We start from the raw sequence: 72,089 nt of genomic DNA, 5'->3' as shown, positions 1-72,089 counted from the left end.
AGAAAAAAAATCCTATTATTTATAACTACAAAATCAATGAAGACAGCGTTCCACGTTTTTCTCAGGTTCGGGACTTAGGAGTTATTTTAGACAGTAAGCTTAGTTTATCTAGCCATTATCAAACTATCGTCACTAAAGCTCTTAAACTGTTAGGATTTGTCTTACGTGTCTCAGCCGACTTTAAAGATCCTTTCAGTTTAAAAACATTATACTGTTCTTTAGTCCGTCCCATCCTGGAATTTGCCAGTGTAGTTTGGTGTCCCCATCAAATCACATACATAGATAAAATTGAAAAAAATCAGAAAAAAATCACACGTGTCATGTTTCATCGTCTTCCCTGGTCAAACCAAATTCCACGTCCTTCGTATAATGTTCGGTGTTTACTATTTGGCTTTGAGACTTTACAGCATAGGAGAACTACGGCTCAGATAACTTTTATGCATAAACTATTAATTGGAGATTTTGATGCACCTGACATTTTAAATTTTATTTGCTTTTCTACTCCCTCTAGAGGTCTTAGAAGTAGAGAGCTACTAAGAAGCCCTTTTGGATCGACTGGTTTTGGTGCCAATGATCCACTGCTCAAAATGATTGATGTGTATAATAGGTTAGGGTTATCAGCAGATTTCAATCAATCCGTTAGTCAGCTGCGTCAGCATATTCAAGTTAGTTCTAGGGCAATACCTTAAAATTGTACTCTGTAAGCATTAAGTTATTTAGGCATACTGCCCGATAACTTTGATTCAAATAAATAAATAAATAAATAAATAAATAAATAAATAAATAAATAAATATTTTAATGTCATCTGCATATAGAAGGTGGTAAGGAGATGGGAAAATAAAACTAATGTCATTTATGAATAACAGAAACAAAAGGGGACTTAGTACACTTCCTTGAGGGACACCAGAGGAATTGGAAAACGGTAAAGAAAAGGACGATCCGTAACTTACATGAAGATTTCTGTTAGAGAGGTAAGACCCAATCCAGTGAACTGAAGACGTAGATAAGCCTAATTTAGAGAGCTTCATCAACAATAGTTTATGAGATACTCTATCAAAAGCAGATTTAATATCAGTATACATAGTATCAACTTGGTAACCTGTGTCCAAATACTGGAACAATTTGGATATGAACGACATAAGGCTAGAGGTAGTGGAACGTTTTGGCATAAATCCATGCTGAATAAACGTTATATACTGCTTCGATAAAAACAAAAGCTCAGAATGAACGATGATTTCCAATACCTTGCCACTAGCGGGAAGTAGGGAAATACCACGATAGTTGCTTACTTCAGATTTACTGCCTTTTTTAAAATAGGACGGAGCCAACCAGTTTTCCATAGAGCAGGGAAACATTTATGTTGAAAGGAGAGATTGAAAATGAATGTCATTATGGCAGCAATTGCGTTGGTGCACTTTTTAAGGATGATTGCAGGTATACCATCTGGGCCAGGAGAATAAGAAGGTTTTAAGGACAATATAGCTGTTGCAACATTTTCGACGGTACAATTTAGGGAACGGGAACACAAAACATCGCGAGGTGTAGTAGAAAGTCCACCCTGTAACAAATTCCTCATCATTAATGTAATCAGAGTAGGCGTTGGAGAAGTGATCGGCGAAAAGTGCACATATCTCTTGTCCGGAACATGCTGTTGACGAACCATAAGACATAGTACTGGGCAGACGATGATTGTTAAGAAGGGAAGAGATATAGCTCCAGAACTGTATTGGGTGAAAAGTAAATCGCTATTGCAAGAAAGCTATGTAGGACTTATAACGGGTCCGATTGTAAATGCGATACGCCGTTGCTGCATATTTGAACGGTCGTTTAGTGTGTGGATTACGGAGTGTTCCGGCAGGGGCCATCATTAAGCCAAAGAGTTTTGCGATGGATTGATCAGCCCGGTACACCTACAGGAAGGATTGCAGATCCTTGCCCAGGAAGGAGGGGATTTTTGCCTTTCCGAAAAGAATAAATAACTTTGCATTTGGTTCACGCCGCTCTTCCTCCCAACGCCAGAATTCAATTCCGTCTGACACGGACAATCTGTAAGCCTTTTGGAAACCCTCTCAGCGGCCCCTTCTGCCTTCATTGATGAGAGGCTTGCTTTAATGCGTGCACTTCTTGTATGTCTGCCTTGCGGAAATTCCAAAAGTCCAAGAAGTATTAAAGGAATTAGCCAAACTTTCATTACCCGAGTGCACTTTGCTCAGTTTTGTGTACGCTAAACATCTTTTGTTCAAGGATGTTATTATTTATATTTAATTTACTTCTCACAACTGCTACAAAAACGTTTGGTCATCATAGAATTTGGAATTCGATTCAGCATGGTCCTCAAGGTGAAAAAAATAAGGGACCAAAAGGCGGTCGGATTTCAGAGCGTTTTGATTGTGAATTGAAGCAACTTTGTAGGAATAAAGCCAGGCAGGCAGGACGGGAACAGTTTGTTGCACATTGTTGCACACCACCCAATTATTGCACACGTCGTATAAATTGTTGTTTATCCTGATATTAATAAAACTTTGCATTTTTCCTTTAATCATGAGCATTTTTGCCACTCATTGAACAATTTTATTATTTTAAAAGAGTTTTTTTTCAATTTTTTATACACAAATGAAAATATTTCAACTGATTTTGATCAAATCGAATGGATTTCTCGGCAAAGCTGCTAAGACTTGTGTTTCGCAAAATAAGGTTGATCTCGCTCTGTGAACAGCTTACACTTTATATTTTGATTGTAATCAAACAAATACGGTTAAAACTCACAATTCCGTGGCAAAATTTTGGACTTTTTGTAAAACATTGACAACAGTAAACAGTAAACAGTAAACAGTAGCAAAGATTAACTATCCGGCTGCGTGGTAATGAATTAAGTCTCGAAAGCCTGTATAGATCGGTGTGTCCGCGTAGGACGTTACGCCAAATAGAAGAAGAAGTAAAACATACTTATTTGAATACACTGTTTAATAATTGGAACAAAGAGAGTGCTTTGATCATAGTTATTGCACAGCATAAAACCTCCTTGTTTCATCGTGCTTTCATCTTGACAGTGTTTTGTTTACAATTTGCGTACGGTTGCTCGTTCAAGTTCGCTGCTTATTAAGCGAAATTAAGACTTGAAACAAGGACAAACATGTAATGTGACATAGTTTCTTATTGTATTGAACATTATTCGATAGAAAATCATTTTAAGGCTCAATTTTGTCTATTTAAGTGTATTAGAAAATGATCAATAATTGGCAATGAAGTGTGCAATAATAAAATTTAGAGTTTTTGTAAGTGTGCAACAATTGGATTTTTGAATAGGTTTACAAAATAGTATTTTTTGCCATGAAAGACGTAATGAGCGAATTGCTTGAAGGTATTTTCACCTTTCTCTTTTAGTCAGAAATGGCGTGAAACGTGATCAACAGACAAAAAAAGAGGAAACCTTCTGAAAAGTATCAAAGCTCTAATTTATGCTAAAAACCGTGCTCCTTCTTCCCTAAGAATACCACGACGCAAACAAAGCGGAAAAAAGGCACACCATCAAACCCTGACAAAAACGAATCGAATCGAATTATATTCGAATCGTTCACCCCGCCTTTTCTAAGCCCGATCATCAGTCCAGGCCCGGTGATGAGCATTCTTCGGGGTGTTGCTATTAGCGTAATTGTTTCGCAATTCTCTGTCCAAGCGACTTACACTTAGGACCTACACACTCACACACCCATACACCCGCAAAACACACTGGCTGGCTTCACTCCTCAAAATGTAGAACCAAAGTACGGAACATTACACAGTTTGTAACCAACTCGCTTAAGTGTAACAACTCGCTCATAAAATAATGACAAACACCATTGTTTCAAGATTTGGTTTTATGAAGTCGTTAAAAAATTTGCCTCGCGCTCTTCGGGATCAAATTCGATCGGGTGGCAACGGTGAATGGTTATCCATTAGTGAAATTGAACTGTTCCCGTCCTGCCTGCCTGGCTTTATTCCTACAAAGTTGCTTCAATTCACAATCAAAACGCTCTGAAATCCGACCGCCTTTTGGTCCCTTATTTTTTTCACCTTGAGGACCATGCTGAATCGAATTCCAAATTCTATGATGACCAAACGTTTTTGTAGCAGTTGTGAGAAGTAAATTAAATATAAATAATAACATCCTTGAACAAAAGATGTTTAGCGTACACAAAACTGAGCAAAGTGCACTCGGGTAATGAAAGTTTGGCTAATTCCTTTAATACTTCTTGGACTTTTGGAATTTCCGCAAGGCAGACATACAAGAAGTGCACGCATTAAAGCAAGCCTCTCATCAATGAAGGCAGAAGGGGCCGCTGAGAGGGTTTCCAAAAGGCTTACAGATTGTCCGTGTCAGACGGAATTGAATTCTGGCGTTGGGAGGAAGAGCGGCGTGAACCAAATGCAAAGTTATTTATTCTTTTCGGAAAGGCAAAAATCCCCTCCTTCCTGGGCAAGGATCTGCAATCCTTCCTGTAGGTGTACCGGGCTGATCAATCCATCGCAAAACTCTTTGGCTTAATGATGGCCCCTGCCGGAACACTCCGTAATCCACACACTAAACGACCGTTCAAATATGCAGCAACGGCGTATCGCATTTACAATCGGACCCGTTATAAGTCCTACATAGCTTTCTTGCAATAGCGATTTACTTTTCACCCAATACAGTTCTGGAGCTATATCTCTTCCCTTCTTAACAATCATCGTCTGCCCAGTACTATGTCTTATGGTTCGTCAACAGCATGTTCCGGACAAGAGATATGTGCACTTTTCGCCGATCACTTCTCCAACGCCTACTCTGATTACATTAATGATGAGGAATTTGTTACAGGGTGGACTTTCTACTACACCTCGCGATGTTTTGTGTTCCCGTTCCCTAAATTGTACCGTCGAAAATGTTGCAACAGCTATATTGTCCTTAAAACCTTCTTATTCTCCTGGCCCAGATGGTATACCTGCAATCATCCTTAAAAAGTGCACCAACGCAATTGCTGCCATAATGACATTCATTTTCAATCTCTCCTTTCAACATAAATGTTTCCCTGCTCTATGGAAAACTGGTTGGCTCCGTCCTATTTTAAAAAAGGCAGTAAATCTGAAGTAAGCAACTATCGTGGTATTTCCCTACTTCCCGCTAGTGGCAAGGTATTGGAAATCATCGTTCATTCTGAGCTTTTGTTTTTATCGAAGCAGTATATAACGTTTATTCAGCATGGATTTATGCCAAAACGTTCCACTACCTCTAGCCTTATGTCGTTCATATCCAAATTGTTCCAGTATTTGAACACAGGTTACCAAGTTGATACTATGTATACTGATATTAAATCTGCTTTTGATAGAGTATCTCATAAACTATTGTTGATGAAGCTCTCTAAATTAGGCTTATCTACGTCTTCAGTTCACTGGATTGGGTCTTACCTCTCTAACAGAAATCTTCATGTAAGTTACGGATCGTCCTTTTCTTTACCGTTTTCCAATTCCTCTGGTGTCCCTCAAGGAAGTGTACTAAGTCCCCTTTTGTTTCTGTTATTCATAAATGACATTAGTTTTATTTTCCCATCTCCTTACCACCTTCTATATGCAGATGACATTAAAATATTTATTTATTTATTTATTTATTTATTTATTTATTTATTTATTTATTTGAATCAAAGTTATCGGGCAGTATGCCTAAATAACTTAATGCTTACAGAGTACAATTTTAAGGTATTGCCCTAGAACTAACTTGAATATGCTGACGCAGCTGACTAACGGATTGATTGAAATCTGCTGATAACCCTAACCTATTATACACATCAATCATTTTGAGCAGTGGATCATTGGCACCAAAACCAGTCGATCCAAAAGGGCTTCTTAGTAGCTCTCTACTTCTAAGACCTCTAGAGGGAGTAGAAAAGCAAATAAAATTTAAAATGTCAGGTGCATCAAAATCTCCAATTAATAGTTTATGCATAAAAGTTATCTGAGCCGTAGTTCTCCTATGCTGTAAAGTCTCAAAGCCAAATAGTAAACACCGAACATTATACGAAGGACGTGGAATTTGGTTTGACCAGGGAAGACGATGAAACATGACACGTGTGATTTTTTTCTGATTTTTTTCAATTTTATCTATGTATGTGATTTGATGGGGACACCAAACTACACTGGCAAATTCCAGGATGGGACGGACTAAAGAACAGTATAATGTTTTTAAACTGAAAGGATCTTTAAAGTCGGCTGAGACACGTAAGACAAATCCTAACAGTTTAAGAGCTTTAGTGACGATAGTTTGATAATGGCTAGATAAACTAAGCTTACTGTCTAAAATAACTCCTAAGTCCCGAACCTGAGAAAAACGTGGAACGCTGTCTTCATTGATTTTGTAGTTATAAATAATAGGATTTTTTTTCTTTGAGAATGTTATAAAACTACATTTGCTAACATTAAGTAACATTTCATTATTAAAACACCATGCAGAAAAATAGTTTAACGAGTCTTGTAACATTTCACAGTCGTCAGAATATTTAACAGGTAGCACCATTTTTAGATCGTCAGCATATAATAACAATTTAACATGAGGAATAGCAAACACGACATCGTTAATAAATATAATAAATAGTAAAGGTCCTAATATACTCCCTTGAGGAACACCAGATAAATTATGGAATGTGGCAGATAAACTAGTGCCTATCTTAACGTTAATGCAACGATCAGTTATTTAACTTCTTAACCACTCAACAACATTTGTGTGAACACCATACTTTGATAATTTAGATAGCAATAGAAAGTGGTTGACCTTGTCAAAAGCAGCGCAGAAGTCAGTATAAATGACGTCAACCTGTAAGCCCTTGTCAATATAGGAGTGGCAAAAGTTAAGTAAGTATATTAGATTGGTCTCAATCGATCGTTTCGGCATAAAGCCATGTTGAACATTAGAAGTTAATGGTGAAAAGGCTTGGAGCATATGACGAGACATTATCTTTTCAAACAGTTTACTGCACGCACATAACTTTGAAATTCCTCTATAATTGTACACATTTGTTTTGTCAGATTTTTTATAAACAGGAAACATCCACGATGATTTCCAAAGACGCGGGAAGCATTTCGATTGCAAGGATTTGTTGAATAGTTTGGTCAGTATGGGAATGCGAGCAGCCTTGCAGTTAATGAGAATTGCGCTGGGAATATTGTCAGGCCCAGGAGCGTAGGAAAGCTTCAACAACGAAATAGCAGATTCCACCTCATCATCGTTGATTAGTGGTGTGCATAAATTAACCTCATCATTAATGAAGGATAAAGCCGATGTTGAGTTAGACGGTACCGAGGAATTGTTGGTGTACACAGAAGAGAAATATGAGGCAAATGCATTGCAAAACTCTTCATCTCCGGTAATGGTGTTTCCCTCAAACTGCATCGAGGAAGGACGTCGTCCGCAGGATTCCTTACCTTTAGCAAATTTCCAGAATGATGTGGGATGTCTTTTGATACTGATTTCAATTTTCCTGACGTAGTTGGCGTAGGCGGTTCGGTTCAGCTGCTTATATATTTTTGAGGCGCGAGCAAAATTTATTTGATTAGTGCTGTTTTTTAGTCGATGCAGTTTTTTAAGGGCTCGTGATCTTCGACGTTTAGCAAAGCGTAGTGCAGAATTGGTCCATGGTGGATGAGCACGAACATTAAACCGTGGGATGAATTGTTCAAACAGTTCATTCATTTGAGAAGAAAATTCAGCCACACTGTCGTTGATGTCGTTATAATCAGCGATAGAGTCCCAGTTGATTTGGTTAAGTGCAGAAACGAGATCAGTGAAATTAGTTCGTCTAAAATTGAAATCTGCTTGACGTGGGGGTTGAGATGACGGTACACTGTATTGCGGGAGCGTGAAGTATGTAAGTAAAGCTGGATGATGTCCATCAGGTTCAACAATACTTTCGATGCATAATTCGATTGGCCTCATGTATTCAGTAACTTTGTCGTTCGCAAACACAAGATCTAACATATTGTTGTTGTGGTTTAGAACAGTGTTTAGTTGGCGAAGACCTTCAAAGCTTAGTTCATCGAGTAGAGCTTGACTGGTAGGGGATAGTCGGGTAAGCATAAGATTCAGTGTCGGAAATTCGCCGTTGATATCCCACTTAAGATTAGGTTGATTGAAGTCCCCGAAAAGAATAAAAAAGTCATTCTTATATTTCTCTCTCGTTAAGTGCAATGAATTACAGAATGCATTTATGGTGTCCATGTTGGCTGATTGATCAGGTGGCAAATAAAATGATCCGATGATTAACGAAACATTAAGAACTTTTACTCGAACCCAAAGGCATTCAATTGTAGATGTGTTTGTCGAGCACAGAGAGGAAGCATAATTTGCATTGATCGCAACGAGGACACCACCACCTCTACATTTGTTACTGTTTGCTGCAGAACGATTTGTACGGAATGTATTAAAGCGGTTGTTATCAAACAAAAGCTCAGATGGAAAGCTGTCATCTAGCCACGTTTCCGTAAGAACGATAACATGCCAGTCGGCGATTGCAGTATTAGCAAAACATTCAGAGGTTGTAGTACGTAAGCCTCTCACGTTTTGATAAAAGATATTGAATGTGTTTAGTACTGGCTCCATAGGTAAAGTTGAATGACTTAATGTTGGCTTAAAAAAGTCGAACCGGAGGAATTATTTTGAGTCAGGTGAGTTTCAGGTGAGTTTGCATTTTTAAGATGATGGCTCGGTGATGGACTATGTTGTGTTGTGTGTGTTGGTGGGATCACATTTATGCAGTTGACATCATTATGCATAAAATTAGTAGTTCAGAAACTTCTGGCAGTTGAATTGTTTGAAGCAGGAAAGCAAGATACCGGGAGTGTTGGTGTGAATTGTTTCTGTGTACGTTGGTGAAATTCAAACTGGCGGTAAACAAATCCGCATGACCAAGTTGAAGGAGAGAAAGCGAGCTCGCCAAACTCCGATGGAATGCCGATCTTAAAGGACACATACTTTAGAGAGCTTGTAACACGACCTCTTGGTATGACACACTTCACCGAACAGTCAGTGCATTTTAGCCTTCCTAGTGTAGTGATATGAAATCTTCTAACTACCCAAAAGAATAATGTGGCTTGAATTTGTGTAGTTACTTGGAGTTTATTTCTTCTATGTTAACTCGGGCAGCGTTTCCTCTTAGATCGGACTTTTGTTAATAATCCTAAACCTCAACTTATCCTTAATTTATACTCACTCGTTCGCGCCAAAATTCCTTAATCCTATTCCTCATTGGCTAATCCTAATTATCGCCTATTTTACTATTTCCTATTTCCTATCTTATGCTATTCTATTCTATCCTACGGGTAACCTTAATTGTAGATGTATGTGTGTAAATATATATATGCATAATTAAAATCTAACTATGTGTATGTGTGTAAGTGTATATGTGTATAATTTAAACCTAGCTAGCTATAATTATTCTGTGCGCGTTTTGCCTATCTTGCAGGCGCTACACCTCCCCCCTTTAGAAATGAAAAGCGTATGCTTTTCATCCCTTAATTAATCTATTTTTATGCACTGTACTTAGTTTGTTTGTATTTGTATTCTTTATTGTACAGTTAACATTATCTAACTTTACTACTATGTACGGTCCTAAGTATATCGGATCTAATTTTTTTCTATTTTCGTTTTTTAGATAAACCGCATCTCCTATTTTTATGATAAGGGGGTTTACATTACTATTTGCTCTAATCTGTCTTCTTTCTTTTTGCTCAATTAAATTTTTACGCGCTATTTCGTTTGATTTTTGCAATTTGAATTTAATTTCATTAAAATATGCATCATAATTGTATACTGGTTCAATATTACCATGGCATAAATCTTGGGGAAGAATTGCTTTTTTTTCCAAATATTAATTCGTATGAGCTATAGTTCGTATCTGTATGAGGTGTTGTGTTATAATTAAATTCGTAAAATTTTAGCCAATCATCCCAATTGTCACCATGCTCATTTGTAAATGCTCTTAAGTATTCATTGAGTGTTCTGTGGTTTCTTTCCAAGGAACCTATGGTTTCTGGGTGATAGGCAGTGGCAAAAGTCTGCTTGATCCCCAGCAACTCCGCTACCTTTTTTAATACCTCGTTATTGTATTCAAGGCCTTGATCCGATTTCATCTCAAGAAACCTCCCGTATTTTAATATGCAGTTCTCAACCATGGCCCTAGCTATCGTGTTCGCTTCTTTGTTTTCTGTTGGAATAAGAACAATGTATTTCGAGAGTTCACATTGCATTGTAACGATGTATCTATGATTTTTATTGGTTTTCGGCAAGAGACCCACTGTGTCTATACAGACTACTTCGAAAGGCTTTAAAGGTGTAGTCGTAACAGCACTTTTTTCTTTTGTATGTCTTACGATTTTGTTCACTTTGCATACTTTGCAGCCTCTAACGTAATTTTTAATTTCTTCCTTCATATTCTTCCATTTATATTTTTCTCTAATTTTGAGGTATAATCGATACTGTCCGACATGTCCTCCCGAAGGTGACATGTGATAGTTTTCTAAAATATTTGCTATTTCCTCCTTTTTTGAAATCCATTTTGGTGGAATAAAAGCAATGATCTCTAAACCGGAAATGGCATTATCTGCGATTTCCTTTATGGTGTAAAAAGAGTATTGCCTGAATAGGGGATCTTCTAATGAAATTGCAATTTTGTCATGATTGTATTCTTTTGCTATTTGTTGTACTTTTAGAAGAGCAGACTCTAGCGCCTGACTTCCATCTTCATAACAATGAATTGTTGTATTTCCTAACTCCTTGTTGTAATTATTATTGAAAACTGTTATTTTGATTTTGCCATATTCTGTTTTTGACAGGATTTTCAAAAGTTTGTTTACTTCTGTTGGGTTTTCTGTTTGCCAAAGTGTAGGTTTAGTTATGGAATCTTTTTCATCTTCGTTTAATTCTGGAGGAGGCTTGAAATTGTTCAGTCTTGTCATTGCTCTTGTTTTCACTGCTAGTAGTGATTTATCATTTGTTTCGTTTGCATTATTCTTTTGCATAAGCTTCAACTTGTCTGAATCAATGACAATTCTCGATAGTGCGTCAGCTCCTGTGTTCGTTTTTCCTTGCACAAATTCCACTTCAAAATCAAATTCCTCCAGGTCTAACCTCATGCGTGTTAGTTTTGAAGTAGGATTTTTCATGTTGAATAGATATACCAATGGTCTGTGGTCGGTTCGTACTTTAAACTTTTTTCCAAAAATATAAGGTTTGAAATAATTTACTGCCCAATGTATTGCTGTTAGCTCTTTTTCTATAGTCGGTTTAGATTTCTCTCCTTTAGTAAAACTTTTACTCGCGTATGCAATAGGTAGGTCATTACCATCTGTTTTCTGCGATAAGATAGCGCCACATGCTACATCGGACGCATCAGTAGTAATGATAAACTCTTTCTCAAAGTTTGGATACTGTAATATAGTAGGTGATACAAGGCTTCTTCTAAGAGTGTCGAAAGCATGCTGACATTCATTAGACCACGTGAATGTAGCTCCTTTCTTTAGTAAATTATTTAACGGTCTTACCAATTCAGCAAAATTTTTAACGAACTTGCGATAGTAATTGCAGAACGCTACAAACCTTCTAACTTCATCCACATTTATTGGTACTGGGTATTTTTTTATCGTTTCGAACTTGGACTCATCGGGATATATGCCTTTATCTGTTATTTTGTGACCTAAATAGGTTACACTGTTTTGGAAAAATTTACATTTCTCTGGATTTAGCTTCATGTTATAATTTCTTAGCCTGTTAAATACTTTCATTAAGTTTTCTAGATGATGTTGCATTGTGCAACCCGTTATAATAATATCATCTATGTAAACAAAAGCACTCTCCGGAGTAAGTCCCGCCATTGCTATCGTTATCATCCGTTGAAAGCTATTAGGGCTTATATTCAGCCCAAAAGGGAGTCTTGTAAATTGATAATGGCCTGAAGAAGTTGAGAAAGCAGTATATTTTCTAGAGTTCTTGTGAAACCCGGACATAAGGTCCAAAGTAGTAAAATATTTTGCTCTTCCTAATTGGTCTAAGATATGATCGATTCTAGGTAGTGGGAACTTATCAGGCATTATTTTTTTATTCAACTGCCTGTAGTCTACTACCAATCTCCATTTTTTTTCGTTATCTCCAGATTTTTTTGGTACCAATAAGATTGGTGAATTATATGGAGAAACCGAATGCTCTATTATGTTATTTTTAAGCATTTTATCAACCTGATTTTTTATCTCGTCACTTTGAGAATATATTTGCTTATAATTCGGAATGTAACATGGTACGTTATCTTTCAATTGTATCGATTGCTCGTAAAAATTATTAATTGGGATTTGATCATTATCGGTGCAGAAAATATCGTGGTACTCGGATAATATATTTTCTAAATGAGGGATTATATATTTAGGAACATTCTGACTATCGATTTTGCTCAATAATGTTTTTATTTTAGATTCATTTGCTTTAGTGCTTTTAAATTTTAAATTTTTCTGAATATAATTTTTCAGCGGGTCAATCTGTGGTTTAAATGAATCTTTTTCAATATACACATTACTTTCAGTGGTGTTTACAAATTTTACATATTGGTTTTGTTTTGATACCACAGAGTTGCCACAAAATACTCCTGGTAATATTTCGCTCGCAAGGACAATAGAGTCTTCAACGAGGTCGGGCAAATTTATCTTTCGGATAACCTCACTGCGTAGAGGCAATATGAAACCATCATTGATACTATCTCCAATAGGGTGGCTGATTGTAACACCGTAACAATTGAAATTTAAAAGCCAGTGCTCATAATCTATAACACATCTATGTTTAGTGAAAAAATCTCTTCCCAAAATACCATCCGCTGTGATATCTATTTCTGCAGGAATGATATGAAAAGTGTGGTTAATAGAAGCATTTCCGAATGTTATATTAGTGCTAGTAGTTGCTAATGTTGATACCGATTCGGTTGTTATGCCTGTTAAGTTTATCCTATTTTGCGCGTAGACTTGCTGTGTTGGTTTTATTTTATCAACTTTGAACAATGACACGTCTGCTCCCGTGTCGATAATTAATATGCTTATTTCACCCATTGCCATTTCTACTTTAATTTTGATAAAGTTATTAGCATTTAAGTTTATCGCTAATGTTGACCATCGTTTGTAGGTTGAATGATTTCTTCTAACGCCTGTGGTACCCCTAAAAAATGTTCCTCTTCTGCAGCTTGTGTATTGTAGACTCTACGAGTATTTGTATTTGGAAATTGTTTTCTGAAAGAGTTATTAGAATATCTTTGGTTTTGGAATCTGTTGCTAGTTGCCTGATTGTTACCAAGAGGAGATCTATTGGAAAACCATCTATTATTTGAGTTTGGCTGGAATCTATTGTATGTGTTCGGCGGGTATTTATTACGAACGAATTTTCTATTGTCATAGTAGTTTCTGTTGAAGGCTAATATTTGTGAACCGTTGCTATTCCTTTCGTAGTCTAATACTTTCTCTGAAGCATCTGAAACAGATGCGAATTGACCTGCTTTTAAAACAATTTTTGTTTCCTGATTATGAACTTTTTCAATCAGAGCATTAATCCCATGCTTTAATGACATGTCATTTGCAACTTTTTCGGGAATGTGCAACTGCAAATAAACGTTTTTTAATTTTGTGCTGAGTAATTCAACCTCATCACAAAGAGCTTTAGTATCCGTCTGGCGAATAGATTTCAATTGACTTATTATTTTATCTGGATTAAGTTTTTCTTGACATCTGGACCGTATATCATTTATTAACGAGTCAAAATCGTCAATATTAGGCGGCAGTCCTAAACGCGCCTTTCCTATCAATCTTGTTTTTAAAAATTTTACCAACATTTGTGGATTTTTTGGACATAATTCCTTTAATAAATTTGAAGAGTCCACAAAATTTTCCAAACCATCTGTATTGCCATCGTATATTTGCACCAAAGCGGTGGCTGTTTTGATATCGAAAGTTTCCATTTTGTTTTGATTCCAACGGTTGAACACGATAGCTAGTTTTGCCAAAGTTTTAAACTTAACTTGAATTTTGTTTGTTTGATGAAATTGTATGCGCGATTGGATATTGGCGTATGTGTCACTCGCTTCCTTCAAAATTCGTTTTAGCTCTGAAACGGGTTCAGTTTCCTGAATTGAATCTAGGTAATACTTGATCTTATCAAAACAAAATTTAGCGGAACCGCTGTAATGATCAAGCAAACATCTGCGAAACTTTCTATCACACGATAATTTTTTTTTCAATATTTTTAAGCCTTATAGTATTTTGATTAATTTTTAAGAGCATTGAATGAGATGTGATCGAGATGTTTTGCTATATATATAGTAATTATATATATATATATATATATATATATATATATATATATATATATATATATATATATATATATATATATATATATATATATATATATATATATATATATATATATATATATATATATATATATATATATATATATATATATATATATATATATATATATATATTATGTATTATATTATATATATATATTTTTTAATTTAATTTTTTTTTTTTTTGATACCCAGATAATGGTAATATTACTTTTTTATTTATTTCTTTTTTTTTTATTTTTTTTTTTAAACCAATGGTAACTCCCCCAATAGTATGTGCATATTGTAATGGAAAATGGTAATATTGTACGTTTCATAAAAAAGAATTTAATTGAGCAATTACAAAAAATATTTAAATGAGTAAATTGCAACTATATTGAGTGTGTAGCCTACCTTACTTTCTCCCTTTTTTTTTTTCGCTTGATCCTTACTCCGTGTACCGCTGCCCGATCGATAAGTATAGCGTTATCTCGCTTTATCCACTGCAAATCGCTGCTCGTTCTCTCACAGCACACTGCTGCACCGTCGCTCCTATCCACTGCAAATCGCTGCTCGCTCTCTCACAGTTCACTGCTTCGCCGTCGCTTCTTCACCGCACGCTGTATTGCCGTTTGATATCGGCTGCTCCGTTCTTCCTTCTTCTCGCAACAACGTTATGTCCCTCTCGTGCAAACGACACTTGGTCACTTGTCGCAAAAGGTCATGCCGGTTCAAACTGTGATGCTTATCGCCGATGGTACGAAATGTGGCTTACTCGTACGTGCGATAATCTTGTCCGATCGAGGTCACTGCACTTAGATCACTTTACGCACGGTCCCGTTAACTATCGCTGCTTTTTTTTTTGTTTTTTAACACCGAATGTTTGTTAGCATTCATTTAACTTTTCCTGGCCACTTTTTTTTTATAACCGGGATACACTCTCTCTTTCATTGCACCTTGGTTCGTTGACGATACCCGACAGGAGTTTTTGTGCAATTTGCGTGATTTTTCAGGAAACCCTTATATTTTATCACTGCGTTTGAATAACGATAGTTCGAATTATCGTACAATTGTAGCGTTGCGCTTCACTCTCGTCTTTACTCTCTCACTCTATCACGCTAAACATCAACGCAGATACTAGAATACTCTTCTGACCGGAAGGAATATTACGCACTCGCGAATTAACTTCGTATTTACGCGAGTTTTTTTTTTTGTCTCGCATCACAGTTTCACACTTGTCACGGTCGCCATGTAGTGATATGAAATCTTCTAACTACCCAAAAGAATAATGTGGCTTGAATTTGTGTAGTTACTTGGAGTTTATTTCTTCTATGTTAACTCGGGCAGCGTTTCCTCTTAGATCGGACTTTTGTTAATAATCCTAAACCTCAACTTATCCTTAATTTATACTCACTCGTTCGCGCCAAAATTCCTTAATCCTATTCCTCATTGGCTAATCCTAATTATCGCCTATTTTACTATTTTCTATTTCCTATCTTATGCTATTCTATTCTATCCTACGTGTAACCTTAATTGTAGATGTATGTGTGTAAATATATATATGCATAATTAAAATCTAACTATGTGTATGTGTGTAAGTGTATATGTGTATAATTTAAACCTAGCTAGCTATAATTATTCTGTGCGCGTTTTGCCTATCTTGCAGGCGCTACACTAGTATGAACATTTTCATGTTCTCCTCAGTTACAGTGGGTGCAATCCTAGTTACAAACATCCAAACTTTTGGCTCAGGTGCAGGAATGAATTGTATGGTGTCTGTGTTGATGTGATCATTGGCAGTACCGGTGTGAAGAATTGCTTGTGTTGGATTAATGTGTTCATTATCAGAGAGCATACGCGATTGTGAGTGTGGTAATGAGTTCTGTTTGACGGGAGTTGGTGTTGGTGACATAGGAGTATCGGTGGATGTGTGGAATGTTTTATCGGTGAGAGAGATGGTACTCACAGTCGGAGCGATTTTCTCACGCTCTTGCGGCATCACTCTATTTGGATCCAGCTGAGATATCCTTTGATCAAGCTCACTTCGTATTGCATTTCTCAACCCATCTTTCAGTGTATTCATCAAGCACGAAATTGATGAGAAAAAATCTGATCTCGAGTCACGGCATTTCTCGCACATTCAGCAGAGACCACGATTACGTGCCACCTCTCTGCTGGATCTTTGTTGATAGTAGTAGAGCAGATTGCACAGTACATTATGGGAGAGAGTATCGATCACTTAGGTGAGCAATGAGAGTGAACGGAGAGGACACTGATTGATGAGCTGGTGCAAATTACTCTTTGAGTGTATGAAGCAGGGACAATAACACTGAATCGCAGTCGCCGATGAAACACAAATCACGTAGAAAATACAATTCAGGTACGCGTTCTCGTAGAAATTCTCGTACGATGCAGGAACAAAATGCTTCAACACAGCAACACAGCAAAACTTGCGACAGGAACAGCTTCACAAATTCAAAAGCGAACAATTTCAAACAAAAATCACACCAAAAACAGACAGCACACAGGAGCAACGAAGAAACACGCCCAAACGCTTCAGTGGCACGGAGTAGTGTATTTGTTCCAGTGATGCAAGAGGATGATTGCAGCGCACTCCAATCCCTTCTTAACTCCCTCTCTTCCTGGTGTGCGTCAAACTTCTTAGAGCTCTGTCCTAGTAAATGTAGCGTCATCTCTTTTTGTCGTCGTCATTCCCCTCTTATTCACAATTATGTTCTTAATAACACTGTTGGTTATGACATTACCAACCAGGACGTACAGAGCATCGTAATCGCATTCTTGCACCGTTTGTAAGTGTAGAATCCTGTCCGTTAGTTCGGTGCGTTCAATAGTTGTCTGTCCAACTGTTTATTCCTAAAAAGCCCCTTCTTTGCTTTGAGCACCTGCTTATATTTATTTATTTATTTATTTCATACACAACCTACGGACCATTGTGTCTAATCGGCAACCTTATAATTAAATTAAGATATGTATAACAATGATCATTTATAACATATAAATAGACCTCTAGTTATAAGCTAACATTAAATGTGACGTAGACGCAATTTCCCCTTGAACGTAGATGTAGACATACTAAAATCGAACAAATCTAACACTTCATTGAACTCGAGGGACATTATATACGCTCTCATTAATTCCTCTCCCTCACAACCCTTTCAACAATCTCAGAGAGAGTTTGTATGGAAACCGCCACAGCTTCTTCTCTGCTTCAACTTTGCTTGTTGGTATAAGCAGAACTCAGAGAAGAAGCTTTAAATGAACCGGCGCTCAGTGACGTCACGGATCGGATCGAATCCTGTCCGGAGAATGATTGTTCCAAATCGCTCAAGCCATCACCACACCCGCTGTCAAAATTAAATTAAAACGAAACTCTTTTGTTTACTTTTTATTCAAAGATAGCCGCGTCGCTTTTCGTGCGCTTATAAAACCCAGTTTTTGTGTAGATTTCTGTGTACAAGCTTGATTTCCTTGCTACCTATCCGTGTTACCTGTAAGTATGGAGATAAATATTAAAAATAAGACATTTTAAAGTCATGCAAAACTCATATACTTACTTTTACAGCTGTGATTGTGGGTGGTTGTTGTGTGCAATTCGATCGGGAGTTGCTAATTGTTGTTCACCTGTAAAACCTGTAAGTTGGATGAAATCAAATTGTATGTTTTTCAACTATTACTTTACATTGAAACTAAATGAAAAACTAAAAATAACATAATTGCAGGTTACCATGAGCGGTTCGAATGTGGGAGCTACTAGCTGTGGAGCACACCCTAAAATGAAACAATAATCGAAATTAAACACAAGCACACCTTACCTCAGCGTCGGCATCGTGCGTGAAGGCTAGAAATTTCATCCGGTTTTATTCCATGCTCCAAGCATTTTTTTTTCGCTTCCACCACAACTAAATCATACTTCCGTGGTTGATTTTATGTTTATTCTACAAAACAAAACGTTTTTAATGATAAACATCATATAATTTGCATAAAATACTTACAAAATCACGGCACACGCGAATACTTGTTGTTTACATTTTAGCTTCACTCTCATTTGACATGTCAAAAATTTGCAAGCCCCAAAGCGGGGATCAAAAAGAGGGGTGGGAGGGGAAAGAAGGTGATGAGATCGAAGCGGCACGAAATGACCGTTGCAAAAACCGCATGCTCAGAACGCTAAGTCCCAGAAGAGGGAGATCGAGCTACGAATGTGACAGAGAGGGCATGAGAAAATGAGAGAATTTGAGTGCCATTGTCGGGAGGGAATTCTCTCTTTGAGCCAGTGCGCTCAGCGCTCATCCACTCATGCGATCCTCTCTCTCTTGCTGAACTTGCACGCAACTCTACAGTAAGCATTTCAAGGGTGCAGCATGAAAACACTGCGAGTGTTAGAAATATTGCTGTTTGGGCCAAATTTTCATCCTAATCAGAGTTCCAATCTCAATCGCAATTCTAATCACAACCGAATCGCAATCCCAATACCAAGTAGATTCCCAATTGGAATCCCAAGTGAATGCCAATCCCATTCGATTCAGAATCTCAATCTCAATCAGAATTACAATCGAAATCAGGACCCCAATCTCAATTGAATCACAATAGAATCGTAATCCTTATCCCAATCAAAATCCCAATCGAATCCCAATCACAATCCCTTATGAATCCCAATCCTAACCCCAATCGAATCCCAATCGAATCGCAAACAAATCCCAAACTCAATCGAATCGCAATCCTTAGCCCAATGAGAATCCCAAACAAATCCCAATCCCAGTCGAATCGCAATCCTTATCCCAATCCGAATCCCAATGGAATACCAATCCCAAACGAATCGCAATCCCAATCCTTATACCAATCAGAATCCCAATCGAATCGCAGTGGAATCTTTCAGGGATTCAAATCCTACAAACGGGAATCGATCCGATTCAATCTTTCTAGGGATTGAATCATCGCATTTTCCGAATCCCGAATCTCCTAACATTAATGTGTTGGTAAATAAATAAATAAATAAATAGATAAAACAATACTCGTTATGTTAATATGGCTAACTTTTCATAGACAACAGGGGTGGTAGCTGATCCGGTGCGATTCTATCGGATGAATTTTAATGGAATTTGACAGATAACCGTTCAAATAGACATAAAGTGACAACGTCGTGCGCGACAAAAAGTAGCTCAAAATTTAATTCCGCGTAGATCAAAGTAGCTCATTTGGCCCTGTCAACCTGTATGTTAATTTACACATTAGAGCCAAAGTCCATATAATACAGAGGTCGATGCATAGCTCCATTTTATTCCACCATTTTGAAAGCTTATTTTTGACAGTTAGATGAAAAAGCGTTTGCAAACGATTCCAAACAACCATACCCAAGTGCCACAAATCCACTAAACGACCACTAAACGGCTTCTAAACGGCTCAAGTTCTCTACCTAAACGGAATATAGAAAGACTTCGTTTAGCAGACGGCAAACGACTCATGCATTCTAAAAATAGCAAAAAAGCTGGTGGCGCTCTCTGTTGGTGGGATACCCCAACCAGTGGAACTTCATCGCTTGGAGGAGAGCTTTCTCATTTCCTCTGTACTGTTGTATGGTTTCGCATTGAAGTTATGCATCGCTAGAACTAGAACGGCGATACGATTGTTTTAATACTAAACTCCAACGGAAACCACCAGCACAGAAGCAAGTGAGATTTGAGTAATGGTCGTTGGTGTTGATACCCACGTATCTGACCACACGACCATTCGTATAGATTTTTGCTCAGAAAGTTAGAAGGCTATATAGGTCATGATAAGATGAAACTTGTCGAAACACATTGCAAGAAAAGGATAGCAATATAATGATGAGTTGTAATACGCCATCTATTGATCAAACCAATGAAGCTGTGGAGCTTTCATTTTTTTCTATGGATATTCAATTTTCCAGTCGTTTAAGCTTAATCTGTGGCGCTTGGGTACACGTTTTAGGGCTAATTGTGCATTTTGTGCTCAAAACTTAGTTTAACTATACATTTCTTTCTCATGAACGTGGCATGGAGTAGTTTTTTCAGTAATTCATCACTTAAAAATGACCACAATCAGAAATCTGGCCTCTTAGCTTTGACCCTCTTGAACTGCACAAGATTTCGTCGTAATTTCGGGCACTGATCTTGTTGTAATTGATAATTTCACAATAATTCTATCTTTTCTTGATATTCGTCAACTTTTTAAAGTACAATATTATAAACAAACGATGTAAAAATGGCCGAAAATGCTTTCAGACCACTGCATGCACAACAACTAAAACCTCAATGTATGCTACCAAAGTCCATATAATACAGAGGTCGAGCCATCCAGAACATTTGATCAAAAAGCGTGGGAAAGTTTTGACAGCTGGATGAAAAAGCTTCAATAGTTTCATCGTAGCATTTTAAATCACGGACTGTGTTCTAATAAACTAAAATATTCACCCAAATTGATCTCCATCAAATATTGACCATGCAAAACGTAAACAATCCATCAATTATTATAACTTGCCCGTTTTGACAGCTAGGTTGAAAAAGAATCGACGAAGAAAACTGACAGTTAGTTTTCCGCGTTTGGCGAACGCTTCAAGTTCTCGAAGGAAAATTTCCATTTTAACCTTTAAGTTGGCAACCGGATACCCGGGTACAGGCGGTCCCCGAGATACACGGTACCTCTTATACGCGGATTCGGAGATACGCGGTTTTCTAAATTTGACAATTCTTTGAGCAAATTGTACTGATTTGACACATCAATTGCAAATTGCCAAATAATTTCCGTTTTGATCGAATGTTAAAAACTATTTCAAAAGGTTTAAAACAGTTATATACAGTCAGAATCATATCAAATAATTCATAAAGTGACTAAAACCGCCCCCTACTTGCAAAATTACACGAAAATTTGTGATATTTTAGCTGGAAATCACGAGATTCGACTTACGCGGAAATTCGAGATACGCGGTATTTTGCGGCCGTTATCGGTCCCCATTAACCGTGTATCTCGGGGACCGCCTGTATTTTTTTCAACTTTAAACTGCCATAACTTTTGATTCATTGCTTTTATTGACCTGAAATTTGCCGTAGCCTCCCAACTTTTAATTTATGATTTTTTGGTGCATAAGTTGTAATTTTAAACATACTGTAAGTATTTTATTTTGAATTTTTGTTTAACTTTACCACGTAAGTTGGCAACCAGCATACCCGGGTATTCCATACATTTTGTATGGAGAATGACGTTTCTCTTCTTCCTCTTTTCGTATTGTGCTTATTTTCTAGTCAAATTCAAGCGATTCCTAATTTCAATATGACCGTTATTTTTATATTAAAATGAAAAAAACTTAATGAATAAATGAAATAGAAGAGAATATATGGTCGGCATTACTTGCTTACAGCATTAAAATATAGAAAGCATTGTTTACCTATGAAAATCGTTAATTTTTTGCATCAAAACGTGTGGAATACCCGAGTATGCCGGTTGCCAACTTACGTGTGTAAATCTGGTTGCCAACTCTACGGTTAAATCACGGGCAGTGTTCTAATAAACTAAAATATTCACCCAAATTGATCCCCACCAAATATTGACCATGCAAAACGTAAACAATCCATCAATACATATACAAGCGGAAAACCATCTGTCAAAATCGGAGCCCAGGGGGGGGGGATCGCCGAAACCGCTATAACTACACCTCATTATACATTCCACCTTGCATCTAGTCCCTATACCCACTTTGGTCATAACCGTAGCAATAGACGATGCGCAATCTCAGATTGCGCATATATTTATCTGTCAAACGGATCGGTTTGATATACAGGTGTCCCCCGAGATACGACTGTATTTGGGACCGAAAAAATGTCCCAAGCAAGGCGTAAGTCGAAAAAGTCGTATGTCGAATATATATGAATTTAAAGATTATATCCAAGTTGAAGTATTGGAATTTATAATATCGTGTATTTTATTTAAAATAATGTTCGATAATTTAATAGTTATATTTTCAAAACCGTATACAATATAGATATTCAAGATAGGGTAGTTGTGGAATCTTTGGAAATGTATGTATAACGGTTATCAGCCCAGATATTCAAAAAAATACATCAATTTCTTGTCAATGACAACTTTTAACTGTCAAAATCAAAATCGTCGTATCTGCGAATCGTCGTAACTCAAGGGGGTCGTAAGGCCCGTGTCTGTGCTCCATCGGATGCGATTTTATCGGAAGGCCTGTCAAAATTTTATATGAGATTTGACAGATAACGTCGGACGTGCGATTTCGTCGTACGACGGAATCAAAAAATTTTGATTTCGTCGGACGCTGCATCCGATTTTATCTGTCAATCTAAATGTATGGTGTTTTGTAGGAACAATCTCAAGTTAATTTTTCATAATCGTTATTTTATGAAAATCATCCAAATAATCGCAATATGATACGAAAAAGCGTTTGACAGCACGTGCGATAAAATCGCATGCGATGGAGCACAGACACGGGCCTAACTCGGGGGACGCCAGTATTTATCTGTCAAAAAAAAATTTATATCTCGGACATATAATCTTGAAAATTTATGCGCAATCTGAAATTGTATGGAAATGACGTTTATAGCTCAGGGTTGGCTACGCGAAATGACATATGTTTTGATAAAACGAATATATGCGCAATCTGAAGCTGGCCCTACACGCTGCATTCATGTATGCGGCTACAAATGACAGCTACAAATTTCCATTGTTCTCGATCTGTCAGCTCGTCGCCGCTCGTAACCCGATGTATGCTACTGCGGAAAATTGCTGTAATCATATGGAGGTGCACTGTCAGACACAAGCAATCAAAACAAACATCGAGTTATAGCAAGCGAAAATTGTATGTGAATACATCTCGAAAACATGAACACCTTGTTTGCGGTCATACGTTAATATTTAAGTATCGAACGCATAAACGCCAAAATAAAACGGCATTTAGCAAGTTGCCATGGAGGTGACAAAATGTTGAAAAAAATTTCAAGTTTGTCAAAATTGCTTGTCAAGTGCAAAAAAGAGCTTTTCTTGTTGCCGCACCAAAAACATGCACAAGAACGAAAAAAAGATCCAACATCTGAATATCATCGATATTTCTTTTAAGAAGCGCGAAATAGATACGTAAATCAATTAGAATCATGCATTTTAGCATTATAATCATAGCAATGGGTCACAACTGCGCCAAATAGCTGTTTGTTTACGCTTTTTTCGCGAACGTAAAATTTTGTCATTTTTTGTCAACTTGTGTCAACTTTATTTCCTTATATTTTACTTATCGCGCTGCTCCAGGTTACAAATTTTTTACAAAAGCTCACGTTTTGAAAAATTTGTTAGCATTTTGTCACTCTCATGGCCTTTCGCCTATTCGTGATCGAGAATCAGAACAGCGCACACCTTCCGATTCTTCGTCTTTTCCGTTCCGAAAATTCCGCATTTTTACAGAGTCGAACATGTCACCGTTCAAATTGACATAGAGCGACAACGTCCCGCGTGGCGAGGAATAGCTCAAAATTTCACTTTGTGGAGATCAAAGTAGTTCATTTGACACAATCAACCAACTTTTTTATTTGAAAACACACAAAAATAGGTTACAATGTGTTTGTTGGAGATTGATCATTTGAATTTATTAGTTCGAATTCGAAATTCGAACTCAATTTAGAAATAGGATAGGAAATGAACTCGTAGGCATAGATAAGGATAACAGAATGAACTCAAAATGAATTATGTAATGAACTCTTGACAATTGAATATACAGTAGCAAACGGACATTTGAACGAGTCGCATTTATTTTCATAACCGGCACAAGTTTTTGTAATTTTCGGGAAAGAAAACGAGTTGTACCACGTAGATGAACATTCGTGAGGTTTTCTCACAAGCATGTTCGACCCTACTAAAAAATGTTCTATTCTATTTTTTCTAATCTATTTTTTATTTTTGCGTTTGGCATTAATCTGGCTTGTAAACAAACTAGATAATTCGATTATTTCGAATGAAGCAAAAATGTCGCGCGAGACGAGTAGCTCTGTTTGCAAAATTGAGCTACTTTTTGTCGCGCGCGACGTTGTCGCTGTATGTCTTTTTGGGCGGTGAACGGTTAGGCCCGTGGCAACGCTCATCCGATGCGATTTTATCGGACGCTTCTGTCAAACGCTATTTCGGCTCATATTGCGAAAATGTTAATGATTTGAATGGTTTTATCATTATAAAAAAATAATTTCATATTGTTCCTACATAAACTGCATGATTAAATTGACAGATAAAATCGGATGCGACGATCTGACGTAATCAAATTGTTTTGATTTCGTCGGACGCCGCATCCGATTTTATCTGTCAAACTAAATGTGTGGTGTTTTGTAGGAACAATCTCAAATTAATTTTTCACAATCGTTATACAGTAGAGCGTCGATTATCCGGGCAGCTCGGGACCGGACGGTTGCCGGTTAATCGATTTGCACGGATAATGGTTCAAGAAATGTCAAACGCATATAAAAAATATGCAATTCACTAGTTTTATGATTAATTCACATGAAATTAATCGATTAATCATTAGTATTATATTATTTTATTCAAAAACTATAGGTTTAACAACTGTTCATGAACAAAAATGAATTTCGAGAATACCACTAGACACTGCCCAAGCGCCACAGATTAAGCTTAAACGACTGGAAAATTGAATATCCATAGAACAAAAATGAAAGCTCCACAGCTTCATTGGTTTGAACAATAGATGGCGTATTACAACTCATCATTATATTGCTATCCTTTTCTTGCAATGTGTTTCGACAAGTTTCAATTTATCATGACTTATATAGCCTTCTAACTTTCTGAGCAAAAATCTATATGAATGGTCGTGTGGTCAGATACACGGGTATCAACACCAACGACCATTACTCAAATCTCACTTGCGTCAGTGCTGGTGGTTTCTGTTGGATTTTGTATTTAAACAATCGTATCGCCGTTCTGGTTCTAGCGATGCATAACTTCAATGCGAAACCATACAACAGTACAGAGGAAATGAGAAAGCTCTCCTCCAAGCGATGAAGCTCAACTGGTTGGGGTATCCCACCAACAGAGAGCGCCACCAGCTTTTTCGCTATTTTTAGAATGCATGAGTCGTTTGCCGTCTGCTAAACGAAGTCTTTCTATATTCCGTTTAGGTAGAGAACTTGAGTCGTTTAGAAGCCGTTTAGTGGTCGTTTTGTGGATTTGTGGCACTTGAGTGTAGAGCTGCACAAGAAACTGGTTACCCACTTGAGTATCGCTGCAAACTTTCGACGTACGCATGAACAGCTGTCAGATTTATGCGCACGGTTAAGCCGCTTGCCGGTTTATCCATCCCAGGATAATCGAAGTTATACTGTATTATTAAAATCATCCAAATAATTGCAATATTATACGAAAAAGCGTTTGACAGCACGTGCGATAAAATCGCATGCGATGAGGGCGGTGGCAACGCTTTTTCGCATGCGATTTTATCGGACGCCCTGTCAAATTTTTGTATAGGATTTGACAGATAACGTCGGACGACGAACTCGCACGTCCGACGTTATCTGTCAAATCCTATACAAATCTCGTCCGATAAAATCGCATCCGATGAGCGTTGCCACCGCCCTGAAGCACACACACGGGCCTTAGGGCGGTGGCAACGTTTATCGGATGCGATTTTATCGGACGAGATCAAGGTGTTATAAATGACAAGGTGAAGTTGTTCAGAGCAAAATGACATTTCTCGACTTGACATATCTCTTCCGGGGGCTCCGGTATAAAAATCGGGGAGGGCTGGCGCGGGGTAATGAAATTTGTATGCAGAGAGTGACAGATGTCCCCCACAATGTCGCCCAGTAAAAGCGATAAAATCAACCTTCTAAATACATTATCCTTGGACGAGATTTATATGGGATTTGACAGATAACGTCGGACGTGCGATTTTGTCGTCCGGCGTTATCTGTCAAATCCCATATAAAAATTTGACAGGCCGTCCGATAAAATCGCATGCGAAAAAGCGTTGCCACCGCTTTTACTATGGGAGTTCGCAGACTGATTGATTTTGTTTAGCGGGATTATTTATTGGGTTATCACCTGATCTCCTCTATCCACCTTGGTGCGGCCGTGCAAACTGTCAAGTTCGTTCGGATTAGGCGGCGCTCTGGGACCAATCGAACGAGACAAACAAACACGACTCTGTTCGATAGGTGCTCGTCAGCTGTTCTATGTCTTATAGACCTGTCATGATGCACTGCAATACGCCTTTCTTTTCGTCTCGAAAATGAAGCATTTTCATAGTTTAAATGAATATCCACCTACAAGGGGAAGATTCAACTCATAATTTACTAGTTATTCACATGTATAATTGTTGTATTTTTTATGCAGTACAAATGTTACACGCGTTTTCTTTATTCAGTTCCCGGATGACAATTTCAGCACGGAAAATCGGGTTGACATTTGATGCAAGTCGCTTTCCGTTCCGCTTTTCAGACGAAAGCGATCTCACTATGAGCAGCGTGCTGTGAGAAAAAAAGGAAGGGGAAAATCAGTGCAATCATCGTCATGGTAGTCATGGCGAAAAAAAGGTATTCCCCTCTTTCACTTTTTCCACCGTTACCATCCCTAGTACACTCTGAACTCTTCCTTTCTATTCAGTTCATCTGTTGACTTGTTGTACTGCCGTGGTTGGATTTGATCCGCAGTACATCAAGTCAGAACAGCTCTATTAAACATGTAAACCATCGAAGGCTTCGAAATTTGGATCGTTGAAAAGGCACTAGTAGACGCATCGAACCTTGAAGCAGAAATAGATCCACGCACAAGTGAAAATATTGACGATGATATCGTGTTGCCTTTGATGATTGCATGGTGTTTAAGCAAACAACAAGGAATGATGAAGAGCAAACGATGGAGAGTGCAAGTAATGAATTTTGTTTTCGTGAATTGTGGAAACTAAATTTGATTCTTTTTGAATGGAAGCAGCTGATTAAGGATCCAAGCTAGACAAAGAAAAAGGATTTGAAGAATTGAATTGAAAACAGAATGTATAAATCCTCCAAGTGCAAATTATGACTAAAGCAATTTCAATATGACCAGCAGTGGAAAAGCAGTGTACGCTCTCTAAGCATGGATGAATTTGAAAATAACGGAGGATGTAAGAACACTGCAAAACAGCACATGTTATGTACATGTGGCCAGCCGGCTCTGTCAATCAATTTACACTACAAACCATTAAAAGCACGTGATTTTATTCAGCTTTTTTAGGGTTCTTTGCCACGTGTAATTTTCCAGCTTATAATGCAGGCTTTTAGGCTTTAGGCCTTTCTGTGATTCATAGGAATATTTTAGAATTGTGCATGCAGGTCAAAACTACAAAATACATCATGAATCAATACAATTATATTATTTTTTAAAGTAATTGATTAGATGTGTATTTCCTTCAGTTTTAATGTGTATTTAGTTGTTTAAGCGTCGAACATCTGGGTCGGCCAGGGGCCCCAAAAATGGCACCTACCATCCGCTCACAAGCATAATTGCTACTCAATCCTTCTCTGGTTGGGATATTTGATACAATCCCCTGCTAGACGCTTCAACCAAGCCTCTACTTTTGAGTGACCGCTTAGGGCCTCCATTCGTCTTAATCCGCCATTGCTAACAATCATGGCAATCCAAAACATGGCCTTTCATGAAATATTGGATGGTATTGCGGCCCAGTCGCACTCGTTTCCTTTGCCATTATTTTTGCTTTTTGTAGACCATTATTTTCCGTTTTAAATTCGACTCGATGCGTATTCTCTTTAAGTATTTTCAATCCATGTATTCCTCTTGATTTTCAACGTTAATGGTCATCGCACAACTGGGTATCTTCTTCATCGTCAAACGCTGCTTCATGTTTTGTTGATGCCTGTGACGGAAAAAGAATCACCCTCTGCAATTTAAAAACGTTTTCTAACATAGACACCAGCACTCTGTTGGGTGTTTTACACTTACCTAGAGGCTGTAAATCAACTATTAGTAAGGTAAGATGTTCATCATCTTCCGATGTTTGATTTTATGTTTTCTTCTAAGCATCGTGTGTCCGGTACAATATTTCACTAAATTTTAACTGATTTAGGATATTTGATATGCTTTTTCAACAAAAGAATCGAGAAATGTAGCCCGCGGTCAATTATTGCACGTTTTACAAATGTAAACAATTCGTAGATGATCCAATGTTCTCCTCAAACCACAACACAATGGCGGCTCGATGTGGGGAAGAAATTTTTACTCACTCCAAAATCCGACCTCATCATGATTTCATCATGTGAGCGGCTGTTGCTTGATCATCTCATTAGAGCAATCATCAGCGATAGATTTGCTCACCATACGAACAAAATCATCTCGCCTCAGCGAGGGGAAAAAACAAGCTTGCTCAGTACGCAGGAGGAAACGATGATAGCCTCTCAGTATGGATTGAAGCTACTGTCATTGAGCTCGCCATAGTGAGAGCAGGCTGGATTGTCATTTGGGTTCCTTGTATGCATGACATTTCATTCGCTCCCTTCCTGTTTCGAGCAGTGCTGCTCGTTCGAGCAGTCGCAGAGCTGCCAACATGCCATAGCTGTCAATGTTGTATATAACAGCTCTTCCCCCGGAAATAAAGCACCTACTTCCGCTCTGCTACAGATCCAATCGTTGAGGAGGTTTGATGGTTCTTGTTGATCGACGAAGTCCAGAATCCGCTGTCAAGCCTGACGAACCGGAAGTCCCCTCAAAGGTGGCACACTCAGTAGATGTCGACGACTGGATCACCTTTGAACGCACAGGGACAGTTTGTATAGTCGGATGTGCAGAGTCAGAAACGTTGGTTGTTGAAGACTGTGTGTCCGTTAACGGGGTCTGGGTCGAGGGTAAGTCAGAGGTCACAGTCAAGTCTTCAGTGTGGCTATTGGGCTCTTCTGCGCGCAATAAAATTGAATCCTCGGTAGATATGGGAAGATTATCGCCCACACTACGCAGTTGATCAATGTGCCGTTTCCAAATTCGACCGTCTCCAAGTTGTACTAAATAATGTAATTTACCCAACCGTTCTTTTATAGTGCCGAAGCTCCACTTGTTGTTATGTAGGTATTCTCGAGCAGCAACTTTTGAGCCAACTGTCAACTCTCGAATTTTATTCTGAATTTCACTCCTCTCAGGGTCATCCGATGGAATCATAAGATCCAATCTTGAACGAATCTGTCGACCAAACACCATCATTGAAGGAGAGAAACCAGTGGCAGGATGAATCATTTTGCGATAGTTTAAAAGGATATTGCATATTTCACTATGGACTTGAGAACGATCGCAATTTAAAGATTTTAATTTGGACTTCATTGTTTGTACGAACCGTTCAGCTTGTCCATTAGTGGCCGGATGGTATGGAGCAATAAGCTTATGTACTATTCCATTTAGTTTTAAAATTTTTGTAAAATCAGCTGAAGTGAATTGGGGCCCATTGTCACTAACAAACACAGATGGGATTCCAAAAGTACTGAAAAACTCCCTGCACACTCGTATTGTTGTATCAGTAGTTGTGTTGTTTACTACATAAACCGAAGGCCACTTAGAATAGGCATCGATTAAAATCAGATAGTAATATCCCATAAACGGTCCTGCGTAATCTGCGTGAACTCTTTGAAATGGTTCATTTGGAGTATTCCAACAGTGGAATGATGTTTTAGGAGGATTAGCTTTCGACACTTGGCAGGATTGACAATCCTTAACCACATTTTTGATGTCTTTATCAATGCCCTCCCACCAACAATAGCTCCTGGCTAGAGACTTAATTCTGCAAATCCCGAAATGTGTCGAGTGAAGTTCTTTTAAAACATTTTTACGTAGAGCAGGAGGTACATAAACACGAGTACCGCGGAGTAAGCAATCCTTCTGTAAACTAAATTCATTCTGATCTATGCCAAATCGGAATTTAGCATCAATGCTCTTTCCCATTCTTAAGGCTCGAAGCAATTCACGGACAGTATCGTCTGCAATTGTAGCTGAACTTAACGCATCAACAGTGAGGGGTAATGTTTCGATGGCATTGACTTCAATAAAATCAGGTTCTTCTATTTCATTCATGGGATCAGTCGTGCATGTCGGTAACCGAGACATGGCGTCGGCATTGCAGTGTTCTGATGAACGACGATGTCGCACGATGTAATCATAACCTTGAAGAAATGCTGCATAATGCTGCATACGTATAGTTGACATAGTAGGAAGTCCCTTAGTTTCCGAGAATATTTGACTGATCGGTTTGTTATCGGTTATTAAAATAAATCTACGACCATAAAGGTATTGATGAAATTTTCGAATACCAAAAATGATCGAGTACGCTTCTTTATCGATTTGCGAATACTTTTGTTGTGTTCTATTGAGAGTTTGGGACGCGTATTGAATTGGCCGTTCCGTACCATCTGGGTATTGATGACTAAGGACCGCTCCCACTCCGTAAGGCGAAGCGTCCGTTGCTAAAGTCACTGGTAGTGAATATTGTTTAATTGTTTATTACTCGTTCAATGGATAACAATGGATCCGTGTGAATGTTCTTAAGTCTAATATTAGTTTAAAATAAGTAGTAAGATCATCTTAATAATTCGCTTCTAAGGCTGTTTTTAAAGGATTGCACTGAGGTTCCAAAATCAAACAAATGACGAACTTCGTTAAACACCCTAATCATGGAGTTGAGGGGGTCTCTAGATCCATATCCAGTTCGACTACGGTTCAGGGCAAGTAACGGACGAGAGCGAAGCTGAACAGCAGGCGCGTAAAAGTTTAACTGCTGGAGTAGGGAAGGACAGTCGATGTTACTTTGCAGTAAACCAGCCACAAATAGTTGTTGTGCGGTACGGCGTCGGATGTGGAGCGGTTGCAGTCCGAGGAGCAGAAGTCGCGTTTCATAAGGTGGTAACTGACTGCCAGGTGGCCAAGGTAACAAGCGTGTTGCGTATCGGGATAAGCGACGCTGTATCGATTCCATTCTCTCAGAAAGTCTTTGGGTTGAGGGCTTCCAGACGACACAGGCGTATTCGAGTACCGGGCGGATAATACCACAGTATAACGCTTTGATGCAGACTGGGTCTTTGAAATCTCTTGTTATCCGAAACAACATGCCAGGCAATTGATTACCTCGGGTAATCACCTCCTCTGTTTGCTGGTCAAATGACAGCTTTGAATCCAGTATGACTCCGAGATCCTTCATAGCATTAGTGCGTTCTATTGGTAAACCGTTAACTGTGTAGCTGGTGTTCTTAATTTCTCGTGCTCGTGTGAATGAAATGACTCGGCATTTTTCAATGCAGAGGCTCAGGCGGTTTCGATTGCACCATTGGTGAAAATCGAGAAGGTATTGTTGTAGCTCGGAGTGGTCTGTGTCATTTTTTATCGTGATGTAGATTTTAATGTCATCTGCATACATTAAATGATTTGCTGCTGGTACTACATACGATAGGTCGTTGATGAACAGTACGAACAGTAGTGGACCCAGGTTGCTACCTTGTGGCACACCAGATGATGCAATGAAAGACCTTGAATGGCACCGTGAGAAAGATACAGCATACGATCGATTGACAAGGTACGATTCTAACCAGCATATTAGATTTCGCCCAAGTCCCAACTTATTCATCTTGGCTAAAAGGATGTTGTGATCGATGCTATCAAAAGCGGCCTTTAAATCCATATAAACTGCATCTGTTTGCATCCTGCTATCCATGTTACGGAGACATTGTGATGTAAAGTCAACAAGGTTAGTAATCGTCGACCGCTTTGGAACGAAACCGTGTTGTTGAGGGCTAATATAGTGATATGAAGCCGTGAGTAAACTTGTTTGGATCACTTTCTCAAAAACTTTGGCTCCAGCACTGAGTGATGTTATGCCTCTATAATTGGCTGCATCTTCCTTGTCACCTTTTTTAAATATGGGGACAATCCATGAACTCTTCCATATAGAGGGGAATTCTCCTTGTTGCAGCGAAAAATTAAAAATTTTGGTGAAGATCGGCGCAATGGACTCACAGCATCGGCTGAGAATGATGGCAGGAATACCATCTGGGCCAGGACTAGCTTTGGGCTTGACTGCTTTGAGCACATTTAGAACAGATTCTTGCGATATATTAGTTAAATTAAGGTCGATGACATCATTAGGAGTATTAATTAAAGCGTTGGTGATAATATTGTCGTCGGTAGTTGAGATTGTGTATGCCTCCTCGAATCTACACGCAAATATATCACAAATATCTGAAGCAGTTGAACCAGCTCGGTCATTGTGGTAAATCGATTTAGGTGTCACATTTGTACTATTGTGTTTCTTACGAAAACTCCAGAGAGCTTTGGGCCTTTTGATGAAATTCTTCTCCAACCGAGACAAGTAGCCACCGTAGCGTATTTTATTGTAACTACGGTACAAGCGAGTTGTTTCGTTTAATATGCTTTTGTTAACAGGTGATCGGCACTTCGTATATTTTTTTAATGCAGCTTCTTGTCTAATGCAGTGAAATGTTTTTAATATCGCGAACTGAAAACATTTTCAAGTGAGTTGCTGTGTTAGTGCGAGCGTGGTCATTACATGAAGTGTTAGTGTGCGAATAGCGACTGGCTGATGCTTCTTGTGTGCGTAAGCTTCATGAGCTGTGTTCGTGATGGACGTCATTGTTTTGAGCCGTACGATCAGCTGGGATAGGTGAATGCTCCATATCGTGCACTATTGGGTGTACATTACTAGGTGATGAACTATTTGGCTTTTCATTGATGGTTTGCTCTGCCGGTTTCGGAATATTATCGATAGGCACTACATTGATGCTTTGAAGTGGGGTTTCATGTGCATTCATCGGTGTGAGACAAGCCAAAGTATGGGATGAGGCTGGGCGGTTATCACGTAGTATAAATTCACGTACACGTAGATTAGAAGGCCAAACCGAGGACGATAACGCAGTTTCACGAAGGTGAGCCGGGATGCGAACCTTAAACGACATCGGTCTAGCCAGAGTGGTGTCGAAATTTTTGCCCATCAAGCTAAATGCAATGACGTCGGTTGTGGCCAGCCGTCTTTTCACAGATTCCACGACTTGTTCACAGGAAGTGCCAGGAGCAATGTTAGCTAAATGAAGCCACATTTTGGGTACAAAGCGGTTTTGAACGGTTGGAAGGTTTGGAGAATCGTTATCCGTGCCATAAATAGCAATTGGCTGGCGAGAAGTGATGTTATTTGTGATGTTAATATTGTTGTGCTCAGCAAGTGACGGTACGGCTATGTTATTGTTGATATTGTTATTATTGATGTTTGTTGTTCTTTTGGCGATAGCAGGTGAAGTGTTTGTAGCACTGACCAACTCGGAGAATAATCTCTTCGCTGGTAAAACTCTGCGCAATTTGGCAGGAGGGTGACTGCTCAGTGGTGTTCTCTTCTGCGATTCATTAAGCTGCGATAGACCAGTACGAATTTCTTTTGCTAGAGGTTCAAGTGCAGATTTGAGACTATTGGCGACGGCATCCATTGTTGTTTGTATGCTCGACTGGGCCAAAGCTTGTTTGATGTATTTAGTGCGAGGATTAATAATCACATTGTTGCACGCTAGGCAGCACCAGTGGAGTTGTTGGTATTCGTTGGTTAGCTTCAGTGCATTCTCGGGAATGCGCGAACAGCGGATGTGGAACGGTGAGTTGCAAATATAACAGCTAATCAGGTCTTCGGTGATCTCGGTTGCGCAAGAATTGCAAGTATGCTCCATTTTGAAAAGGAATTCACAGGTCGATGCCTTGACCGGTTAATAGACGCACTACGCGGGTGATGCGACCGACGAGCAATTGAAGAAGAACTAGCACAATTGCTAAAAGTATGTATAATACGTTGTGGGCAAGCTCACTACACAACTTTTTTACTTAGAGAAAACTGATTGTTTGTTAAAATAACCGAAATACGGAAAATAAATCACGGAGCTATACGTAAACACGTCTGACTATGCCGATTTGACAGCTCGACGAAGGATCATAATGAACGAGAAATCGATCAGATTGCATTTCTTTTTTAACGGCTTTAAATGAACTTTCGCATTCCTTTGTCCATTGGAATGGAACATCTTCTTTTAATAAGTTATTAAGTGGGTATAAAGTCGTGCTAAGATTTGGAAAGAATCTTCCATAATAGTTTATCAAACCTACGTATGATCGTACTTGATCCCTGTTCTTAGGAATGGGCATATTCTGAATAGCGTCTATTTTATTACGAACTTTGTGAATGCCATCTTTATCAACCATATAGCCGCAATACTCGATTTGCTTGGCGAAAAAATCGCATTTATCCCTATTCACTCGCAAATTGTACTTGTCTAACCTTTGCAATACCGATTCCAACCTCTGTAAGTGGGTTTCACTATCTGGCCCAGTAACACGGATATCATCTATAAAAACTGTCACTCCTTCTATTCCTTGTAACACCTCCTCCATCAGACGCTGGAAAATAGCTGGGGCAGACGCAACACCATACATGAGCCTTGATGGCTGGAACAATCCTCTATGTGTACTAAGGGTGAGAAATTTTCTATCCTCTGGTCGTACTTCAAGTTGTAAGTATGCTTGGGATAGATCTATTTTAGAGAATGTCTTACCCCCAGCGACAGTCACAAAAAGTTCCTCAATTGTAGGGAGAGGGTGCTCATCCACCATTAAATTTGGGTTTAAGGTGATTTTATAGTCTCCGCATAACCGTACCTTACCACCAGCTTTTTTTACCATAACGACAGGAGTCGCCCACTCAGAATGGTCTACGCGCTCCCATACACCATCATTTACAAATTGATTAATTTCTTTATCAACTGCATCACGAAGCGCAAACGGCACCTGTCTTGCTTTAATATACACAGGTTTTGTATGTTCCCGTACTGTTAGTGAAGCTTGAATTCCTTTTAATTTTCCAATTTCCTTACTGAATACTGATGGTTATTTCTGAAGTAAGGCATTTAATGCACTGTACTTGCATTCATCATCCCTATCGCAGTATCAAACAGTGTGTGTGCCAGATTTGAAAATGCGATTAAAATCTAAATTTAATGCACGTAACCAATCACGTCCCAGCAAGGGGTGTTTGTTGGACTTCGTTACATACAGTGGCAATACGAGTTTTCTTCCCTCTACCACTACTGTGACCAATAATTTTCCCAACACACCTATGTCATTGTCCGAATAGCTTACTAGTCTTAAGTCCGTTTGCAAAATTTCTATGTCTTTGAGATGTTTTTGTTTGTCCTTTATGTTTATCAATGATACCGGCGATCCAGTGTCGACCTCGAATGTTAGTACACCTTGATTGACCCTCAGATTCAACAAAAACTTACCAGCATGATTCTGGACCGTGCTCACATGAAGAACATCCTTTGGGTCGTTTTCCTCCAAATAATGTGTGTTCTCCTGACGCCTGTTGTTGTGGCGAGACATACACACTTTTTGTAGATGTCCTCTTTTCCCACAAGCGCTGCAAACCGTTTGCTTGTGCTGGCATCTATTAGCCATGTGATTTGTATCGCCGCATCTGTAGCACTTTCGCTGTTGACCGTTGTTTGTCGATGATATTTTCTTTGTATTGGCCGTAACTTGTTGCACTTCACATCTCGGGCTGGTTCCATGCATTTCCTCGGTCCCACGCAATGACATTTCCATTCCAAACGCAATGTCCTTGGCTTTGGATAGTGTAAGATCGCGTACTTCCAGCAATCGTGACTGTATTCCACGATTCCGAATGCCAAAGACAAATTGATTTCTCAGCGCTTTGTCTAAGTACGAATCAAAATTGCAGCTTTTAGCCAGCTTCTCTAACTCCATTAAGTATTCGCTCAATGATTCGTTCTCCAATTGCTTACGGCTAGTAAACTTGAAGTTTTCTAGGATTTCTAGCGGTGCAGGGTTGAAGTGATTTCTCAGGAGTGCAACGATTTCGTCGAATGACTTCGTGTAGGGATCGGCGTTTTGCAGCTTGTTGCATAATACGTCGTACGTAGGGCCGCCCATGTAATGTAGAAGGTAGTCCTTTTTATCGCCATCTCCAATTTGGTTGATTCTAAACCAAATTTTTAGCCGTTCCATCCATCTATCGAACGATGATGACACGGGGTTGAAAGGCTCGAAAACACACATATTAGCCATTTTTGCGTTGGTACCGGAAGAAGAAGAAGCAGTAGGTGTGGAAGATCCAGCGCTCGCCACGGTTTGTGGTTGCATCGATATACAAGCAGTAGCAGTCACAGCAACAGTAAGAGTAGTAGGAGCAGCAGTAGTATCTCCGGTAGTAGCAAAAAAATGGTAGCAGCTCGTCCCGTAATCAATCCAGCTGACGCTCCGGCAGCAGTAGCAACGCCAGACGTAGTACCGCCAACAGCATCAAAATTCACCGTATTCGTAGCACCGATAGAAGTAATAACGGTAAATGCTCCTTCTCACCAACGTAGGGAACTGTTTAAGTAACTGAAAACGTATAATTCCCTTTTCTCGTCGCCAAATTGTTGTATTTTTGATGCAGTACAAATGTTACACGCGTTTTCTTTATTCAGTTCCTTGTATGCATGACATTTCATTCGCTCCCTTCCTGTTTCGAGCAGTGCTGCTCGTTCGAGCAGTCGCAGAGCTGCCAACATGCCATAGCTGTCAATGTTGTATATAACAATAATAACATAGAAATCATTCAAATTTAATATTGAAAAATGTAAACAAACGTCCATGCCAAAACACATACAGTGCATACACATGGATTATGTACACACAATGGTTTAATAGGTTTTGATCCTTTATATTTGATGTTATAATTGATTGAAAAGTTTAACAATAATTATTGATAGCTATTTTAAATATTTTTCACGCAATTTTAAGAAGAAAAAGAGACAAACTTCGTAAACAAACTTAAAAATGTCCCGAATTGAATTCTATCTACTGTAGCTGTGAAGCGTTTGACAGCCAAGGTACTCACAGCACAGGTGGGTATCGAACATCAGAGCGTTTCTACATACACCGAGAAATTAGCTGAGAATAAAGCTGACAGCATGCGTTGACAGCGACTGACAGCATTTTCGGTGAGAGAAATCTCCTCAGCATGCACAGAACGATGGAGCTGAGAAAAAATTAAATTGGCAGTTTATGTCGAACGATCAATTATTGTTTGTATTTTTGCAGTCTAATAATTGTAGAAATGTTATTAAAAAGTAAAAGAATTTTTTTTTACTTCATTTAAGCGATTCAAATTTTTACAACATTTCCCTGGAGCCAGCCGTTGGTGCCAGAGACCCTGGAGTCAGCGGTTGGCACTAGTGGAACTGGCCATATGCATGTCGCAGTTGTGTCCTGATAAGTGGTGCGCCGGATCCATGTATTGGTTCTTGGCGAACTACGTAAAGGATGCTAGGGAATACTATTGTATTCGATGGAGTATGACCCGTTTTTCTTGATGAAACTATGTTGGTCATCTTGGGTGTGTGTATGACTCGGACGGTTCCTCTGAGAGTATTCCGAAGCCACCACTTGCTCGTTTTTTATTTCATAACAACTATTAGAGTAGAATTATCTTATAGATACTTTCGTCCTTCTCAAACTTGTGTAGGGGTAAGATTTGGGACTTATCATCATCATCATCATCATCACAACACAATTTTAAAAAGCCTCATCTCGGCGCTTTCCGAAGCTTCAACACACACCAGCGTGAGAAACTGGTTGTCAATTCTCTCACTGCCATCTCTCAGCTGCTTTCTCGGTGTATGTAGAAACGCTCTCAGAGCGTTTCTACATACACCGAGAAATCAGCTGAGAAAATTACTGACAGCATGCTTTGACAGCGACTCACAGCATTTTCGGCTAGAGAAATCTCTTCGGCATGCAAAGAACGATGGAGCTGAGAAAAAATTGAATTGGCAGTTTATGGCGAACGTTCAATTATAGTTTACATTTTTGCCGTCTAATAATCGTAAAAATATTATTAAAAAGTAAAAGAAACTTTTTTGAGTTCATTTTAGCGATTCAAATGGATTTTTTCAACATCATTTTAAAAGTCTCATCTCGGGGCTTTTTAGAGCTTCTACACACACCGGCGTGAGAAACCGATTGTCAATTTTCTCACAGCCATCTCTCACCTGCAGTTTCGGTGTATGTAGAAACGCTCTCACAGACAGAATCAACTGACATGTTCGACTCGACGTTTGTCTTGTTTGTTTGTTTGTGTCTGACAGTGCACCTCCATATGATTATATGGGTTTGTTCGTGTCGGATGTCATGTTCGATTGCTGCTAGAGCGCCGCCTTACTCAGCAGGCCAACGAAAAGATTTGTTGATTTAGCTGGCAGCTGGCAGATTTAGTCATGTGGGTCATGTGGGCACTTATTCGCCGTTTGCAATTTGCTTGATTCGAGAAGTTGTAACAATAGTGCTCGGTACAATGTATAGCAAGAGGATGGATTCGGTAAACGTTTCCCGTTTTGTGGATTAAGAAAGCCACTAAAGGTATTTTCCAAATAGCTGGAGCGGTGCATTTTTGTGTGTGAACGATGAAGCGACGCTTTTCCGTGAAGCTGTTTAAGTTCATCAAGGCAATCAGAACAGGTAAATAGTCTATAAACAAATTGGTTTGTCAATTACTTCATCAGTTTGATATCAAGTTGTATCAGTTTTATATCAAGTATCTTTATATCGCGCCAGTTATTTAGTGCCAACTAAATAGAAGTTGATTCAATTTTCGATGTTTCATTAATGTAAATAAAAAACGAGAGTGGAATGTTAAGTGTGTTTTGTATTACACCACAAAACGCCAAAACCGATATTTACGTTTTCTGAAATCTGACAGTGCTTTAACATATTCAGCCTGGTTCAATCCGGCGCTGTTTTTATCAACTTTCCGTTCCGCCGGCATCTACAGCGCAAGCAGTGGATTTTGATCCAAAGATGCATGTACAAAAAAGGAGTTTTTTCGCTATAATTTCAACTGTATTTTTTTCTTTCTTTTTCTTATTTTTATAGAGACTTTGAGGTCTAGTTCATTCGCTTCTTTTCGATGGTTATATTTGATTCAGTAGCATTGTCTCTTTCAGGTAATTAACAATTTTCATTTCTATAGTTGTGTCGTTTTTTAGAAGCTGTTCGATTTTCTTTGGTAGGTTGAGTTTGGCTCTTATGTTCTCATATTCTGGGCATTCGGTTAGTTAGTGCTTGACTGTTATGTCTGCGGCGCTATATAGGGAGTTTGAAGGGCTCTCGTTGTTTTAAAAGTGGCGATGTGTGAGACGGGTGTGACTAGTGTTGGGAAAAAGAGCACAATTGGGTGTGCTGTGCGCACACGCACGCACATCTCAGTGTGCGGTGCACATTTCGCACTGTGCGCGCTCTACGCACTGGGCGTGCACTCCGCACTTTTCGCACGGTGCGCGCACTTTTCGCACACTCCGCACAGTGCGAGCACAGTCCGGACTTTTCGCACACTTCGCACAGTGCAAGCTTCACTTGCTTCACTTTGCACTGTGCGAGCACACTTCGTACCATGGTGGTAGGTACACAAAGACCACGAAAACACGACCAGTGTCAGCTTTTTCTCTTAGAGTTCATTTACTCAGCAATCGGGTTCGTCTAACAGTGGATGAACTTGGCGGACACCTGACCTCTTCAAGCCCCCCCCCCCCCCCCCGCCCATCCACGATGGCTATTATTGGTCCCAACAGAAAGCATGTGTAGATCCATGCAAATATTGGAAACCCCATCGATTTCACATACACCTACATACATGTGACATACAATCCTTTAAAGCAGGGGCCTCCAAACTATTCAACTCGCTGGCCGCATTGCTTCAAAAATAACTATGTTGAGGGCCATTTCATTCCACGAGCTGCACTTCATTCCACGCTCTTCTTTTCCACCCTTTTACGCATGGCAAAAGCGCAGAACGCTGAAACACGCGCGCACTGCTGAAATCGATACAATTTAATCATCGTTGGCCCAAGGCATTGGGTAGAGCGAGAAACAACATATTTCTTTGCAAATGTGGCTGGCCGGTGCACGAGCACACCGAAACCGCGCGGAGACATTTGCTGCGAGAATCGAATGCACAGAATGCTGCGCTTGACCACCATTGAAAACCCGTAACACAAACACAAGGATACAACACACCCAGACAAAAATTTAAAGGCCCCGAAACACAATATCAACACAGCGGTTCGTAGCCGGAGAAATTATCAGGAAAAATCGGCTGACACCAAGCACGCGTCTCTTTAAAAACTACTATGAACTGTGAATGTCGTAGGTAAACGACGCTCCAGTGGGTTGAGGTTTCTCTTGAATTTGGCTGAGATGAGACGTGTCTGTGCTTGTACTCGGAGCCACCGCTTTGCGATTGTGCAATAAAACAGACAGCTGGTTTCACGCGAAAACTGTTATTCGCGTCGCAGGCTTGCGCGCACTGTGCGGAGTGTGCTCGCACAGTATGAAGTGTGCTCACTCTGTGCGAAAAGTGCGCGCACTGTGCGGAGTGTGCGAAAAGTGCCCGCACTGTGCGAAGTGTGCGAAAAGTGCGAAGTGCACGCACTGTGCGAAAAGAGCGAAGTGCGCGCACTGTGCGAAAAGTGCGAAGTGCGCGCACTGTGCGAAGTGTGCTCGCACAGTACAAAGTGTGCTGTGCAGTGCGCACAATGAGGTGTGTTGTGCGCACAGTGCGCACTCGCGCACAATGCCCAACACTAGGTGTGACCTATTCTTAACCTGGTGAAGATTCTCAGATGGTTTCGTGAAGGGTGGTCTGTCCATGGATCTATTGTTGTTTTTATATATTTAAGCTGTTTGTTGTGGGATTGTTGCCATTATATCGTGCAGTGCATTTTAGTCTGGTTGTGAAGCCAACGACAAAAGTCGGCTCTGGACAATCTGTTGCTTTGTACTGCGAGTAACAATCGGGCTTCGTTGGCCAGTCTATCCGGCTGTTCGTTTCCTGGAATCTTCTTGTGGCTGGGGATCCAGCAGAAGCTGATGTATTTGATGTTGGGAAGTTGTTCTATATGTTGGATGTATGGATTGTTGAAATGTCCGTGTTCTATTGCTTTTAGGACGGATGCGCTATCTGTGAAAATAACACACTCGGTGTTTTGAGGTGCTACTTCTTCGGCTGCTTTGATGATAGCTATCGCTTCCGCTGAGAAGATAGTGGTGACAGGGTAGTCTGAGTTTTAGGTTTCTATTTTGTGTGTATATTGCACAACCGGCGTTGGGTGGTAGAACGGAACCATCGGAGTAAATTTTGTAGTGGTTTTCGTATTAATCGGCTATTTCGATAAAGTGTTGTAGTATGACCAAACTATTGTTGTTATGCTTGCTGATGTGTTGCATCGACCAGTCTATCTTGATGATAGGATTGTACCACGGTTTTTGCTTGTTTTTGTGGTGAGTTTCATGTTATATTTTGCCTACTTTGTTCATCAATACTGTTGTGTGTGGGATGACGTTTTTATCAACTGCAATTATTCTTAGAATATTTTTCTTTTACTTGCCGACTGCGGCTATTCATGTGTGAAGAGTACAGTTATTCATAATATTGTTTGTTTCCCTAGCACAAGACCAATGGCAGATCCCAGGGCCTGCCATCGACATACGGGAAAGATCACTGACAGACCCTGGGGCTGAACATGTTGAAGGTGCCACTGAAAGTGTCAAAATAGCATTATTTCTTAGTTTTATGATATTTGAAGCAAATTTTTGGTGCAATTTTGTAAATAATAAATTTGAATATTTGTTGCGCTGATTGGTAGCCTACACTAAACATATATTTTTCATGTTTTTTTATTGTTATATCGTGTTAAGTAAGTTGCATACGTTGACTGCCACTAAACCTTCTGAACGCCTGGAACCAGCGACTAATACTAGTCGGCATTACCAAAGAAATAGTTAAAAATGAACAGTCGTTGAAACATAACCATGGGGCCCTTTATCATTCTAGTAAGTTTTTTGTATGCAGTTTAACTGATGGAGGCTGAATTCATGTAAACACTCTGTATAAAACCACACACAAAACTAGTCTGTAATTTTCAGTCTAGATTATTCTAGCCTCAAAACTAGAATTAGATCCGAGTATCTGCTCGAAAAGTGGCAAAACAAGGTGGTGTTTACATTTATCCCAAGGCGCATTAAAGAGATCTGGTGATGGAATCCAGAATCAATGTGTAAGTATTCCAGGTGGTCTTATAGCATGTTTAATATAACAAAATTAGGATATCACTTTTTGACACGATGGGTGAACATTTTTGTGCAAACCAACTTTCTGGAGGCTTGACGACTAAACAAAACACTCTTAAAATCCTCATTCAGAAGCAGAGGCGATAAAAATCAGCCTTCTAAATTCATACATCTTGGGATAAGCGCACCTGTATATTATACCCACTTTGATAGCAGCTCGAAAACTGATATACAATGTTAACAGCTGACAGGCTGAAATTTCAGCCTATCAACTTAAGACGGAAAGGACCCTCATAGTTGTTAATAATTGATCGATTTTGACATCACGAACGCATTAAGCGTATGCGCTTCAAATTAACTGTTGATTGTTGGGCTCACATCTAATAACTCTTTTATAAACGTTGAATCTCAAATCAACTCTTTTCATATCTTTATGATCTAACGGTTATCTGACTGCGTAAAAACATGTTATGTCGCATACGTATATCAGCATTTAGGTTATTTTTGAAGAAAAACAATTCACCAAAAAGATAAGAGCACATTCTTTTCCTTCATGCCAATTGAACTGTTGTATGATCCATACTAGTGATGGGAAAATGAAATTTTTGTCGGAATCGATTCCGGCTAGCTCCGCAATTTCCCGGAATCCATTCCGGATAGTAGATCCGGAATCAGTTTCTGGAATCGATTTGTAATCGGAATCGGCTCCAGAGTAGATTCCGGAATCAGCTCCGGATTCGGAAATTGTTCCGAAATTGACCACGGAATCGGAATGGGCTCTCGAATCGGAATTGTCTTCTAAATTAGAATTGGCTTTCAAACACAATCAGTTTCGGCATCGCCATATAAAAAGCCTTTTGGGTCCAATCATACTATTCTTGAGTAATTGTGATTCCGTTATCTGGGCAAATTGCGATTCCCAGGTCGATTCCGCTTCCGAAGCCGATGCTGATCGCAAAATCGGATAGGTTCAATTCCGAGCTCCCACCACTTATTATTATTATTATTATTTATTAATCTTCAACGGGCCGTGTGGCCTAATTAAGATGTAACAGTTCATTAAAAAAAAATAAAAACATAACAAAACATGATTTGCAGCGCAATTCACAGCGGCCATGGCAAAAGCCGGAGACGTTCCTTGAAGCACTGAGGTGAGATGTCGAAGTCGAAGCAATCCGAGACAGTATTGAAGACAGCCGACATGCGGAACATAGGGTCAGACCGACCAGCCCTGGAACGGGGTTGAGCGAGCTGTAGAGTTTCTCTAGACCTAAGTGTTCGGGATGGTGCATAGATATTGACTCGATGCAACAAAGGCGATGAGTCGCTAGAGCCATTTAGCAATCCAGCGATGAAAGAACACTGTGCATTGCGTCTTCTAACCGAAGGAGGTTCAAGGTCTAGAAGACGGCACTGCGCAGCATACGGAGGAAGATTATTGCGATCCTGCCAGGGAAGTAGGCGTAGGGCATATCGCGTGAGTTTACGTTGAATCGCCTCAAGTCGAGCTCAAGTCAAGAAGCGGTAGTTGGGCTCCAGACTATGCACGAATATTCCAGAACCGAACGAACGATACAGCTGTAGACAGCTTTGATGCACATGGGGTTGCGGAATTCATTAGTTGTCCGGATAACCACGCCAAGTAATTGATTTCCTCTAGCTACAATGTCATCGATTTGCTGTTTAAAGTTCAAACTAGAGTCAAGCAGAACGCCCAGGTCTTTGGCATGAGTTTGTCGATTAATTGCAGTGCCGTCCATGAAGTAGGTACCAGTGACTGGGCTCCTGCATCGACTAGACACACATTTCTCGATGTCAGCGCTGCAGATAGTCAGTCCATTACGCTTGCAGGTATATACAGTCTTGCAGGTATATATATATATATATATATATATATATATATATATATATATATATATATATATATATATATATATATATATATATATATATATATATGTTGTATATAGGCGAGAAAATTTTTGCATCGTCGGCAAACAGACTGATACTGTCGGGTGGTAAAGCGAGGGTAACATCGTTGATGAACAATATGAAGAGAAGCGGGCCAATATTGCTTCCTTGTGTGCACACCCGAGCTACCGACTATTTCTTTGGACATGTGCTTATTAATTTTCACGATGCATGTGCGATTAATTAGGTAAGACTTAAGCCACTGTACGAGCGAGCTGGGAAATCCTAGCTTATCGAGTTTAGCGAGAATGCTCTGCTCTGCTCAATGCTCAATGCTCTGGTTTCAATTCAATTCAATTCAAGTTTATTAAAATTGTCAGCTTAATAGTTTCTCAATTCCTAAATCTATTTTATTCCTAACTTAACCTATCTTAATTCCCTATACTAAAGTTAACTTTTGAGCACTTGAAAACGGATATCAGATTAAAGTAGAAACATAAGAAAAGAAGAGTAAATAAGATTAGATATGATAGTCGGAAAAAAGAGGATGAGAAAATGAAGAGGATAAGGAAGAGTATCAGGGAAAAGGATCATAAAGGATTATAAAAGGGGGTGGGTATGATCTGTGCTAATATTAAAAGCGCGAACACACAGGAGAAGAGGCTCGTTGGAACCAAATGTGGTGTGACGAGAAAGCATGTTTAGTGCGCTACGTGCCCTTAAATTTCTAGAGGGTACGTACAAGCCAATCTGCTCAAGGAGAGTGGGAGCATCGATGTGACCATTGAGCATGCGTCCGATGAATTGGACGCGCGCTTGGGAGCGTCTTACTTCTAAGGATTCTAGACCTAGCAAATTGCAGCCAGATTCGTAGCTGGGCATATCGGCGTTGGGGCCAGCCATTCGTCGAAAAGCGAACCTTGTGAAACGCTTTTGGACCTTTTCAAATCTTAAGATCCATCCAGAACGGACTGGACCAACGACCACTCAAGCGTATTCCTACGTTGATCTAACTAAAGAACAAATAAGTGACTTGAGGCAAAGTGGATCACGAAAATCTCTGGTGAGTTTATATATAAGCCCCAGCGTTCTAGAAGCACTTGCGACAACCGACTCGTTTAGTGAACTAAATGTTCGTTTAGTGATAATTTATCATCCCAAAGGACGCTAAGATCACGTATAAGGGAGGTTCGAGACAGCACAGAATTGGAGAGCGAATATTCGTAACGGATAGGGTTGCGGTTATGACTGAAGGATATTTCAGAGCATTTCTCAGGGCAAAGACTTAGCTGGTTGAAGAAACACCATAAAGAGAATGAGTTAAGAAACTCCTGGAGCCGAAGGCTGTCGCTGTGCGTTCTGATAGTTGAATATACTTTTAAATCATCAGCATACAGTAAATGACCTTCGGACGGGAGAATTTCATGAACATCATTGAAAAAAAAGTACGAATAATAGAGGGCTCAAGACGCAGCCTTGTGGCACTCCAGAGGAGGGACAAATGGCCGAAGAAAAAGTAGTGTCGATTTTTAAAACGAATGGACCTGCTATTTAAAAAAGAATAAAGCCAGTCAATTAACATATTAGAAAAACCAAGTTTGTTTAGTTTTAACAGTTGTCTACTTGCAAACCATAATTAAGCGAATCTTGAAGAATCTGCCACGAATTCTCAACCTGCACATTGCGAATTCTCAACCTGCACATTGCGAATTCTCAACCTGCACGCGCGTCTTTCCACCGCTCTGGTAGATCGTGCAGTTTCTACGGTACTGGCGCACCGTCTCGCCTTTCCAGCATACCTCCTGAAGTGCTACTATTTCGAAACCGCGGGCCCAGACCTCATCGAACGCAATTCGGAACTTCACATCCGATGAGAGGGTTTTGCAGTTCCTTGTCCCGAGATTCCAATCGTAAGTCCTTTTTCCTTCCGTGGGTCTGGATCGAATGGTCCGATACGGTACTTCTTCTTGTTGACTTTTCGTTGCGGTAATGTTTTTACGAGAGTGGCTTGCAAGTCCTCTCCCCTAACCTCCAGTCTCGTCGTAGGGCCTACGCTCGTTGGCTTTTTAGAGTCCTACAGCGAGCCAAGACGGAAGAAGCCAGCGCAGCCCTTCGGGAAGAGACATACACTGGGGGGAAGCCGCTCCTGACATGGAGAATAGACGCTCCCTGGTAGAGTCATGAAGATCAATCATCATCTACCTTCCTCTCAATTTAGCCACGCAACCCATCCGCCCAAGGGGTTGGATTTCCCCGTATATCGTAGCTTGGATAATTGAGAGACATGTTACCGTTCTGTACGACGGGAACGTATTGAGTTGGTGAAAGAGGTGGAGAGCCTATGTTAATCTTCTAGAGGCTTCGGATCCACCCCCGTATCAGCGAGGTATTGCTACAACACTGCTAACAGAACTTCGCACCTTAAATCAATAGTTGTCATTGTGTTCGCTACCCAGATAGCAAAGCCGAAGGCCTTTGTATGGGAGCTATCGCGCTGATCAAGGCTCACTTTTTCGCGCGCATAAAGCAAAATGTGCGCGAAGGCGAAAAAAAACCCGAAAGCGCTTCGTGTCCTCTCTCGTGTTTCTAGTTTTATTCTCTCTCGCATGTCATCACTCTCTCCCAGTTTTTCGGATTGAAATGAGAATTCACTCTCTTGATTTTAGGATCGCTCTCTCCAGGGGAACAAGCTAGCATGCTCTCTCGCTCTAACAAATGATATTCTGTTAGGTAAAGCGGGAAAGCATGTTAACCATCTCTTTATTAGTATCGACGATGCCTTCGATCTCTTTCACACCACGCCGTCAAATCAACATGCTCTCCTCCTCTTTCAACCTAGCTCTGTCAGAGCCATACACAAAGCCATCAGTTGGACAGAGCAAGAAAGCATATGGATAATCTTGCATGGGGGCTTGATGTGCCTTTTGTTTTGCTGTTGCTGGTTCACGAGAAAAATATACCGGTGTTTTCGCTGAGCGTCCGTGGACAAGTTGTGATTTGGTTTGGCTGTGGAAGAAAATGATAATACAAAAATCTGAATTATTAAAACAGCGATAATTGTTGGTAAAGCATATGATCTAATATGAAGAAGTTTTATAACACGGTAAGTAATCGAAGCACGCAATTTATGTGACGGTACAAATCAAAACAACAAGTAATGCGTTATGTTTCTGTTTTAGCCAAACAAATTGCTGAGTCAAGCCAGCACCCGCACAATAACGACAAATGTATACGGACCAACATCATTTATATCAGTGCCAGCGAATGGCATTGATCCGGTGGTATTGCCACCGTTGTCAGTGCCAGTATCATCCGGAGTGGCTTGTCCACCCGTTAAGCTGACTGCGCCACTGCCGCGTCCTTCATCCGTTCACACAGTGGAATATGTTGATAATGTGGTGCTGCCGCCGTTGGTGCCACTATCATCCGGAGTGGCTGGTCCATCCGTGAAGCCAGCAGCGTCGCTTCCACCACCGCGCCCTTCATCCGTTCACACAGTGAATACTGTGGTGCTACCGCCGTTGGTGCCACTATCATCCGGAGTGGCTGGTCCATCCGTGAAGCCAGCAGCGTCGCTTCCACCACCGCGCCCTTCATCCGTTCACACAGTGGAATGTGTTGATACTATGGTGCTGCCAAGTACAGCAAAAAACAGGGCTGAAAAAAGTACTTATGCATCAAAGTCCCCACCAAGAAAAGCCAAACGAACACGAAACAAACCAGCGCCAACACCATCTGTTGCGAATGTAGGTTCTTCAGCATCCGCTGTTCTTTACTGTTCGACAAATCCACTACCTGGTTTACCCGACATGTCGGGTATGCCATGTATGGAAGATTGTGAGCCATTTTCTCCCGAACCGTTTGAAGCAAAACGGAAAACTTCTGCAGTGGTTAAAAAGACGAAACATCTTTCTACAACGATGGTTAATATGGCAATGAATGATGCAGAGTTAGGTTGCCTGTTAGTTGACGCGGATGACTTAACAAACTTCCCACCAATATCTCCAATGACCACCAATGCGTTGTATTCATCACAATTAGATAATGAAAGAACAGAATGTGATTTAAACACTCCTCACTCTTCCTCGGCATTAAACGCTCCGGAAGCAATGATACTGCTTCGTGATGTTGCGACAAAGGCAGACACAAATATGCTGTTACGTGAGATACGGAATTTGCGTCAATACGTAGAGCATTCGGTGCAATCTGGCGTCATCGGTCCAGCACCACAAGAGCATATACAACAATTTGAATTCAGCCCATTGAAGGACAGGACTGAACTTGAAGAGTTCGATAAACGTCTTGAATCGGATGAAGAAAATAAAAAAAATATTTTACAATACATTTTACGGGAATCTGGAGATACAAGAATACACTATATACTTCATAGCGCGATTGACATTGTTTTTTCCAAAACACTGTTTGCCCATTGTTGCTGGACAGGAATCAATAAAGGAAGCAAGAAAATAGCATTAATGGATTTTGGAAATGTTCTACACATTTTTAAAACATTAGGAAATCTGAGCGACACACAGGTGCGAGACCTGTTCAAACAGAAGAACAAAAATGCTAAACGGCGCCAGACGTTATCAGGGGAAAAAAACCAGCCCCTATTGCGCCAATTAAAATCTTTAAGGCAAATGTTACAACAACGGATGATTGAACTTTTAGCGCCTTATACGATATAACGACAGTGAAATATGTGATAATGAAATCAAATGATGAAATTTACAGTTCCTATATACGATATATTATAATGAAATAATGTGATGATTAGAGTACAAAATAGTGAATAAATTGTTTGATGCACTTGACAGACATAAACTATTTGCTACATATATTTTATAATTTACACATGCTTACTTTTATTACTCCATCGGTGAATCGCTGTATACCTTTGGCAGGGTGTGAATTAGCGGGGTAAAATGTGTCCGCCCGTTTTCACCAAGTGGAATTGCAACTAGTTTACAGAAAATTCTGCTCGGGTTTATATTAATTGTGGCTGTTGATGAGTCTTTAACGTTACATTCAAATGTATGCAAATATTTTGAAGAAACGGGGAAATTGTAAGTTGCCTTATTACCCATCAATTTCTTTCCAGTTATTACAACAGAAGAAGCTACCTTCGCTGCCGAACAAAACTGAATAACTTCGTACTCTGTTGAAAGAAACCATCCATCTCTATTACCTTTCTTCAAAATATAATCATTCATTTGTAATGTAACGTTATCTCCGTGGCCTTCGATCTCATACAAAACTTTCATTGGTTCTGAAGCATTAAAATTGTCTAATTCGGACAGCCGATTAATTACTTGCTCCAGATTTTTCCAACCACTTCTTAGCATGTTCTTCATTACCTGAAGAGCATTTTCAAAAATGTATACTGACAATGTGCTGAGAGGGCCAAATTGCCTTACCTCTGCAGTAACATGTAGCAGGTTGTGAATATTGCTACTCACGTAACCCTCTCCGTAAATCTGGGCATAGTCGGTAACAAATTGTTCAAGAAATGTATCAGCAGTCTCCCATTGTCTTTTATAAGTGTTAGAAGAAAGAAATTTAACTGCGCAATGGAAAAGCATGAAGTGGCTATATGCATCATCACTAATTCTACCTTTCAAAATGATAGGGGCAGCATAATGCAAAAAGGAACTATACTCAGAGCCCTTCCAAAACTTTAAATCGTCCAACCCGCGTAGCTTGCGATGGATCTCCGATGGCAAAACTATGCGTCTCAGCTCCGAAGATATTTCTTCTTTTACTTCATCAGACCACTTCTCAGCTCCCCACAAACCGTAATTCCACCCGTGCAGTAATTTTCGCTCAACACCAAGATGCATTAAATGTAGTTCTTCGGCGATAATAATTTGCTTTATCATATCCAAGCCATGTATATGAAGTAGTGGCGTTAGTTCCTTCTGGTGTTCTTTATAGTTACGCCTACGGAAATCCAAATCATTTCTTAGAGGAGCTTTGGTATCCGGGAAGCACATAGTCCGTGATATAGGATGGTGATAACCAACAACAGTGCATTTGCAACAGTGCAAGACACCCATGTTTTCCATTGTGTGCTATAACGCCTTAAAAGAAAGTATAAAAATCATTAGTTTTAAATTACACGAATTTATGCTTTACTAAACCCTGTTCTTCTTCTTCTTCTTTGGCTCAACAACCGTTGTCGGTCAAGGCCTGCCTGTACCACTAGTGGGCTTTGGCTTTCAGTGACTAATTGATTTCCCCCCATAGCAGGAAGCAATCCTACGAATGGCGGCACGGTCTATTTGGCGATCGAACCCATGACGGGCTGTTATTGTTAATTAAATGATTAACGTTAATCGATTATAAACAACCTGGCTTTATCCTGACCTACTAGCTTAACTTAAGTGACGAATATATTAGATTATTTTATATTTTGTAGCCCCTTCCGTGTAAAGCAATATAGAAGAAAAAGTTCTAAGGAGCGTTAAAAAAGATAAAACCAGAAACAATTTTTCCACCTTTATATATGTCCCATTGGTCCCCCCCCCCTCCACCTTTACACAAGCCTCTACATTGGTCCCTATTTCTTTATTTCTTAATTTATTTTAAGACAACACATTACATTTGCATCTTTATAGACCCCTTATATTGTTTTGTTTTTGTTTTACCTTTAATGAATGATCGTGCCGGTGAATCAGCAATGATGGCACGTACTTTTATTTTGACCGTTGTGTCATTATTGCCCACTGCAATACCTTTATCAATAAGATTGTTCAATTCATCTACTAATGGCCGAAGGTACTGCTCGAGCGAATCTGGTTTTTTCGATCCACAAAATATAGCCACAGTCATCGGTTTGACGCTTGGCATCCTATGGATACTGGCCAGTATAGGCCAAAAAGATGTGCGGCCGCTTTTATGTAACGGTATGCCATCTATTGAAATATTGATTTCCAGTTCAGCATCAGGTGCTACCTGATGGTTCCTAAACAAAAAAGAAAAACTGATATATTGATGGAAAAGTACATGGGAATGTAACAACAACAAAACATCTTTATCATACAGATTTGAAAGATTCACTCCTGCAAAACTTCTTGTATAATAATTTTTCGTTTATGAATTATGATTTATTATAACAACTGAAAACAAGCAGAAGGCAATCTAATCTAATACAGACAACAATCTAATAAAGTTCGTATATAGTTTGCAATAGTAAAATAAGCAACAAGTGATGAAACAGACAATCGCTAATAAAATTTCGAATGTCATACCATTGTATTTATCTAGTACCGTAAATTTACGATCGTTTTTATCGCAGTGTCGTGGGGTCTAACATTATTTAGCTTATTTCTACAATCTTACCTTAATCTTTGTTGAAGGCACTTTCCTAAACCGTTGTACCAATATTGGCCCCCAGCGACGTTCATAATATTTTTTGGTGCCGTGCTTGTCTTCAACAATGTCCGTGCATCTTTCGGTAGCCGTATATCCGTCCGTTCTCGCATTATGTGCAAAAATAAATTTAATGTTGAATGAGGCACATTGCACTTTAACGCCCAGTACCGAATACAGTCATCCAAAGTATGAGCGTGGACATTAAACCCCGCTGTTATTAGCGGTTCGTTATTGTCCTCCTCGTTTGACCCGTCATCGGACGAAGCTGAAGATTCTCCCTCTAGAACTTCTTCGACTAGCGGGTCAATAGCTAAAATTTATTCAATTATTTTAATTAAATAGGTCAATTAACCGTTAGAGGTCTAGTCCTTTGCCTACACAGAATAGTCATTTCTGCGTAAAGGACACTATACTCGCCCGGTTATGTGGATGGTTTTAGCAGATGCTAAGGCTACTTCGATTAAAATGGTCAAAATATGTACACTGGTAATGAAATTGTTAAACATTGTTTATTTGCCACCTTACATAATGTGTGAAACATTGAACTGGGTATCGCACATCAGGACAACCCTTCATACGGGGGATCGGTCCATTCTAGGTTTGAACCTATGACAGGAATTTTATTGAGTCAATCGAGTTGACGAATATACCTGGGGACCAGTACTATTTATTATCTATCATATATTACTATTTTCATTTATTTTTGGTCTATACAGCCATCTATTTTCTTTGTCAAACTGTTTACAATTGCTGCTTGTATGTTTGAAAGATTTAAGCATTCCTAATTTTTATATCTAACACACTAGATGCATACAGTTCACGCTCGGTAATCCGCACTAGATCAAGAGCGGATTATCGAATGGCGTTCTATTGTGTTTTTTTACCTTTTATGATTGTCTCAATTCATGTTCTAATGATTGCATTACCTTTTATTTGTTTTATCAAGAAGAATTATAATAAAAAAAAAAAGATTATACAGTCCGAATTCACTGGTTGAACTTCGATTCCCTGCCAACTACTGAATATGTGCTTTTTAGTGGCCACGTTTTTCCATATTTTTTTTTTCTCGGTAGGCCATGAGATTTTTGTAAATATTATTATCATGTATTATCATTTTAATCATATTTCACTACCTTTGGAAAGCATTGTACTCAAAATATTTATTTTTTGTTGGTTGAGAAAGGACAGCCGTTTATAGTGTTTATATTATATTTTGTTTTTATGCTATCATTTGTATCTAACTAATATTTGCCACAATACCCGTCGTCGATCTTTGGCTTGCTTCGCCGCTTATACATGTTAACTTTCTGCGATAAAATGGCAATTCATCAGCAAAATGGCCAATTTCAGTATCCGATAGAATCAGAGCGATCTTATAAAAAACTTGCAGCTCGCAAGCTGTATGCGGCTCTCTGCTACCAAAATAGCGATTTTTCCGTCATTTTTCCAACAATTTACAAAATTTTATGCTTGAATTATAAGCATTACGAGCTTTTTTAATATGTCTCTATACAATTTTTTACACTATCTTGTGTCTTGTTTTAACACGCAAAGTTTGCCGATCACTTCTTCTTCCACTCCGCAAGCGACAGAAAAGTTAATAAAGTAATACACTGACACAAAACTGGCCCTTCTTGTACATAACGGTTTGTGTAGGTTTCGCGTAATATAAACAGTGATTTATAATTTCTTTAACTGCACAAATCCAGACATCATAATCGTCAAACGTAAACTCTACACACAAAATACACATTCATACACAGAAGCACAAACACACATATAATGTTTATATGATTCTTGTCGTTTCTTATCACATTTTACACATCACTTGACACAAAACTATATCATATTTATCAGAAACCACTTTACAACATTTATTTAAATAATTTACTACAAAATAACAAAACATTTATGAACTTACCTACAGGTAATTGATGGCCACTTGATTCACCTTCTTCAATCACCATTTCCCCTTCTGCGCGCTGATTTATCCGGTTGAAAAACTGCCCGGTTCGCTTCGATTTTTTCACCGATTGATCCATAGTAATCTGCATCAATGAATAAAACAAAAGTTAAGCAATTTGGCGACTTATATTTTCACTAAACAGTCTTACCTTTGTCGCGTTTGTTTATAAAGCACTTCCACTTGATTTGCGTGTTTCACAGTGATACAGGAATCAAAAATTTTGCAAGTGCCAGATGAATGCAATGGACGAAAACGCCAATGAGTCAGAGAGAGATGCAGAAGTCAACGGTGCTGAGAGAGCTGACACACTCGTTTTGCTAGGAGAGAAAATTCTCTCTAAAGTCACAGGCGCATGCGAAGGAAGAAAAAGCGCATGAGTGCGAGTGAGCTGGGTGAAGTCAAAAACACGAAGTGTGGAGGAGAATTCTCTTCGTGTGCCAAGAGAGAATTGACTAACACCCTGATGAGCGAGAACGCAACAAACGTTGTGGAATGTAGAAATGGGATAGGAATAGTGAGCGAACGCAGTTTGTGGACATGAGGGGGTTGAAACTGGGAGAAACAGGCTTCGGTTGCTACTTGGGTATCTTACTTGTATAATAGTAATTTCAATGTTACTTTCCACAACTGTATCCACACCAACATACAAACAAGGATTTGAACATTGTTTCAGACAGAAAGGTTCACCAATCTAACGGAATCATACAGTTTTAGAGCTTTATGCAAAGTCCGATAGGTGAAGCTACTGAGAAGCTTGGCAGCGAGGGAAGATGGAGAAAATGTTTGGAGAGAAAGGAAAAAATTCATAACATTTTTCGTGGCGTCTTTTGCATCTTTGTGTTTTGCAGCTTCGTGGCGATGTTCTAGGGTATTCTATGCATTTTTGCACCCTTGTACGCATTTGTGTCGATATTTATGTTAGCCTTCTATTAAACTCCACCGTGAAAATAAATCGTTAGTAGAATATTATTTTAGTCAATAACTATCGGTTTAACCACTGTTCATTAACAAAACTAAATTTCGAAAACACCACTAGACACTACGGAGCTGCACAAAAAACTGGTTGCCGACTTGACAATCGCAGCAAATGTTCGCTGCACGTTTCAACAGCTGTCACATTTATGCGCACGGTTAATCCGCCCGCCAGTTAATCCGCCTTTGGATAATCGACGTTCTACCACCGACAAACCGACGTGACACTTCGAACAAAATGAGCTTCAAAAGTTGTCTCATTATTTCAAATGAAAATACGTTAAACACTAGCGCCATCTCTAGAATGATTCGCTTACTACACTGACATAGAGAAGAAACTGCTAAATTCCCTTTTTGTTTTTCTTCGCAAATTCCAATGCGTATTGTTTTATGTACTTCTCACATCTTTTGCATTGATTTGGAAACTTATAAAATGATTTTCCTGGGTGTTTTGTCCAAAAATTCTCACAAAATCTTGCCTCACACTTCCTTCGCAATGTGTATTTAGAAAAGTTGTTTACATCGAAGCAGCAGTGAACAGAGCTTACTTTGACAGAAGTGATCGCCTCACTGGTAAATGACAGTACTTTCGTGTGGGACACTTTTGTAACGCCAGTGTCACGTCGGTTTGTCGGTGGTTCTACTGTATGTAGCAAATATCGCCTTGCAGGCTCTGCGTAATAGTGTTGGGTGATTCAGGATTCGGAAGATTCGAAGATTCAATTCCTATAAAGATTCGATCGGATCGGATCCCGTTTGTAGGATTTAAATCCCTAAAAGATTCATTTGCGATTGGGATTGGGATTGCGATTCTATTGTTATTGGGATTCGATTGGGATTCTAATTGGGATTGGGATTGTGATTCAATTGGGCATCGGATTGCGAATCGATAGGGATTCGATTCAAATTGGGATTACGATTCATTTGGGATGGGTATTTCCATTAGATTCAGATTGCGATTGGGATTCTGATTGCGTTTGAGATTGGGATTGCAATTGCGTTTCTGATTGGGATTGCGATTGAAATTGCACTGCAAATTAGAATACAACGCTACACAACATTGGAATTCTGACTGAGATTCAACTAATCGAATCCCATTCAGAATTGGGACTCGAAGATTCGAATCCCTTCTGATATTGATTTTTCCCATCGCTACTACGTAAGTCCGATGATGGATGAAAGATATTGTGAATATGATATCACCATCTGAACTACAAGGTAAGTGTTAATATGTAACACCCTTAAGTTTACAGTTCTACAATTATCATGTGTTGATGGATTTGTAGCAGCATCGACTTTACCGAAGCTGGCGACGATACCGACGATACCATGAGTTGATCTCACAAATTCATGCTTTTCCAAGAAAGGGACACTTTCGGCTTAAAGTTAGTAGGCTGAAATTTTTTTGTCAGCTGTTTCTATTGTATAGTAGTTTTCGAGCAGCTATCTAAGTGAGTATTGTATAAAGGTGGTCTTATAGAAAAGTGTATGTATTTAGATGGCAGATTTTTAACGCTTCTGATGCTGAATGAAGATTTTAAGAGTATTTTGTGTATTCGTCAAGCCTTCAGAAAGTCTGTTTGTGCAAAAGTTTACACCCGTTAAATCGAAAAGTGATCTTCAAATTTTGTTAGAAAAATATGCTATGAGACCACCTGGACTACATACACTTTGATTCTAGATTTCATCACCTGATCTCTTTAATGCATCTTAGGATAAATGAATACATCACCTTGTTTTGCCATGTTTTCGAGCAGGGAAATTTGCAGGCTAGATTTATGTGTGGTTTTGTATCGAATGTTTACATGGTTTTAGCCTCCAACTGTCAAATTCCATATAATAAAGCTGACTAGAATCGTAAAGAGCTCCAAACTCAGGATTAGTAACTGAATCTAAGCGAATCGGAATATGAATCATCGATGGCCAACGTAGATCCTAATATAGCATCTGAGGACGATGGATACGATCCTGACTACACCAAAAACACAAGCGAAGAGGGCTTACGGTATTTGGTGCTAGTTCGATAAGAATCGCACGCATAGTTAAAAAGTTAGCTTAAGTATCTTCGAGCCAACACAGATATCTGTGTGCCAAAAGATCCAAGACCATTGCTGCGGACATGACGAAATACTGCTATCCTTTCGTCTATAGAAAATGGCAAGTTTTTGAATAATGCAATACGCCATGGCTTCACAAGTGAAATGCGGTATGTTAATCTATCTTTGCTTATGAATACGAATATATACATTTGTTTAGAAAGTATGTGGCTCCCAAAAATCTAATGGGAGAATACTAAGTAATAATTTAAAAAACTTTCTTTTAAAAGAAATTATATCGTACTGACACAAACGCTTCAGTACGGTCTTAACATCGATGGCCTCTTCATACGCGATCTAAAATGCAGTTCTTGTCATTTTTTTGGAGGTAGTTGACCAGCTGGATTGGCCAGTGATGATCGTGGCTATCTATTGCGGACCAACGAAAACCAGAAAGTTATGTGTTTTATCTGCGGAACGTAGTCGTTGAGATAAATTTATTATAGAGTACTGGATTCATGGTGGAAGAAAATACAAACATAGCTCTGAAAAAGTAGTGTTACGTTAATAATAGTAGAGAGAAAGTACTATTACGTTAAAATAACGAGTCATCATCGCAAATACATTAGCACAAGCTTTCATGGAAGATAAAATATAAGCTTTTCTGAGAGATAAAATTCTCTAAATTTTTTTACACGTGTACTACGCCGTACTGAAAGACACTCATGTTAAAATGTCACACTGAAGGAGAATCGGTGGCACAACACATGGTGCGTACTCATAAATGATTTGTAGATGGAGGATATATTAAGAACGGGGTCCACGCCGTTGATGAATTTGGACGAATTTGACATCATTCTAGGAATTATATTCTTTGTACGAATATATTGTATTTCTAGGTACGTTTAGATCTAGGTTCTATTTTAGATACGGATATATTGAGAGTTGTGTATATATTATTTATTCCTGATTTCACTTACCGTGTGTTGTTTCCATCGCTGGAGTGTTCTTCTCTCGGTCATCTTGCTTCATGCCGGATCCGTTTAGACCATTTGACCGCGGTTACCGTTATCGTGTACGATTCTATCTAATTTAATTTTTTTATTTCTCCTAGCAAACAATGAACTCTAATAAAAAACATATTCTTCACTGGACACGTGCTGCCTTTGGGTGAGGCAGATTGGTCGGCGACGACCACAACCACCACCACTTCCACTACCACCACTACCGTCATCAGGACCACAGCCGCCTTTGTCTCCACCAGCACCACCTCCAGCCCAGGCACCTTCGAGGTCCCAAACCAGTCTATCCGACCACCGACCAAGCGTCCGACGGTCCTCACAACGGAACGGAAGAGGCGGAGAGACTTGGGGGAACCATTTTTGCCAGCTCAGAGTAGCGGTTCCCATGCCGTTCCCATCCACACCGTCTCCGGCCAGAAGGAAGTGGAATTACAAACCATTCTGTTGCGGCCAGTAAAAGACGGTTTCGTGAAAGTTATGGTATTTCAATTCGCTACCACCGCAGGCTGCCTCACCGCTGTCCGAGCACGCCCCGCAGCAACCGAGCCAGTTACAACGACGTCTTGATCCTGCCTGCCTATTATCAGGTTGGGAGCACCGTTGTACCTATCCCGGTTGCAGCAGCCCGCTCCCACCGCAACTCGGACCACCACCGCTTCAACTGCCACTCGTACCGTCGCTTCCACTGCAACTCGGACTGCCGCTCCCACCGCAACTCAGACTACCACCGCTTCAATCGCGGCACGCACCGTCACCGCTTCAACCGCCGCTCGGGCCACCACCGTTTCCACCGCCGCTCGGGCCACCACCGTTTCCACCGCAACTCCCACCGCCGATTTCACCGCTCCCACCGACGATTTCATCGCTCTCACCGCCGCTTTCACCGCTCCCACCGCCGCTTCCACCGCAACACGGACCGTCGCTCCATTTGTCCCTGTTCATTCAGCTACCGTCCCCAATGTGTACCAGTTGCTAACGGAGCTCGCCAACCAGACAGCCACGCTCGCCAACCAGACAGCTACGCAGACAGCCGACATAAATCGACGCTTTAACGTTTTAACGGCGCAAAACGAATCTGTGCAGAAAGAGGTCGCTGTTGTCCAGAAAACTACGGCGGTTATGGAGGCCGTGGTAAACCGACTGCAGCAAATAATATGTAGCGATCAGGATGGAAGTTCGCCTCCCGTCCCAGAGGACTTCACGCTGCAGCCTGTACGGTCGGAGGATGAGCTGAACGACATGTAGCGCAAGTTGAGCAACAATCAATATATGAGGAATTGTGTGACATGGCTGCACAGCAACATCACGTCCAGACAATTGAACAAGCGGCTGAAGCAGGTGAAGGAGCTGGTACTGGATGCCACATTTGTGTTGAGTTGCCGTTGGTCTGCGAGGAACGATAAAATAGCGATGTCCCATTTCCCGAACGTATGTGAGTTGTTCCGGAGAGCGGCATCATGGGCGAATTCGTCCATAACAACATCATACGTTAGCAACTTTTCATACGCGTATTGCGATACATAAAATAAGCCAGTTAGTTTAAGTAAGGTTAAGTTTTAGTTTAAGATAGTTAAGTGACAACATTTCATTAGGTTAGTAAATTAATTTCAAAGTTAAGTTAAGTTAGTTACAGTTAAAGACGTATACATTAAAGTATTAAAAGAATGTAAATATATTATGGTTATGACTACGAAAATAACATTTTGATTCTTTCACAAAACAACCAACCAAAACTTGCTCACTATTCGCCCGATTGGTCTGAAACACAATACACAAAGTTGGGCTACGGGAGGGATACCGGAAGAGGCATATTTTTGACATTCACAATTCTCCATTCACCTGTGTAACTAAACTATTTCGCATTATTTACCCTACCCTAAAGTACAAAACACAAAGCTGGACATATTTTTTCTTTAAGGCTTCATTTACATATGTGTGTGTCAACGGTACAAATGTGTATACCCCGGCCCGCGCTGTCTGCACTGCAGCTAGCTTGCACATCAAGGTATTGCTGGGGTAGTGTTTCAGGGTACTTGTGTTTAAGTCGTCCATGCTGATCGAGTAAATATTCGCCTCCGTCGAGGGGCACGGTTCTATTATTGCAGGCACCTGCTTAAAGAAACCATACTCCTGCACTGTAATTTCGTTGCCCGATTTTGTGGCCGTTTCGTACCAGACCACCTCGCCCGAGTTGGACATACACCACTTCTCGCGGAAATTTTGCCGCAGCGTAAAACCCTCCCGTACGGTCGCTATGGTGTCGACACCTACCGTCCGCACCGATTGCTCGTCCACCTTTCGTTGGTTTTGCTGGCGCTTGGCAACATTAATATGTTGCAGTTCCAGCAAACGATGGACCGCTTGGACCAGGCTGTGCCTCCCGGAATGTACCATCTTTTTGAGCTCGTGCAAAAATGCCTCTAAAAGGAAGGCCGATATAGTTTTTAAACCCTCAAACATGCGCACGTCGTCGTAAACGTGCAGCAGGTTATGCACGTTGATATTCGTAAGCACTTGACTGTACAAATCGCCATAGGCTGCCACAAGCCTATGCAGAAATGAGTCAGCCAGTTCCCATTTTGCGCGGTGGTAGGTGGTGGTCATGGACCACCTGGATGTCTTCGACGTCACTTGCTGCACCGATGCTTGCGTCGGCCATGCTGTCCTCCTCGCTGTCGCTAAGCGGAGCATCATTGTCTGTAAAACAGATCGGAACGGGCTTCCATGTACGATGGCTCAGCATCATCGGCTTGGTTTTCTGTAATATAGACTTGTAGAACATTTAACAACACTGCTCGTTACATTCACCTCACTCATAACCGTTCAAGTACTCGTTGGAGAGAAAAGGAAGGCATGATAAAATTCTCCGAACGCCATGATTTCTTCCGTCGCTTTGCACAGCGGGTCTGAGCAGTGTGGAAGTGCACAGTGCTAGTACTTTCGCAAAGTACGCTCTCTGAGCACAGTGCAGCAGGGCTAGAACTGTACCAGCACTTTGATAGCACAGTGGTAGAACTTTCGCACAGTGCGCTCTCTGAGCACAGTGCCGAAGTGCTAGCACAGCGCTAGCACTTTCGCACAGTGCGCTTTCTGTGCACTACACAAGGCGCTGTACGTTTTTTGAGCCCTGTGCGCTCATTGAGCATTTCGTGTACTAAGTGGTGCCTCGTTAACATGGAAAAAGCGGAAACCTATTGGCACAATAAAGAAATAACTGACCCACATTGTACTTTTTGTGGAAACAAAGACAATTATCAACACAAATTTTAAACATGCAAAAAAAAATGAACAATACTGGAGGATGTTTTCAGAAATAGTAGTATTTTATAATATAAGGCTCCCTACATTTTTTGAAATGTTAAAACCGGAATTAAAAAACTTGAATTCAACAAAACGTGCGAAGGCTATGAGTCTATTTGTAAATTATATAGAACTTATAGAAAACAAACAGATATTTGAGGTATCGGATTAAAATGAACTTAAAGCTTTGATAGGATAATTAGCAGACAAGAACCTTCTTTTGTATTGTTTTAATAAAAAAAATTGCACTAACAGCATGCAATAACATGAGAGATGAGCATGAAGTGTGACAGAAAGATAATGTCCCAATGGTCATATCCTTCCTGTAAATGTAGTTGATTCAGAATAGTTCTACTATACAACCGCATTGTGCAACACACAGATAATCCCATCGGAAGATAGATTAATAACGGATTTTCGGATTACTTCCCTACTGTTTTTCCTTTTGTTTTGTTTTATAAGGAGAGAGGATCTTCTAAAATACACATTATCGCCGGGTAGTGCGGGATTTTTACCCACTAAAAACTCTCCTTCATGAATTCGAAATTAGCAACTCTTGAAACCAGCGTATAGCTTAGCTATCGCATTCAAAAGAGCTTGAAATTAAGAATTTTTCCAACTGGCTAGATTAAATTAAACTTGAAAAAAAAAAATCGTTTATTGCAGTGATCGTTACTGGATCCATGTGCAAAAATCCTTATTTCAAAAAAGGTTCTGAAACCAGCGAAAACGACCTTTGTAACTAATTAAGGATAGTATTTTTGAAATAAAATTATAGAAAAAAAACTAATTCAAGCATGACAGCGTATTTAGCATCAACACTTATCAAAAAGGTTGTGTTTAACCAAATTAGTAGAAGTATACTTATTATTAGGAGCACACTATAGGAATGGTAGTGTAGTAAAAATATGAAATATTTATGGCGTTTAAATGTAAGTAAAATGAAAAAAAAACAGTAGTTCAATTGATTTTACGCTCACTTAATGCTTTGTTAAGCACTGCTGCTAAATCAGTTCTTGCAGTTTTTATTTCGTATTATGAACAATATTTTGTTCAATTTGTTTGGGTTTAGTAGATTCCGTTTACTTCGTTCAATGTCTCCTGCCTTAGAAAACATTTGTTCACAAGGAACTGAAGTAGCAGGTATGCACAACTCACGGAGCATTACTTGGTAGACTGTTGGATATTTATATTTGTTTAACTTTCACCATTCCAATGAATCATTGTTACGGTGTGCCAAAGGCTCTGCAACGTAATTATAAAGCTCTTTTTCTGCTTTTTCTACGGTTGCTCGGGGAACAGAGGTTGTGTATGCATATTTAAATTTGTTATTTAAACCATCGATCAAAAATTGCATCATTTCTAAAACTGGTAAGACCGAAGACCGAATAAGACTTAGTTTGCAACAACGATTTTAGTTTTGACAACAGTAGCTTATGCAAAACACGAACCTTTGATACGGTTACATTTTCTTCAGCTGACATTTCTTTGGTTACTACATCGAATATTTTTAGTATGTCAGACGCCTCCTTCATAATTAGCCATTCAGATTCACTTAATTCATATTCTAACCGGAGCAATGCAAGAGTAGAAATTATAGGTTCTTAATTTGGATAAAATCGCTCCAGCATATAGTACGTAGAATTCCACCGTGTGGCTACGTCTAACAAAAGTTCCAGCTTTGGATATTTCATATTGTTCTGCATCTCCTGGAGCTTCAACAGAGCAATTGTGCTTTTTTTAATGTGTTACAATCTTCCATATGTTTGTAAGCATATCTGATATTGTTTTACTGATTGCGTTATTTTACAATTGAATTAAGCGTATGAGCAAAACATGGAATTTGGTGGATTCCTAAGGTATTCACTGCACTCTTCATGTTAGCCGCATTATCTGTGACAACATAACAAACTTTTTTTTTGAAATATTATAGTTATCCATAACAGTTCTCAACCACTGATCTATATTTTCTGCAGTATGTCGTTTTGCAGACTCGTTACAATCTAATAAATAAGATGTTAATTTGCCGTCCGTTTCATCAATAAAATAAGCTTTTGCTGCTAAAAAGCTAACATTTGGGTCCTTCACGATTCTAGTCAGCTTTTGTATGGAGTTTGACAGTTGGAGGCTTAAACCATGTAAACATTCGATACAAAACCACACACATAACTAGCGTGCAATTTTCAGTCTAGATTATTCTAGCCTCAAAGCTAGAATTAGATTCGACTACATGCTCGAAAACACGGTGTTGTTTACATTTACCCCAAGGTGCATTAAAGAGATCAGATGGTGGAATCTAGAACCAAAGTGTATGTAGTCCAGGTGGTCTCGTAGTATGTTTTTTAAAACCAAATTTGAATATCACTTTTTAACAGAATAGGTGAAAACTTTTGTTCAAACAAGCTTTCTTGAGGCTTGTTTGAATACTCATAACATTCTTACAATCTTCATTCCGAAGCAGAAACGATAAAAATCAGGCTTCTAAATTCATACTCCTTGGGATAAGTCCAGCTGTATATTATACTCACTTAGATAGCTGCTCGAAAACTGCTATATAATGCAAACAGCTGACAGGCTGAAATTTCAGCCTACGAACTTACAACGGAAAGAGCCCCAATCGTTGTCGCAAGCAGAAAATTTCGCAGAGCATCCCTATCATTTTGTTTGCAAAGTTTTACTTCATCATATTGAAAATATAATTCGATGTACCGTATTTGACGGAGGAGATACATAGAAACAGTGGATATTTAAATTGTGCAAAACACTTTTTCACATCTTTTTTTCTAAATTTTTAAAGCCAGTACTACACGGATTATTACCAAAAACGAATTTAGAGTCGTACCATAACTATAAAGTCACTTAATAAATATGTTATGTTCGGATCAGGTTGCAATTGTTAGAGCTGCGGTGCAGAAGGATTAAACATCACTCGCGGGGTCAATTCGTCAAAAACAAAGCAGAGTTTCGGATGATCATTGGGAGCCATCAAGGCTCCAGGTAGCGAGTGGACACAATGAATTAATTTAACACATTTGTGTTGTTTGTGCGAATTACGATAAGACCTAAATGGCTCCACTGAACCGTGTCACTGTGCGTACTGTGCGTAACTGAGCAGTACTCTGTCTTATCTTACATTTTTATTTATACGAGTTACGTGTATAGTTAGATTTGGTTTTACTTACACTTTCTGTTTTATGTCAGTTATGCTGTTGGTCAAGTTTTGGGTTTATATATGGTTGCAATTATTCTGTAAGGTCATTTCTGGGTTCTTGTGTTTACGCGGTGTTTTGTTTCCTACGCTTACATTTAACTGTTCTGTTTGTACATACGAGGGTACGGTGTCTCCTATTTCGTTATTTATGACTTGATGGTTGCTATTATGCTATGTTATAGTTTTACGCTTCATGTGCGTTGTAACGGGTTTTGTGCTGAATAATGTTTTTCTCGCCTTTGAAAGTTAGTGTGTGGCTTGCATGTTTTGTAAATGTTTTGGGATAAGAGTTTTTCTGCTGATTTACATTTTCTGACTTAAGGGTTGTTATTGTGTGTTGTGTGTTGACAATTTGTGTTATTTGAGTGTAATGAGAGTTATGTAAACTGAGTATAGCATAAGTGTAAAACTTCGAGGCGTTTACAAAACCTTTTTTGGCTTGATCAGACGATAGATCGAGTCCATTGCCAACGCGCTGGCAGTACCACCTTTTGAAGACGAGGAAAAAAAGAACTTCCGACACTGACACACAGATCCTTTCTCTTTTAGATCTAAATAGCAAGTGTTTATTGAGACTCAAAATGAATTCTTATATACTATTCTTCTATTGTGGGAAGGTTTTTTTTATCTTCCTTTTACGCATATGTTCGTGTCGCTAGCCTTTTCCCTTTTCGCCACGCCTGCGCATTCTTCTGAGAGGTTTTCTGGTTCTGTTTTATGTCAAGCGTTGTCCTGAAGGAAATGTGATCCCTTTTTTTATTGCTTTCTCTGGAAAGAACAAATTGTTGCATTGATTGCAGGCGTTGTGGTTTTCCCTTTTTGGCGTGACTGTACCTAACACTTGAATTCTGTGGTGCATGTTCCGGATGTATTGCATCATTGACAAATACTTGAACTTATTGCTTTCGAATTCATGATCTGGTTAATGTTATTCACGCATCTATGTTTGAGTGATTTAGGTTTAACAATTTTATGGCCGTGAGAAACATGGATGAAGAACTTTTCTACGCTTCTACGGAGTTGGTCTAGCTTGACACACATGCATGCTGTAATCCTAAGTTAACCGTTATAGGCTCCAAATGAATTGAAGTAATTGACTGCTAAAAAATGCAAGTCAAAAAATTCAGATGGCCCTACTGGATGCGTGACATATTCCTAGACTTATGCTGTTTATCGCGTTGATGCACGTCGCCAGGGCACTTGAAAAGGTTAAAAAGTGTTTTGAACGGTTTGTTCATTTTAAATTTGAAAATACGATCGGTTATGTTTGAAAATGTAATCGTATGGTGATCGTGCGTAAAGAGAAATTTACTTAAATGAAATTCAGAAAATAAAGGTGTCGCGTTTGCAACAATAAGCATGCTACAAATAGGTTTTTTTGTACTAATTAATTCATGTGATATGATTCTAATTACTTCGCATCTGGGAGGTATGAGTGTTTTGCCATTGATGGTATCTTCAATTGGCGTCTACAGAAACTCTCCATCATGCTTTACAGAGAAAATACAGGTACTGTAATGTATTATACATGTAAGATAGTGACGACGAGAGCGGAATGGATGGAAGGAAGGCGACCAATACTTCAACACTAGAGAACAATGCTCGACACAACCGTATCACGACAACCGCAAAACCAACCGAGGGGGTGGAGGAGGTGGACCGAATGAGGGAGACCGTTGACACAGACTTCTATCTTTTCTGACGGTGTTGCTTTATTGAGTTCTGATCAACGACTGACTGCTCAGCCCAAGTTCTCTTCTTAATAACATTATTCCGATTCGCATCAGGCAATACCATTTTGCCACTATTCTTACATTCGGCCTTTCCTGATGCACTTCGATCCTCGAAGTTCTAGCCTTCTTATTCATTATCCTATCCAAATTCCTGAATTTGATTGTGAAACTCTTTACACCTCATCATAATTGAATTATATCTAACACCACATTCGTGTTCTTGCTTCTCCCCCTATCAAAATACTTTTTGTATCGACCTTGTTCCCTTTTTATCTCCTTTCTTCCGTCCTTTCCTAAATCCTGCCCATGGCGATCAAGCACTTCTTCGATCAAACCCTCGGACCCACTTTTCATTATAACACCCGGCTTCGAATCCAATGACGATCTTGCTCGGATTGATAACTCCGTCCAATTTTTTCGTTCCGGCTGACCGTTTCCTCGTAGTACCTCCGTTACCGATAGAATTTGCTCGTTATTCTTGCCCTTCGTACATTCTACGAACGTCCTTGCCTTAACCGGCGTTCTTCTATCGGTAGTCGCTCGTGTCGGATATCCAAATATCGACGATATAGTCTCGCTCTTTCGCATGTCTCCTCCCGATTCCGTCGTTCTGGTGGAAAAGAGCCAAGCAAAATTAGAGTAACCATCTGTTAACATGTACCTGTATCGTTTTGTAGCGTCTTCCATCGACCCCCAATGGACCTGACATCCTGTGGGTAAAGCCGCATTCTTCTTCTCTATTAATCTCAAACAATCCTTTTGTCGTTTCAGCACTTTCTTCTTCTTGCTTATTTGCTTCAGCAAGCTGACTAATGTCTCAGTTTGATTAACCACACTTGGCGATATCTGTCCAGTTTTCACCCGATGACCCAAAAACGTTATTTCCCTTTGCATGAACTGGCACTTTTTCCACTTAATGTTCAAACCGTGCTCTGCTGCCACTTTTAACACTCTTTCCGTTTTCCATAAACATTCTCGTTCGGTTGAGCCATGGATAACCATGTCATCCATGTACAAATCCAGTAGGTTGTTTGTAATTAGATCCCGAAACACATGATTAACATACCGGATAAACACTGTGGGCGAATTACACAAACCAAACGGCGCGCGATTAAACTCGTACAACCCTCGACTCGTTGCAAACGCTGTATATTTTTTATTGGTCTCTGCTACCGGCACATGGAAAAATCCATTTTCCAGGTCCATAACCGTGAACCATTGTGCACATTGTAGTTTTTGCACGACATCATCGATTACTGGTATCGGGAATCCGTCTTTCAAAATCATCGAATTCAATTTCCGATAATCGACACACACCCGGTTGCTCCCGTCTTTTTTCTTCACTACAACTATACGGCTCGCAAAATTCGACACAGAAGGCCTAACAATACCCTCTTTAAGCCACTCATCCACTTGCGCATCCACTGCTTCAGATTCTGAAAAAGACAATCTGCTTGGTGGGTGGCGGAACGGCATTATCTGTCCGTCTGGAACAATTTCCAACTTAACTGGACACGTGTCTTTTCTCTCACTGCAGCTGGTTTTATTGTATGTCTCGATCATTGTCATTATCTCGCCCCGAAATTGAGGCGGGATAACCGGTTCCATTGTCTCGCTGGCGCACATTGTGTTCATCACTTCGCTTAAAATATTGTTCACATGCTGTTGTCGTTCGTGTTCTTCTTCATTTCTCTGTATCCCCAACACTTGCTCGTTTTTTCGTGGCTCGATCATGACCGTTTCGTTGTTAATATTGTAATTAACAGAATGCAAAAAATCCATACCTACGATAAGGGGTGTTCTAATCGCCTCGTATGGTACCAGAACCCACTGCACCTGATATACCCAATTGTGTATGTTTACGGCAAGTGTGGCTTCGCCGAATCCATTTTGGGGCACTCCACCTAGCCCTCTCAAAATGTGGTTCGATTGTTTCCATTGTTTGAACTGCGGTGGAAGTCCCGCGAAAACATCTTCACGCATAAGTGTTCCTCGCTCCCGGTGTCGATCAGAGCCACATATTCCTTCCCGCACACGCTCACTTGTTTTGTTGGTAATTCTTTATTTGATTCCTGGATCTGACCTCCCATCACGCTGTAGCTATTTTTATTACAGTTTCGAGCTATATGCCCCACGCCTCCACATTTGAAACACTTTACCGGAAATCGCTCATTTGTGCTCGGTACAATAGCGCGCGTGTCAGTTACCAGTCGCTTCTTGGTAGAACAATCCTTTGCCCGATGCCCCGGCTTACCGCAACTGTAACACTTGCGCACACCTCCCTCCAACCTCGGCTCTTGCTGCACACTGTTCTTCTTTACCGCACTTTTCTTCTCTGCTCTTTCCATCAGCACAAGTTCTTCTTTTAATTCGGCTATACTGCGCGTTCGATAAAGGGACGCACGCACTTTTGCATCGTAAGACACACCATCCACGATGTACTCAACAACGCTACTATCATCGATTTCCGTGTCACGAGCTATGCGCTGCATCTCGTACACGTATTCCAACATTTTCTCTTGCGGACGTTTTACTCGTGCCATAAGTCGCCTGTGCACGTCACTCGACCGCACTATTTTTCCAAATTCTTTAATCAGCTTCAATCTCAAAGCTGCATACGATGTTACGTTTCTCTCCGTCGAGAGAAAACTAACGCACCCAGCTACTCGCGCACACTGCGCATTTCTTTTTTCACACCGCCAGAACTTGCGCACCCAGCGCCTGATCGCACCGAACACCCGTACGAAAACGCCGCTACACTCGTACACTGTTCTTTTGTGCACTGTCCAGCGCACCCAGCGCTTTGATGCCTCACCGTCTCACTCCACACAACGTCGATCGCAACCGAATTTCCAGGAAATTCACACTTGTCCCAAAATCGCGTTCGTCGTGATCCCACTTCTGACACCAAATGTAAGATAGTGACGACGAGAGCGGAATGGATGGAAGGAAGGCGACCAATACTTCAACACTAGAGAACAATGCTCGACACAACCGTATCACGACAACCGCAAAACCAACCGAGGGGGTGGAGGAGGTGGACCGAATAAGCGAAAGGCCACGGGAGTGACAAAATGCTGACAAATTTTTCAAAATGTGAGCTTTTGTCACTTTTTTGAGCTTTTGTCAAAATTTTGTGACCTGGAGCAGCCAGGAAAAAAAGTTGACAAAAGTTGACAAAATTTGAAGTTCGTGAAAAAGCGTAAACAAACAGCTATTTGGCGCAGTTGTGACCCATTGTTATGATAACAATGCTAAAATGCATGATTCTAATTGATTTATGTACCTAGTTAGTGTTTCTTAAACAAAATATCGATGATATTCAGTTGGAGCTTTTTGTCGCTCTTGTGTATGTTTTTGGTGCGGCCACGAGAAAAGCTCTTTTTTGCAGTTGACAAGCAATTTTGACAAAGTTGAAAAAATTTTCAACATTTTTTCAGCTCCGTGGCCACGCGCTAAATGAGGGAGACCGTTGACACAGACTTCTATCTTTTCTGACGGTGTTGCTTTATTGAGTTCTGATCAACGACTGACTGCTCAGCCCAAGTTCTCTTCTTTATAACATTATTCCGATTCGCATCAGGCAATACCATTTTGCCACTATTCTTACATACAGTCATTATCCGATATACGCTATCATACGGGACCGAGCACAATAGCTTATCTCGAGTTTTCGCGTATAGCAGATTCCTATGGAAAAATAGTTTACACTACCGGTTCAAGGTTTGAAAATAAGCGCCACAGAATTTTGCAGTAAGGTTTTTTGTTGTAAAAAAGGTATCTTTTGCACAAATTAGATGCAAAATGCTTTAAGAACATTAAGGAAATCCAAATAGAGCATAAAATATTTCAAAGAATTAAAATTATTTCAAAAAACACATGGAGCCGTCAAATTTAGAGGAATCGCGTACTGCGAATTCGCGTATATCGAGTTTCGCGTACTGCGGATAATTGCTGTACATCGATCGTCTATGAAATAATCTCTACCTAGTATACCTTCTACTGGTATTTTGATATGTTCTGGTATGATGTGAAATACTTGCTCGACAATTACATCCGTACCTACAATTACATTGTGTATGGATGTGGCTATATCTTCTGGTGATTCGGTTTTTCTTATATGAGCCTTGATTTTGTTTAATATTTCGTCGACTCTATTGACCGTTGTACCTACGATTTTTATTCCCTGACCCTTTAGTTTCAATTGAACAACTTGCACCATTATGCGACGATGTTGTTCATCGACGGTTTACGTTAGCATTTATAGCGAAGCTAGCATCGCCCCGGCTTCGTCATATCTATCGCTGAATGTTGGTATGGCACCTGTTGCCGCTATGATAAGCTTTTGACTGTATTGTTCCGTGTGCAGTGAGAACGATTTGTTGTTGTCTTTTATATGCAGATAATGATATGATAATGATAATGCAATATGATTACGTGAGCTGTGGTCTTTAATGTTAGTTCCTTATTTTTTTTTAAATGTCGTTAAAATTGTCCGAGCTGTTATTGGTGTTATTTGTTTCATTGTTGATTATTTTGATAATGTTAGTAATCAAGTTTTGAAAGATATTGTTGTAAAATTTAATTTCTTTGTTGTCGTATTTGTCGTAGTTTGTCTCTACTTATTTTATAAATACGGAGTATATTTCGTCTACCTGCATTCTGTATGTTGCTGGTGTGCATTAGCTAGTGTCTTACTTTTCCCTGATTTTGATACAGTGTTTTGTTAATTCATTTTTATTTTCTATTTCTTTCAATTTAGTCATGTAAAAATGAATAATATTTTTTTTAAATTTTGGTTTCAAGGTAAACTTTTGAAGTAGAAAAGTTATGCGCTTTCTTTTAAGTTACAGAGAAAAACATTTGTTTGTTTTATCCTAAAACATCGAATTTGTTTCTATTTATTTGTATTATTCGTTTTGTCTTGCCAGCTGTCTAAAATTATGTTTAAAACGCCTTATTTCAATAAAAAGTTCTTCTTCCGTGAGAATTTCTACTTTCTTTTCAGGTGGTTTTGGCAAGCACATTTCTTATGCTTAGTTTTGGTTGAGGAACTACTCTAATGCTTCAAACACAGTCGTCTTCCACTCGTGCTGGTACGACTTATCAGAAGCTACTAGTTTGAGGTCGTATTCGAGATAAGAGATTATCTCGAAACCTGTGGGTCGATTGTCCCCTGAAGGTATTTGTAGACTGCCGCCGTGTATTCCTCGAGTAGCTCGTAAAGGATCGCCGCTCCTCCGTTCACCAGATTTCCTATGGTTTCGTGATAAAGCCGATCACTGTTGCACCCGCGCATGGTGTGGCTAGCTTTTGCTGTCCTGTGCCAACTTCTTTCGTAGTGTGCGATCGATTTGGCCGTTAAGTTTTGCACACTTCGCCAATGAAGCGACAGTGTGTGTTCAATTCCATTGATAAAGCCGATCACCCGCACAGGGTGTGACTAGCTTTTGCTGTCCTGTGCCAGCTTCTTTCGTAGTGTACGATCGATTTGACCGTTAAGTTTTGCACACTTCGCCAATGAAGCGACAGTGTGTGTTCAATTATATTGATAAAGCCGATCACTGTTACACCCGCACAGGGTGTGACTAGCTTTTGCTGTCCTGTGCCAACTTCTTTCGTAGTGTGCGATCGATTTGACCGTTAAGAATTTGTGATATTTAATGGGCCAGAAGATCGCTGAATAGGTCAGAAGGACCAAAACAGTACAAGAGATCGCACCAGCACACAACAGCGTGAACAGGGTCAGTTAATACCGCTTAGTTATCCAGTGCCAGTAAGTTTTTTTTCTTCTCACAAATAATTGCAAGTCAGTGTTGTAAGCTCTGTTAGAAACATCTTTTGGTGCACCGTCGATCAGTAAACAACCAATGTGAAGCTACAAGTACAAAAGCCTGGAGCGTGTGTAAGAGCTTTTGCGGTAACGTTCTCACCATTTGAATTGCTGAAAGTGATCGCGTTTCAGCTGTACAAGTACAAGTGCTGTGAAGTTTGTTTGATCGACGTTTTTAAAAGTATTAG

The 72,089-nt window shown here is 39.7% G+C and overlaps 2 protein-coding genes and 4 long non-coding RNA genes across 7 annotated transcripts; 3 read left to right on the top strand and 3 right to left on the bottom strand.

Annotated features, from left to right (window-relative positions):
- Positions 1 to 17,736: 17,736 nt before the first annotated feature.
- Positions 17,737 to 18,634, bottom strand: LOC133395075 (uncharacterized). Its single transcript, XR_009767184.1, has 4 exons — positions 18,372 to 18,634; positions 18,192 to 18,314; positions 17,934 to 18,009; positions 17,737 to 17,867 (listed from the first exon to the last, which is right to left on the bottom strand). It is a non-coding gene; the product is annotated as an uncharacterized LOC133395075 (long non-coding RNA).
- LOC133395077 (uncharacterized) lies at positions 17,749 to 18,314 on the top strand. Of its 2 annotated transcripts, none has more exons than XR_009767188.1 (3): positions 17,749 to 17,869; positions 17,942 to 18,011; positions 18,099 to 18,314. It is a non-coding gene; the product is annotated as an uncharacterized LOC133395077 (long non-coding RNA). The 2 variants fall into 2 exon arrangements; XR_009767189.1 differs by having other exon boundaries at positions 17,942 to 18,033.
- Positions 18,635 to 27,753: 9,119 nt separating the features above from the next.
- LOC133391346 (uncharacterized) lies at positions 27,754 to 28,791 on the bottom strand. The gene is made up of 2 exons (XR_009764856.1): positions 28,342 to 28,791; positions 27,754 to 28,255 (listed from the first exon to the last, which is right to left on the bottom strand). It is a non-coding gene; the product is annotated as an uncharacterized LOC133391346 (long non-coding RNA).
- Positions 28,792 to 38,584: 9,793 nt separating this feature from the next.
- On the top strand, positions 38,585 to 43,173 carry LOC133391392 (uncharacterized). The gene is made up of 3 exons (XR_009764893.1): positions 38,585 to 38,937; positions 39,352 to 39,422; positions 41,922 to 43,173. It is a non-coding gene; the product is annotated as an uncharacterized LOC133391392 (long non-coding RNA).
- Positions 43,174 to 44,555: 1,382 nt separating this feature from the next.
- On the top strand, positions 44,556 to 49,142 carry LOC133391391 (uncharacterized). Its single transcript, XM_061645493.1, has 2 exons — positions 44,556 to 47,557; positions 47,634 to 49,142. The coding sequence occupies exons 1-2, from the start codon at positions 47,537 to 47,539 to the stop codon at positions 49,140 to 49,142; spliced, it is 1,530 nt and encodes a 509-aa protein (XP_061501477.1). The 5' UTR covers positions 44,556 to 47,536.
- LOC133390970 (uncharacterized) lies at positions 48,708 to 53,741 on the bottom strand. Its single transcript, XM_061640479.1, has 3 exons — positions 51,056 to 53,741; positions 50,749 to 50,758; positions 48,708 to 50,525 (listed from the first exon to the last, which is right to left on the bottom strand). The coding sequence occupies exons 1-3, from the start codon at positions 51,301 to 51,303 to the stop codon at positions 49,323 to 49,325; spliced, it is 1,461 nt and encodes a 486-aa protein (XP_061496463.1). The 5' UTR covers positions 51,304 to 53,741; the 3' UTR covers positions 48,708 to 49,322.
- Positions 53,742 to 72,089: the final 18,348 nt, after the last annotated feature.

The sequence above is a fragment of the Anopheles gambiae genome, chromosome 2 (assembly GCF_943734735.2).
Source record: "Anopheles gambiae chromosome 2, idAnoGambNW_F1_1, whole genome shotgun sequence".
In the NCBI taxonomy this organism is placed as follows: Eukaryota; Metazoa; Arthropoda; class Insecta; order Diptera; family Culicidae; genus Anopheles; species Anopheles gambiae.
Note: the sequence above shows the minus strand (reverse complement) of the source record. Positions and strands in the feature narration are given on the sequence as shown.

Bases quoted from the DNA above. Each gene is read 5' to 3' on its own strand.
- LOC133391391 (XM_061645493.1), top strand. From the start codon at position 47,537: ATGAAGAAGTTTTATAACACG. The intron at 47,558-47,633 runs GTAAGTAATCGA...TTTCTGTTTTAG, and splicing joins TGAAGAAGTTTTATAACACG to CCAAACAAATTGCTGAGTCA.
- LOC133390970 (XM_061640479.1), bottom strand. From the start codon at position 51,303: ATGCCAAGCGTCAAACCGATGACTGTGGCTATATTTTGTGGATCGAAA.